We start from the raw sequence: 72,089 nt of genomic DNA on the forward strand, positions 1-72,089 counted from the left end.
GGAGAAAAATTGATAATTTTTTCACAAGCTTGAAATTTGTAGTCTATAATGACTCAATAATTTCCACTTAAAGTTGCAGAGTTAGCATAAGGGCACTAAAAATAAGACTCTGACAACTATATTTTTTAGCTCTTTATGCTAAAAGTTAAGCTATGCTAAGCTAAACAGGCTAAACGTGTGACTAGAAATATTAGCTTTTGTCTTATGCCGCCGTAACAAACAATATGCTTTGTAGTTTACACATGCTGAACAGATCCATGTGTTTTGTTTGGTTAAGCTTTGCTATTCAAGTTTTAGCCCATTGTTCTTTTTAATTTAGGACTGCATTGCATTTATGATATTGCAATTTTAGTGTCCCTCTCTTTGCACTGCTAAGAAAAAAAAAACCTCACTTGATGAATAATTTAATTATTTTATTATCTAGTTTAAAAGCAGGACTCAATTAAAATTTTAATTAACATTTAATATTCATTAATATTGACTTGTTTATGAAACTATTGGATAATTTATTGTAATACATGTTTTATTTGTGCTATAATCAATATCTTGACCATGTTTTAAAATTTAAAAAGAAGGGTTGTGCTTGTTTTGCAGCCACGACAGTCAGTGCTTGTGCTTTTGGGAATAATAATATAAAAAAAAACTTTGACAAAAGGAAAGTTTAAAAACAGGAAAAGTTCATTCAACACACAAGACTGACAACACCAGGTGGTTCAGTTACTATTAGTCATTCTTCATGAATTACCACAAATCCAAATATTTGTGAAAATCTCAACATTTAATATTTTTAAGAAATAAAATTGCTAGAAAAATGCAAAATGTATTTTCTGTGGCGAGTTGACAGACTTGTTTTTAATCACCTGATGGTGATTTTTACCCACAGATTTGTTTTTTGTTTTTTATCCTAAGGCACATGAGCGCCACCCTGAAAAAGGAATACGACTTTGCCTCATCCCTTTCCAGAGAAAAGCATTGCCCTGCAGCAAGAATATTAATTTCAAGACAAACTTGAAGACACAGTGAGGTTTTTATAGTGGTTTATTGTACATTAAAACATTTCCCACAATCCTCCAGCAGCAGAAGCCCACTGAAGTGTTTTTTTTTAAACACAACAGGTGTGAAGAGGCCATCATCAAAAGACACAGTCATTATTATATCCATATAAAGTGTCATAGTTATGAGCATTATATATATATATTTTTTTCCAATAGATTCAACAGTGACCCAACACAACTTCTATTAGTTGTAATATTTCCAATGAATGCAGCAAAACAATCAGGAGTCAAATTCTCTTTAATCCTGCATGTCAAGATTCACTTTAGACCAAAACATTAGAAAGCTCTCCATGGTGTCTGGAACTTCAGCCTAAAACCTTAAAATAAACCTAACAGCAGGCTGCTTTTCGTGGGTAACAAGCAGATCCAGGTGTTGCTCTGCAAAAATGACTCATAATTTAAGGATCGTCAGAGACTCCTGCAGATCTGTGCATGTTAAAACAGCTTGATTCACATCCTACGGCACATACCAGAATCATTTCCTATCGAAGTGAGGGCACTGCCCCAACTTTCACTTTATAAACTGACAAAGACGACACACGCACAAATGCAAAAATAAAAAATACACTAGCAAAGGAAGGCTGCTGCTTTTGTGTCATTATTTGTTGGTTGAGATCAACCTGATCTTGAAGAATTGTGCAATTATTACCATTTTTTTTCTCCATTGCACGGGCGTTCAGCTTCATCGGCGACAACCGAAGTTGGATTTGCGACCCCAGACAGCAGGACTTGTGTGTGACTAACAATGAATCAAGAGCACTTGAAGCACGTGGGACAGAAATAAACATGACCGAGCCTCAAAAGGAATGATCTGTGATTTTTATTATCATGCAACACCAGCACATAACTCACTCGCCCACTGCCTCTTCTCCAAACATTCAGCTCAATTTCATCTAACAAATGAGGTGAATTAATAGAAGAGGACACTGGTTCTCTGTGGCACTCTCCTCACACCTCCCTCGACAACAAGAATCAATATTTACTTAATTTAATATCCATTTAATATTAAGACAAGATGAGGGAAGAAACATGAGGACATCTCAGAAAAAGGACAGCAACTTAAATATGAACAACTCCACTGGAGACTTCTTCCTTTTTACTTTATATACAAACTTGAAGGTCCTTGCTTCACCAATAGCAGCATTTGCCTAAGCAATGTCCTGCCTTTTTAAAATTACCTACCGAGCACAACGCATTAGAAAAGTATTCACCCCCCCCGATGCAGCCATGTTTTATGAAGTTACAGCCAACATTTTGTTATGTTGTGAAAGCAAGAGAGAGCAGCGCATAATTAGGATTATGATGTAGAAATAGAATGATGAAGAGTTCCTACTGTTTTTACACAAAAAAGAAGTGCGGGAAGCATTTATTTTTACCCCCTTGAAACACTACAAATAAAACCAGTGCAACTATTTACCCTCAGAAATGAGACAAAAAGGCAATTCTGGAGGGTCTGTAGAGATTCATAGCTCAGGTGGAAGAATCTGTCACTTAAATTCTTCTCAAATGTGGTTTTTATGGAAGACTGGCAAGAAGAAAACCAGAACCGAGCAACTTTTTGACCAACATACGGAAAAAAAAAAAAAAAAAGAAAAATCAACCAACCGTCACTGAAACACACCCTCCAAAAAGACAGATGGTGGTGGCAGCTTCATGCTGTGTATTTCACCAACAGGGAAACTGGTCAAAGTTGACATGAAGCTGGATTGGGTTGAATTGAGGGCAATCAAACCAGGGCAGAGGTTCTACTTTTGTTTTGTAGCCTGAGCTAAAGAATAACGGTTTAGATTAAAATAGATACCTGTGTTAGAATGGCCTAGTCAAAGTTCAGACTTAAATCTAGTGAACAATCTATGTTAAAACTTCATCCAGTTCTCCATCCAGTCTGAGCTCGACCTGTTCAGCAAAGAAAAGCGGCCGACTACAAATGCCTGCCATACTTTTCAGAGACTATGTATCCTTCTTCACGTAACAAGCTCAAACTCGCTTTGTGTCGATCAGTCACATAAAATACTTTGAACTTTTGGTCGTAATGTGAGACAAAATTCAAGAAGTGTGAATACTTTTGCAAGTAGTGCTTTTCTACTCTTAAGTATTTAGAAATAAAACAAAAGGAACACACACACACACGCACACACACACACACACAGGTTTTCTTCGCAATGATGGACTACACAGAGAAACACAATAGTCCAAAACAAAAATGATATCTCATATTTAAGGCTCTTTTGAAGCCAAAATCCACAAATTAACTTATAAAAAATCAAAACAGCAACAACTCCAAGATACCAGAACACTTGACACGAGTGAGTCACCGTCTGAAAAACGGAGAGAAAACTAAAACAGGAGGGCTGTCAATCACATCCAGCACAGGAAGCCAGCAGTATAGCAGAAGACAAGTGGCTGTTCTTCACTGGTGCACTTGTTTGGAAACAAACAGGCGACATGGAGCCTGACATTAGCTTTGTAGTGAGAGCGAGTCGCCTGGGAGTGTGAGTTGGGCCTCAGACAGTTACTCTAAGAGGAATGTTCTTCGTCTCCGTCTGTCAAAGCCCAGGAGAACCGATGATTCTCCACTTAGTGTCCTCTTTGTTCCCAACAGGATGCTCTATGAGGTCCAAGTGCAAACGACGACTTAAAGTTCTTAAAAAATAAACATTTCGGAGAGCATGATTCTTGACAGAACTAAAATAAAAAACAAAAAAAAACATTAACACCCCCAATACACATTTTTAAACATTTCTGTCACCTATGATTTAATCATCTGTTTGGTCATCTGCAACCAGCGACGTTTCCCCTTAGAGCCGCACGGTGTTGATGCGCAGCGGCTGCACGTTCTTGCCGTTGGCGTGGCTCTGGCCGGGGCTGAAATAAGGGAAGACCTTGGAGGTGAATTTCTCCCGGTATGTGTAGAGCCAGGACATGTCGTCTGCGTTGTAGAAGATGAGCAGGCCTTTCGGGTAGTCCAGGAACACCCCCACCTTCTCCAGCTTGCTCTTGACGTTGAGGCGCGTCCAGGGCTCGGTGCAGGCGCTGTACTGGTTGCCGTCGTGCATCACGATGCAGTAGAAGCCGCGGCTGGGCTGGATCTGGATGCTGCCCTTGCGGCTCACCGTCTCGTTGGCCACGCCGATCATCCACTGCGTCTTCTCCGACACCATCACCTCCCAGTAGTGGACGCCCGATACGAAGCCCTCGGCGCCCAGGACGGAGACCTCCACGTCGAAGCGCCTCGGCGAGTCCTGCAGAGGCTGCGGGTGGAGATTCCCGTAGGCCACGATGGTGGAGTCGTCTGAGAGGATCAGTCTTTGGTGGGCTGTGATGGGGTCAAGGGTCAGGGCTCCTGGCACTGTTGGTAAGAGAGATTAGAGGTTACCTATCAGATTTTAGAGATAGAACAGAAGAAATGTGATCAACGGAGATGAAGATCAGCCTTTCCATTGATTTTCAAAGCATTGTTAGATATTTTAAAATAGACTTTTCTGAGTGTTTTTACACCTGATGGTTCAGTCAATTCGGTTTGACTGGCAACCAAAATTGTGACATTTGTTATGTTTTCACACTGCAGTGTGTCAAATGAACCAAACCCTTTCAAAAAGCTGTTCCCCCACTTGCCTGTGGTGGCGCTGCACCAAAACCCACTGAAGGAAATGACACAAAACGTCGGAAGAAGACATGAGCACAACGTCTTTCCTCACTAAATTTGAACAAAAGTGAAGTAGTATCAGATTTTAGTGGTTGCAGGTTTTCTCTTTTGTCTTTGGCAAAACACCACGAGCGTTAAGACTCCTACATTTTTGGTTGCGTTTACCCAGAATGCCCTGCACTATAGTCCGCTTCCTGCTTTTGGAGCAATCTCCGTTCTGTTTGCATCCACACTACCCCACAGTTCACTTCAACCAAACCAAGACCTTGGTTTTTAGACCAACCAGTGTTCGCTTTTCTTGGTCCTTATCGAAGTTTGATTGTGCATTCACGCCTCCCCAACCAAACCGGACCTTCTAAGCAAGCAAACTAGAGTACGAACAAAGTGGACCAACTTATTCTGCTCTTCTGAGCTGAAAACTGAGACAACATTTGAGTTTTAATTTAACTAAAGTTTAACATTTAACTGCTGGTGCAGCTAAACTCTTGTGATTAAAACACATGTGGAGGAAAGTGAGGCTTGAAGAATCACTGCAATGTTTCCTAACATATTCTGGTGACTTGGTGATTTGTTACCGTAATTAATTCCAGGCAGACAAACTTCAGAGCTCTTAAAATGCCTGGGTAGGGTGACGGTTTGTTAGGTCTCACACAGATTCAGCTCTTTTTCAATGGATAAATCTCCATGTGAAACTTCATTTAATAAAAACAATTTAAAGATGAAGACCATTTTCTTATGCCCAGGTTTGGTGTTCCAGATGTAACTCCGCCACTCTTTGGCTGCATTCTCAGCTGCTCTGTGGTCAGTTTACAACTCCTGTTGTTCTTGTTGTGTTGGCATTAACTTTATGACTTAAATAAAGGCTCCAGTGTTAGTTGAAGTCGTGCCAATTCAGAGCCGACTGGTAGAGCTGCTGAGAAACTTTACAAATCAGGTGTGGCAACAGCCCAAAATATTCCTGCAGATTAAAATGATCAGGAATGAGAAACACACCACAGAGTTTCACAACCGCTGCATCCATGTGACCAACACCACACATCTGTTTTATCTTTAGCCACTGGTCTTCAAAGAAAAGTGTCCTGCAGGACAGCTCAGTCTCAGACACATCAACCCACGCTGGGAGTGTAAACAACACACAGAGACGGTAATTATAGAGAAAGGAGGAGCAGTTTCAGTTCACAGCTCCGTAAAATGTCTACTTCTTTGTGCAGTTATGTGTTTTAGGAGGGTTTGGACCCAGTGAAGCATCTTGCAAGCAAGTCTTCCCAGATGTAGAGCAGCTCAGAGCTCCACCAGGGCTGTGATAATACATCCACATTAACATACGAGGTGACACAAGGTTAAATTAGCTTCTTCAATCAAAGCAAAAGCTTTCACAAATCACAAAATGTGTTCCAAAAACTCCATATGTATAGAACGGTTCAGTTCAGAGTAAAATCAATGTAGCAAACATTTTCACCACAAAGATTCACAAAGCTCACGTGAGAATCGAATACAAGAGGACAAATATTTAGTGAATGCACTCAAAATATTGTTTAAGATTTTACAATTTAAATCTTCGATTGAATGCAAAAAACAACCCAAAGCTGAAACATGACGACAGCACAGCTAGCGCACGCAGGAAGTTAGCAGCCAGGACAATGTAGGCATTGTTTACGATCATATTAAGGATATCAGAAAAAAAAAAATAATTTGTTTAACTTTTAGATTCAGATGCATGTCCCAAATGGACAATTAATGTTATAGCAAGTATAAAAAGTATAAGACAAAGTATCAAAAGTTAAAAAATAATTGACGATTAGCGGCAGCATTATTTTTTCTGTGTCTGAGCCAAATGAAGGAAAGAATATGTGCTTGTAGATTTTGTTTTTCTCTACTGCGTAAAGCTGCAGAATGAGCATCTTATAAAAAAAAATTTGATTTGATTTTTATTAAAAGTGTCACTCCATGCAGATTTATGTTAATACTTCTTCAGCTCCTTTTAATCCAAGATATCATTTAGTTGTTTCCTGAACTATTCATATTTATTGAGTGAATGAAAAAAAAAAAAAAAAAAAAGGAAAATAACCTGAATTATGATTATTTAAAACATCTCAATTCAATGCGGCCATATCACCATTACAGGAGTTTAACTTTTAGGCTCATCACTACAAATCTGGTTATTTTACTTTCTTACATTAATCATCTTCAGGGGTGGCGATACATTTCTTTTAAACTGCTCTGCAATTATGTTGGCAAGGGTAGATGGAGGTGAATTTTGTGGCGGACTGCCAGCGGACAGGACAGCTTGTTCACTGGTCAATGACAACTCAAGTGTTTGTTGCAATCGCCTCATTAAAGATTCATAGCCTGAGCGCCTGCCTGGGTCAAATGAAGAAACAGAGGAGATTCAAACTGTGCTGCTAAACATAAGTGGGGTTTAAAACCAGCTCCCGGTCTGCTCCTGCTTTCCGAACAGTCAATTTCGGGGCCGATGGGAGGAATGTCTTTGTTGACGCTCTGGCAAACGCTGCTGATGGATCGCAACCAATTGTTCCATTTAGCAGCCAGTCAAGTGAGGCCAAGAAACTGTCTGGCCTCCCTGCGGGCCGAGAACTGATTGAGAGAGCAAAACAACATTATAAAATCCTCAGTGTGTTTGGTGAGTTATGTGTTGCGAGCGAGAGACGACTGCAAGACGTCCTGCTCCACTCGGGGCCTTCAAACACTGAAATGCATCACAAGGAGCCGGAGGCTGTGCAAAACACATTTTGATTTTATCAAACCGCTCCGCTCTTTTTTGAGCGGAAGTATAGAAGTCTAGCGCATTTTGACTTCACAATTTTATTTCACTCTGCAAATTTATTTAAATCCTCTCCAGCTGCAGCTCTCCCAGTAGCTTTTCAATTAGAAACGGGTCTGGGCCCAGGGTGAGGCATTTAGAGCGCCGATCTGCCGCTGAAGCCCTTCAATTTTTCATTTGGACGTACGCTGCGGCTTGTTGAGCTGAAAGGCAAAAGGCAAAAATCTGTTTTCATCTGCAGCTTCAAAATGCAGCCCCAAGCAACAGGGTATCCGTTATCTTATTACCACAACATCTGTGCACTGTTGTTTTTCTGCTCCAAATAGTTTACAGAATTATAACCTGAAACATAAAACGCGGTTGCATCAGACAACAGCAAATGTTTCTAAGTCATTATTGTACACTGGATATATATTTTTGGAAATATCAGCTTTAATTAACAGTTAAGTTGTTAGCTGAAAGTCTCAGTGGCCCAGAAACACGAGCAAAAAAAATAAAAATGCATCACATTCTGGGAAAAGATGTTTCCACTTAGCATTTTTTTTTAATATTGCTATTTGTACGACCACAAGAATCTTGGCTGTCCTCCTGTACAGTTTTCTCTACACATCAGTCTCTGTAAAAATGTTCTGGTAAAAACCGCAGCTGCTGCTGCTTCACTAGCAGGAAAATTTTCCCTCATTGCTTGTAGAAGTAAAAACCACCAACAAGTTTTGACCTTAAACCTTAAACTGGTCGATTCTGAGTGCAGCCACCTCTGTAGTTACAAAGAAATATAATTTTTTCATATTTTGTGAACAAAATGCAGAACTATTGAGAAAATATTTTAATAAATCAAATTTTTTATAATACTTACAACAAAAACATAAAACTAAAAGGTAATTTTCCTCAGTAACAGATGGAAATTTTCCTCTTGGTTGCTCAAGGATGATTAGATGCAACAGGAAGCTCATAATTTATTAACAAGCAGCATCTTGTTTGTTTAATCTCAAAACTTATCTAGCAAAATGGGATCGCCAACACATACATGACCCTAATAAAGCTGCTTCAGCTCTAAAAACAAACAGCTAAACATTTAAATCAGAGCAATTTTCCACATATTTATTGAAGGATATAATATTGATGCTTTTGTCTAAATCATCCATCCAGCAAACATTGTCTAGACAACCTTTAATGGGGTCAGGAGGGTTGTGGTTGTCCAGCGCTCCCTTACCTGGTGAAATGTCTTGGACAGGTCGAGTCTGTCCAGATTGTGCAACACAAAGACATACAAGACCAACCATGTACTTGGACGTTGGGGAAGAATCCTCATAGAGACCAATTAACCTGACTCATGTATTTTTTGGACCCTGAAAAACAGGTCAACAGTACAGGAGAACATGCAAACTCGTCATTTGTAGTTCAGAAAGACTCAACTTTCAATGCTTGATGAATTTCTTTTTTTTATTTATGCCTTTTGAAATCATAAATTTCAAAAAGCATTAATGATGCTGATAAACAGCATCATTAATCATCGAGCTGAAAGGATGAAGCTGGCAGAACGGGGCACGGGGTCACGCTTAGCAAAAAAACCCATAAAACTTTATATGAACCTTCATGTGCAGGAGAGTAAGCTGCTCTGACACATTTCCGTTCACCTGGGAGAACATCCTAGTCTAAGAATCAGGCTGTAAATAATTAATAACACCGCTTACTCCGGCTTCTCCCTTACCAAAATGTGTGTCTTAACCTGCAGCCGTCCTGCTCTGCATTAATCCTCCTGCCAGAGCTGCTGTTGTCTTGCAGAGCGATAGAAACAGAAACGGTCTAATCTTTGAAAATTAAGCCAAAAAGCAGCAAAACCTCAAAAACTGCCTGGAATAACCTGGAGAATTGAAACCAGTTTAAACAGCGAAAGCAAACAACAGGAGTCAACAGTCCTGCTGTGCGAACACAATGATGCAATCTCTAACCTAAACAAACCCGTGTTAATTTTAAGGCTGACATTTTAACAGATGCATCGTTCCTACAATATTTCCTCTTAAAGCTCAACACTTTTCCAAACTCGGTTTCAGAGATCGTTTTCAGCTGTATTTCATGACACTTTATTTGGGTTTGTTGCTTTTTTCTTCCACAAATAATGAAACAAATTGTTGAAGCTGGTTCTAAAAGGCATTTTGTCTTCTGGATAAACTTATAATCAGCTCAAACTACATAAAAAAAACCCCATTCCTATGACATCAGAGCTGATTTGCCAGCTACTTCTCTAGGATATATTTTTAAAAGCCACAAACTCAAGATGGAAATTCGACTTAACTCTCTTTTTTCTTTGCTTTGTGTTTTCTATTTAACTACAATTTATCCTTTTCTTATCATTAATTGGTCTCTTCCAAGATGTCTGACAAAGACACGAAGATGCACTGTGATTGAAGTATGGCTTCACAATAAGTCAAAATACATCACAACATATACATGATCAATATCGATAGATACTACGTCTGATAGAATATTCAATAATTTCACTGAACTCAGATCCAGAACCGCACAGCATTCTGGGAGATGTAGCCAGAAAAAAAGACTTTAGATGCTAAACGTCTCACAGCTAGCTAAGAAAGGTTGGTGGCATTAACTAACCCACTTGCTTTTTGGTCACCGAGCAACGATGTCCTGAGTAACTTGTGGTTACCTAGCAACAACCTGTTGAATAACTTGCGCAGCAGCAGTTTAAGGTTTTGCCACCATGTCTCACAACTTCAAAATAATAATAATAATAAAAAAAACTGGAAAGGAGAAAATGAGGACAACATGTTGAGAGGAATTTGTGGATAAAACAGGAACGGTCACATATTTTCAGATATCACATTACGTTTTTCAGCCATAATCGCCCAGCTTTTGTTTGTAGCCATGAAGCACTAAGACAATCAACTTCTTCCTTTCTTTAAACTACATTTCATGTCTATTCACTTTCCTGTGTTTCTGTGCAAGTAAAAAGTTATTATTAATGCATCATTAATGCATAATATGGATCATAACTATAGTAAAAAAAATACAGAAGATAATATTCTTGACCATTTTAGCTTTATCAGTTAAAACTACTAACTTTAACCTGCTTGTCTACAAGAGGCTTTTTAAATTCCCCCAACTAGTTTAAATGAATTATCTTAAATCATGTAAGCCAGATACTACTAAATTTTAATGACAATCTATTTTATTTGAAGAAATTTGCCATTCAACGCCTGTTTTTTGCTCTCACAGTATTTTATGCTTTAAGATATCAAACTGTTCCAATAAATCCTCATCATCCACCTCCTGATTAGACATTACAGCTGGTTTAATTCGGCCCCAAAACTCCATCTGTTCAGGGATTTGCTGGAGCTGTTGCTCAAATCTCTACTTTCTCCATCCGGTCAGCAGCCTTTGCACAACACTGCCCACACATTTGACACATTTATATGTGCATTGGTTTTAAAAATGATGAATTTTTCAAACTGACTGCCTCCATATGCACTTCTTATCGGTCTTTTGGTTTTTGTACTGCAAATATTCTAACAAATCCAATACTTTAGAGCGACGTTTTCAGGCTGAGGACAATTTAATCCATTTAATAAACACTCACAAACCATCTAACTTGTCTATTTGGGGCATTTTGAGTTACTTACATTTTCTGAAAGTCTGGATTCTAAGCTTTCCAGTGATGTCAAACACAGAAATAAAATAAAAAAAGAAGTTGTTTTTACTACCAGATGTTCTGTGCATGAATAACATTTTGGGTTAATTTATAAGCAAAATAAAATAAAAATAGATTTTAGTTGCTGTGACAAACAACAATCCTCCTCTGCACCATTAAATATAAAATTATCCACCAGTTTCTATCAGTTTTATTTATTGTACTTAATTAATTTAATAATTTTTAATTAAACAAAAATAATAGCTGCTAAATAGCTAAATGCTTTATAAGTGAGCAAAGTTGCAAAAAACAAAGAACAGTTCAAAAGAATCGAATCAATACTGAACTTTACATCAAAGCTCTCAGCAGGTACCACTTGATTTCCTGCAATTATATTATCCTGCCGTTGTTTTCTGTCCAATAATATTTTAAGCTTTTATCAACACAATCCTTTGCTAAGCTAATTGTAGCGTTGCACTGTGAGCTCACATCACAGCAAATAAATGGTTGTTTACATGCAGTACCTCGCGGACCAATAGGGGGTGCCTGTGAACCACCGGTGGTCCAGGGACCACAGTTTGAGACACCCTGCTTTAGAGCACACGTATTCACACTTGAGGCTCTGAGCAGGTCACACCTACCTCTCGGATGTGATGGCCACGCCCTCCAGGAAGTCGTGGTGGCCTGTCTCGCTGAGGCGCTCCTGCAGGATCTGGATGCCCTCCTTGACGTCGCGCAGCTGCTGGCTGTAGCACTGGATCTTCTGCTCGATGTCGGCCAGCTTGCGGGCCGTGTCCATCTCCAGCTCCTCCAGCATGCTCTTCTGGCGCTCTCGGAGGAAGCGGTGAAGCCGCTCGAACGCGTCGCCGATGGTTGCACGAAGACTCTTGGCTGAAGACTGAAAAGAAGAAACAAACATGTCCTGGTTACAAAAGCTGATTTGTGGAGTTGAGGTCACAATGGCTGAACTTTAATTACACAAAAATCAATAAATCAAGGGTTTGCACAGCACTCTAAACTCTGTTAATATTACATAAACAGCAATTCATTGATTCAGCATGTAGATGTATTGATTTTGTGAAGCTCTCAGGAGTAATATGTGTACACAACTATCTAACCTGAAAATAAGGAGTATTTCAGACGCCTGTACAGAAGCAGAAGAAAAGTAACAAAAAATAAAAGGCAAACATGAACAGTAAATAAAGAGAAAATGAGTGGGAAGGCAGGTGGGCAGACAGAGGAGATAAATCCATTAAAAATCTCAGCAGGTTCCAGTAACAACGAAGAATCCAGAGGAGAAACGTTTTTAAAAAAATAAGATGTGCATTTAAGGAAATGAGTGTTTGCATTGAACAGAAGGCCTGATTAAAAACAAACAAAGCTGCATACATGCAGGTAGGCCTGTCGCCACAAGAAATAAACCAAATAATCCCATATCAAATTAAAAAGAGCTGCATGCTTGTTTGTTTCCATCACATTTCTTCCAACCAAAGAGACTGAAGGACGAAAAGCTTCATTTCGGACTCCTTCCCTTTTCTCTTCAGGTCTCAACACACACAGGGCGACGTTGTCCCTGTCCATTCGTTTCCTGTGGAGCCTGACCAATGAGGCGACAGTCGCCTGCGCTCCTCCAATCAAGCCACCAATGAAATTTGATCTTGTTGCGACAAGAAAGCTGAAGTGAACCATTTTACCTGTGAGACGGTATGTTGCATTTGTTGCAAAACGAAAGCAACTAAAAGTACATCTGAATCTAAAATGTAATCATCCAATAGTTTTTCCAACATTGAAAAAAAAAAAAAAAAACCTACAACCAATGAGGTGTCTCCGTCTTACTGACCGCTCACAATCACTGAGGTGTTTAATGGGAAAACTACAGAAAGGTACAAAATGGTGCTTAATCACACAAGAGATGAGAAAAAACAGAAAAAATGCTGCAAACATTTGATACCCAGAACACAGTGGTAAGTTTAAATGATAGGTTTACACCTTTTTACCCCACAAAGTCCCAACTGGCAGTATGATTAATATATTAATTATTACATTACTCTTAGGTATACGTTTATATACATTATAAACTTTATATCTTATGGTTATATTTGTATTATTAATATTTAAAACCTTGGATGATTAGTTGATTGATTGTCAATCAATTTCCCCTTGGGGATCAATAAAGTATATTCTATTCTATATTTCAAAGGGCAGGTTTGTTTACAGACACTTCATAATCCGTTTTATTTGTTTATTTTGGATTATTAAAATTACTTCCATTTCCAGTGTTAAATGTTCTTTAGAAATTAGTTTGTTGATTTTTGAGACTTGCATTTTTATACCACCATAAATTCAGTGTAAAATGGTCTCAAAATGACAACGTGATCCTTTATCGCAATTTATCATCAGGCAAAAATATCGTGACTTGCCTGCATACAACCACATCTCAACAGAACAGTCAAACTCTTATATTTTACAACTTCTACTCTAACTTTTAAAAAACAGCAGCTGTATCTCTGAACTTTTAATTCCTCACGCCCACAATTTCCTCCTTTCAAGCAGCAGACGTGATCCTGCTGGCTAGTGCAGACAGGTAATCTCTCACTTCCTGTGTGAGCTCGTTAGAACGACAACCCCTCGGCGAGCCAAAGATTTCCTACCTAGTTAAGAGTTTAACTGATAGTGTGGAGAAAGGGGGGGATGACTGCAGCGGAGCAGTTATCAGTCACGCCGACATGTTTGTTGTTGTGGCCCAGCAGGCCGTGATGACACTGAGTGGGTGGCTGCAGCCTTCAGAGACGTCAGGCTGAGTATTTTTCATCCAGCAAGCCCCTGGTGAGGTTATAGAAAACCTCAATTTACAGCACAAAACGGCAAAAGAGTTGGGAAGTAAAGTTAATGATTTGCAGCTAAAATCACCGACTTAAAGAAGAGCAGGAGGACAGCAGATGTAAAGTTTGAATTGCTTCTGGCGCGAGAACTCGTCCCTTCAGCTCTGAACTAAATGAAGAGCAAAAGCCAAAAGTCATTTCATTGTCAGCTACCTAAATGCATCAAAGATCAATGCTGTCAGTGTGGTCCACTTCCAGGAACAGCACTCCCTGCAAATGGATGTGAAGCTAATGAGATCAGCTCATTTCCAGTGAGCTAAACGACCTATATCAGGCAGTCGGAGAAAGTCGATAAAACAGAAAAGACCAGGTCAGGAAGGCGAGCGATGCAGAAACGTCATGCAGAGGCTTTAACAGAAATATTTGGGGAAATAAAAACTCTGAGGTCCTCTTGGAAATCAGACATGAGCCTCCAGTGAATCCAACTGAAGGGTTTGTTGTGACAGGAGAGAACGCCGAGTGTAAAGATGTGGTGAGCAAATATTAACTTATTAACACAATGACTCGAGATTAAACAGCTACTCAAACCAGGTCATGTTAGAAATCACCTGGCAACCCAAAGCACTCTGGAAGTGAGAGTCAGTAACCAAACACACCACACCTACTTAAGAAACCATCCATTTCCTACATGTGAGCAGGTTAAAAACTGGATTTTGGTGTTTCACCTGCAGGAGCAGGATTTCATCAGAGCTGGATTCTCTTATTTTGAAAGGGTGCGTTCTGGTAGTTGTTTGTTTGGATCCAGTAAATCTCAAGCCTTCGAATTAGAAAGATATTAACAGCTTTGACTCACTTGATCCAACAAAACCTATACTGGGCAAGAAATGTCTAAATAATTACATAAAACATTAACTTTAAACATAACAAGCATTTCTGAGCATCTTAATATGACATAAGATCTTCAAGTAAGAAAATAAACCGCCGCACCTAAAAGTCCAAAATCAAGAGCATTTTTAATGAAAACACAAAAATACAACAACCCCATATTGACGATAAATAGCTTGTACAGTTTCTCTGGACCTTCAGATATCAGTAATTTGGAGCTGCTGAGTTCACACACTGCAGAGGAAGTGGCAGTGACCTCAACCGTTGAAGTCTGTGTGCGAGAAATGACATTTGTGTTTAAAGGAAAATGCTTACAGTACCTTGGTCTCCGTGAGTTGTCTCCGCAGGAGATGGAGGGCCTCAGAGTGTCCCTTCTCACTGTCCTGCAGCGAAGCCAGCTGCTCCTTCATCTCCCTCTGTAGCACAAACAAATCATCGATAGATGAACAGAAATGCGTCAGAGCAGCAGGTTCCAAACACGTTTTGTGACAATTTTAAAGCACTCAACTTTTACTTTGAGCTGAAATATTATAGCTACTCTGAAATAACAGTGGGAATACATTTCCTCCCAAATCCTGTTGTGTTAAGATAAAATTATGTCACTTGTTACAGCTCCGTTTGATCGGATATGAGGCGGCAGAGATTTAATCCTCAACTCCCAAACAAATAAACCAGATGGGGAGTGAGATCTGAAAGAGAATATGAAATCTCTGGAGATTTCAGGCTGTGTCAGAGAAAACTGGGTCTCATCCCAAGTCAGCAGGCAAAGGCTTCAGCGAACTCCACCTCCAACTCTGCCTGAGGCAAGAAACAGGTGCCGAGATTAAAGAGTTTAACAGAGACTAAACCACAAAAAGTTTACAGATTGAGGCCTGAACGCACTGCTGCTGATAAACAACGGCTACAAACAGAGATTAATGAGCAGAACCAAAAAAAAAAAAAAATCACTTGCAAGAAAAATCATGAAATTTAATTATGAATGAGTCAAGCATTCATAATTACTTGATAATGAAATATTTTGCAGAATTATAAAGAAAACATGTTTTAAGTCCTAAATGGAAATGTGAAGAAACATTAATCAGAACAGGCTGCTTTTGAAACTGCAGGGCATTAAAAATCATTTTCACCACATTTATTTTTTATGAAGGTTTTCAGTGAAACAAAGCTGCTGTGTAGGAAGCAAAAACCTCAAGAAAGAAGATAAGACACGAGTAAAATCCACAAACCAGAAGTAGATGGAAAAATTCAACGTCTAATTTAAATTTTTACAAATCCATTAGAAACTAATTTGTGTTGCTCATTTAATTTGATTTAGGTGGAGAAAACTTAACGTGACAAAGTTGGATGTTGGTCGCATATAAGCAAAAAATAAATTAAAATAGAATTTGGGTTGCATTGCCGTGTGAAAAGCACAGATATGGAAGATATTTTTTCTTCTGTATCGTTTTGATGAGTTTGTAAATTGAATTTGTTTCGTTCTATTTGGTATAACTGGATGGTTGGAGGAAGAAGAAGAGGATTGCTTTAGATGCCATTCTTGCCACTAAAAGGTGAGGGTCATCGAGTGAAATGAGATTTGACCCAGGAGTCACTTCAGAACAGAAGCACAAAACCAAAACAAAATCCAGTTGAACATTCAGTGAAAACTGGAATAAATGCAAGAAAAGATCTTTATTGGAAGATGAATCAAAGTAAGATTTTTGATTAAATCCCTGCAAGGTTTAAAAAGGTGTAACTGTAGATTTGTGGAAAGGAATCCAGGTTTCTTTCAGAGCAGAAACGAGGAAACGGTGTGTTGGTGCAGGGAGGAAGGAGCGTGACTCTCCATGTTAATGACAGGAGTGCGGCAGGCTCAGTGCGCTCGCCGTCTCATCGCTGCACATTTGTCTGCAGCCGTTCGTCGGCTGCTGAGGTAGAGCGGGAGTGACAGACTGGCAGAGAAAACATGCTGCTCCACCCCTGGCTGACTGACTGATCTGGGAAGGGCAACTTTAACCGCAACTGAGGTCACACAGACAGACGCAGCAACAAGAACCCGTCAACAAATGGATTTTAAATTAGATATGGATTTACTGTTTCATCACAATATCTTGTGGTTAACGATAAAGGTGACAATGAGAACTATTTGCTAGCTTCTTTTTTTTTTTTTTAGGTAAATGTATGAATGTGACTGCATGACACAGAGGCAATGTCCCCTACAAACGCAAACACTGCTCCATTTATAATGCACTTCTTTAGAGTTATTTGCATCACTAAGATTATGTATTAACTATATTTAATTGTATTTGTAAGTGTATTGATGAAACAGAGGAGAAAAACAAAAGTTAAAAGTAAACAATAGAGAAGATAAAGGGCTGGACAATGAGCCAATAAAATATATATCGCAATAGGCATGTAATTAATATCAATAGCTAATACTTGAGATAGAATATCTAATATTAAAAATAAAGAATATTCACTGAACTGTGATCCAGAACTGCACAGCATTCTGGGAGATGTAGGAAAGGCTTTAGCTCCTTAACCGCTCACAGCGATTGAAGCTAGGTTGGTGGAATCAACTAACTCACTCCCCTTTGGTTACCTAGCAACTCACTCATTCTCTGGTTACCTAGCAACAGTCTATTGAGTAACTTATAGTAGCAGTTTAAGGCCACTTCTGCTGCCTCATAACTGCTAAATATAAACTGTGTGGAGTGAAAACTGTAGACAAAAGAAAGATCAAGCCACCAGTTTCAGATATTTAAAACAAAAATCTACCAGAAATCAATAACTATCAATAAACTGATATGAAATACTTACATTGTAAATATAAGTTTCAGCCATATCATCCAGCCTTACAATAATATAGACTGTTTTTTATCATTACTTTGAATTTCAGAAATTATGGTGAAAGATAAACATGACAAATGCTCAACTCTATTCTAGCCCTCCCCTCCCCAACATTAGATGTACAGTTTGAACATTTCTCTCCATTATACTAATGAAAGATAGCACTTAATGGTACTGGGTGTCTGGATTTAAAAAGGCAAAGGAAGATTTTACAAGGAGTAAAAATCAACCTTGGTGGTGCCATTATCCCCTCTAAGGCCCTAAACCTCGTGCATAACACGCAATTACATAATCCTGTAATCTTCCTGGAAGGAAAACGCATCCTTCATATGGAGATTTTACTGGAAGGACATTTCTAGCAAAGTAAAAAATGACACTTTTAGTCATAATACACAAGAAAACATCTTGAAAATACAGAGAGAAGGGATGTATGGCTAGGAGAGGATGAAGAAACGGAAACAATTAGTGTATATAATAACAAAAAAACTAAAAACACAGGTAAGGTAACAAGCATAAGCAAACACACATAGCAGAGTCGGTGTGTGTGTGTGTGTGTGTGTGTGTCTCCCTCCTGTCCATCCAATCTGACCAACATGAGTCTGACATGACATTTCCTCAGGACGTCAAGCTGCAGGAAATGGGGGTCACGTCTGAAGGATTATAAATCTAAAACTCATTTCATCCTTCTGTCATTTCCTTCCTCCTCTCAGCCTCCTGTCATGTCAGCTGCTCCCAGGTAGATATACATAGAAGACATGAATAAAATAGCAGCGTCCCCCCCCCACACGTTTCTTAATAAAACTGCACAAGGCAGTTCTGAGCTTTATTACATCCACCAGCCTCACAGCCAGCCTCCGCTAAGAGCTAAATAAAACTACATGTGCCACAGCCTGCATCATTAAAAGCAAACAGAAGTAATGAAACCTCACTACAGATCCACTTACTGGACCAGCAATACAGAACAAATCCATCCTCTTATGATTGGGGAACCGTTCATGTCTGTTCATTGGTAGGAAACCACAGAAATAACCAGCAGAAATCACAGCGATTTAATGGAGCATCATTAAATCAATTTGACAACATTCATTGCTGTGAGGTTGCAATTCTGTTGCAGATACAAAGGTAAATAGAAGCTCTGCAAATAACAGCAAGAAAACCTTTATTATTGCAGTATGAGTCATCTCTAGGACATATTTTATATTTTTACATAAAGAAAATACCATCAAATAAGCTTTTGTTTGAATTCATACTTGTAATTTTTAAGGTCACACCAATTATAGTTTTCTGAATGATCAAGGTTTTAGTATGGACAACCGATTTCAATTTTGGGCAGCGACTGATTTTTAGGGACTGATGAGATCGGCTTCACTTAAGTACCAGCCAATTGCCGATCTTCCAAAATTAAAGGACACAAGGTTTCGCCCAGGGATAGAATGAAATGCGACAAAAAGTCTTTAGTTTTCACAAAAAGTAATCAGTTTGCTTGTAAAAAGAGTGCCAAGAGAAATAAAGATACGATTACTTGATGTGTGGGTGCAAACCATTTAGTAGTAAGAATAACTAAATTAGTAAAATATTGAATAAACTCCCAACAGTTGTCTTGACTTGAAGCTACAATGAACAATCTTCATTAAACATCAGAACAGGAAAATATAATTTGGCAAAAGTAAAATATTAGCAGAAAAAAAACTGATGTATAAAAAAACAAAAAAGGGGAAACAAAGTACTAAATGTTGAACAGTTTAAAAAAACACAAAACCAAGCAGCCACTTTGCTTATCTCAGTGGCCGGTTGTCTTGACGATGACCCGATGAAAAGTGACAAGCTCGCGTGTGTTCCTGTCTGCACAGTTCACGGACCTTTCACATCGCTCAACGCCGCGCTAAGTGAAGCCTGAGGACAGACTGCAGTCAAAGAACTAGCAACAAACCTCGATCGGTAAATAGCAATGCTAACAAACTTTCACTTATATACAAGCTGTGCATTTTTACCTCAAGCTTGGCTGTCTTTTATTAGCAAGAAGGGTTGAAGATTAACCAATAACAGCTGAAAATTCAGCACTGATTATTATTTTCAAGTCATTTTAATCAGGGATATTGTTTAGCTAAACCGTTTATCTCAATGTGTAAAACTAAGGTGTGAATCCAAAGATATGACTTACAGGTACGTCATTCAAAAGCATCACCTACCTAGTAGGGGTGGGCATTTATATCGTTTCAGTTCTGGTGAAAAGTTTCTGATAATATTGATTTATCATCATGAAAAATTCAAGTTTTTGATGGTAAATAAAAAACAACTTAGAGTTTGATGTGAAATGTCATTTTTGATGTTTGTTCCATTACGGTGTCGATATGTCAGTAAATTTAAAAATATGATTAAATGCAGTTACTGTGCAGTTTAGTGACATCAATCACAGTTTTTAAAATAAGTAGCGTACCGAAGAAGACTATTTCAAATGGGAATGTTGTTTAAGAACAATATTTGTGCTTGTGGCGATATGAATGCTGTGCCATTAAGCCACCTTAAATCATAAAAGTAAATTTATTTTTCTAATCATCGTCACAATAGTACCACGATATAATTCTGCTTCACCTTGAGTAGCCAGTGTAGTTGTGGTTGCTCTGTTCTGCAGGTGTGTCAGAGCGTTAAAGAGTCTGAACAGTAGGGACCCAAAACCAGCAGCAGCCTGGTTTTAGGTCTTATTTTATGTATGATACTGGTTGGATGCAAGTGCAGCATGATTTATATTATTGGTAAAACAAACAGCCCAGACTGTGCAAACAAAGTTGAGGCAAGTTAAAGATTTCTACTCTCCACAGCTTTTTGACCCTTGAACTCACTACTAGAGTTTATACTGCAACCTTAGTATGCCCTTTTCTCCAGTTCGGGTCCTAAAAAAAGAGATGTACCGTATATCTTTAAATTGCACTGAAAATCAGCTGCTGATTCCAAGGAAAGAAATTTGTGAGTATTTTAGCTACAGTCAGCATGCAAGCAGTGGTTATTTGTATTTAGACAATAAACCAAGACTGAACCTCTTCATCAACACTTCTCTGCATCATCCAAAATAAAAAGTTAGAAAAATACAAAAATCAGGGCAACAGAAATAATGCCGCGTCAGACTCTAAGCTCTTGTGTTTCTGGTGAATATGAATAGGTTCAAGCTGTGCTTTACATTCTAGGGCGTCACTTCTTCTAGCATCAGCAGAGCCTGCAGTCTCTCCGGGGGGGGAACCATTGTGTCCACGCAGCCTGAGCTCAGCCATCACAGCCGGCCGGTGACAGCTGAGCTGACTAAGCAGGCCGCGCTCAGAGGTCTGGAGGAAAGTTACACTGTTCCCCTTTAACATCTGTCCCAACAAAACACTGGCAGACTGGTACCAGAGCACATCGAACACGGCTGCTAAACCTGAGACCAATGACGTCAAGATGGAAATATTTGGAAAAGATGCACTGAATATAAAAACACATGAAGCAGGAGTCAAGCTAAATCTCAACTGGATATTAAAAAAATTACTCCATACTAATTTTGAAACCATGGCAACATTTGTGAACAGCCAGGTCTAGTTGAATGCAAAGAATATTAATTAAAATTAGGGCTCCAACTAGCGATTATTTTAGTGCTCTATTATTCTCACAAAGATTAATCAGGTAATTGGAACTGATTTTTCATTTAACTATTAAAACCTTTTTTATACAATTTTAGAAATACATTAAATATGCAAAAAGATACAACTAATATTTCAGTTCATTTTTCAATAATCATTTTATTGCCCAAAATGCAACAACAGCTGCATCATTTGTAGCAAGTGATGCAACTGCAGCTAAAATATTCTTCCAACATCAACATGTGAGAACATCAGCTTTTCCTGACTGATTCAATATCAATACAATATAGTGTTGGCCGGATCGGTTGACTATTTGTTCCAATAAATAATCTGATAGAAAAGGTGCATACTAGGAGATTTTTTAAACAGAATTTGACCCAATTGAAACTAAGGATATGCTTGTTCAGTTCTGGGTAGAACATATTTACAAAGTTTATTTTTTACACTCAACAGTTAAAACTTGACATGAGTTGAAACTCAAGTTAAAATGTAAAGTTTTAACATTTTAACTCAACAGCCTCTGGTTAGGTAACCCCAAGATCACTGGGTCTTCTTCAAAGATACCAGTTCTTAAAAACATAGCCAGTGTTTTCAGTAAAATTGAGCTGACTGTCCAGGAATGACCCGAGGTATTTAAAATTAGCCACAGTATCAACAGGTTGGCCATCGAGTGAAACTGGAACCACTTTCAGTTCTTGTTTATGTCATTTAATTAGCTCTACTTCCTGAAGGAACTCAAAAGGTACGGTGTTTTGTGAGGGACTTTATCTTTTACGGTTTCAGTAAGGGGGCTGCACAGTGGCACAGTTGGTAGAGCTGTTGCCTTGCAGCAAGAAGGTCCTGGGTTCGATTCCCGGCCTGGGGTCTTTCTGCATGGAATCTGCATGTGCATGGTGGGTTCTCTCCGGGTTCTCCGGCTTCCTCCCACAGTCCAAAAACATGACTGTCAGGTTAATTGGTCTCTCTAAATTCTCCCTAGGTGTGAGTGTGTGTGTGCATGGTTGTTTGTCTTGTATGTCTTTGTGTTGCCCTGCGACAGATTGGCGACCTGTCCAGGGTGAACCCCGCCTCTCGCCCGGAACGTAGCTGGAGATAGACACCAGCAACCCTCCTGACCCCATTAGGGACAAGAGTGAACAGAAAATGGATGGATGGATGGATGGATGGATGGATCTTTCAGGGTCAGAAAGATTAGAGAGATGAAAATATTGCAGCTCAGTTTACAGATTATAAAGCCGACACGCTCACTTAGTGGTAAAACACTATTGAGAAGATTTGTAAAAAGCTGCAAGTTGAGTGCAAGGCCTAATGCTGGCAGCCTTCACACGTCCTCTGAATATGGGGCACGTCATGGAAATGATAAATGCTCAGAGGCTGCTGCTCCACTTCCTGAAGGGAGAAAGGACACGCTGTATGCAAAGGTTTTATCCGAACCTCGAGCAGCTAAAATAAAAGCTGCAAATCAGTTGAGCTATATTTATAGCAGATTTATAACATCTGAACTGCTGACCAAGGTCTGCAGAGTCGGCACAACAAGTTGAGTCGGGTATCAGACATCACAGTGCAGCAAAGTAGGGTGGTGTGTGCCGGGTTTAAGACACACAGATCCCAGAGCAGTGAGTGTTGTGTTGGATAATCAACACAGAGAATGAAGAACCATTAGAGGAACAGAGGGACTGTTGTTGGTGTGGAGTGGAAATGTGAGGCGTTTCCTGATAAGAGCGAGCCGGCTGCTCGTCCCTCACTCCCTGGGCTTCACCTTCAGCCTCGAGGCTTTTACAGCTCAGCCTCAGCTGCCTGCTGAGCCGTTTCTACAGTGGTATTCCAGAATAAGTTCCCAAGATATATTTTTAACAGCTGAAGCAGAGCAACTGACAGGTGGACATTTCAATTTGTTACAAGCTTACTATTAAAATTTCAGAAATATTCAGAGTGTAGCAACCAGTTCCAGCTCGTTTCTAACAAGCCGTCAGTCAGCCTGTCAGGGGAGAAGGGCTAATCTCAGAGAGGTTATACATCACCTCAACAGGCAACTCATTAAAAAGCCTCATCCTCTGTGGACTGGAACACACTGATACCTAAAACAAACTACGGTTAGCTGCAGCAAATTAAACCAACAGGATCCCGTAATTAGAGTTTTACTACTAGGTTAAACTTTATAATCCAAACCTACAAACTATATCATCATACAACAACATTGGTAAATTGTTTGTCATTTAAAATAAAATATTTCAGTAAGTTTTTATTCAGTCTCTTTAGGCAGGTTTATTTGTACAGAATCAATTATACACAGGTTTAATCATAATGTACAGGAAAACAAGAGAAAAGAGATGAAACGTTAAAAATAGAGGGCACCCAAAATATACTAAAACAATACATTATATTATAAAATAAACTATTTACATATTTAACCAAGTGAAGAACTGATAGAAACATCTAACCTTTATGGATAACATGTTGATTTTGACTCCTTGAATGTAGTGCAAACTGGGAGATATAATCTGATATAATCTGACACAGATGGAACCATGTAGATGCTGGATATACACAGAACAAGAATGGAGCCCTGTTAGCTTGGATTTACAATTACCAATTTAAAAATTATTTCCAGTCTGTGAAAAGAAGATCTGAACCAGACAATACTATCAACTTCTTTTAATCTGCCAATCAGGATATTATAATCAACTTTACCCAATGTGGCAATCTTATTCAGTAAAACCAAAATACAGCAGCTAGTCATGGATCAGTATTTAATTATTTTTCTGTGGAAAGTGATTCCAAACCATTTTTTGTTTGGTAAATGTAAAGTATTTGAAAGAAAATACATCTCAGAAAGATAAAATACATTGACGAAATGCTACTTAACATGCTATTGGCTGGTGTTTGCAAAGCAGCCAATCAAGAGACACCATTCACTTCCCCAACAGCTGATTGGCTGTTCACCAAAGGGAAACATGAGGAAGGCGGTGAATGTTAACTCTGGCAATAGTGCCAAGAAGATTTCCAATATCTTGGTGAATGTAAAGGAATATTTGGTGTTTGAACTATTAAAATAACATTTATCAATGTCTCAAGTTCTCAGATATCAGATATTATTTGGTGGTGAATACAGGGAACCACTGTGGATGGTTTCTGATTTTTTGTTGGTACGACAAGTAATTAAGTCCGTAGACTGCCACATAATAATAATAATAATAATAATAATAATAATAATAATAATAATAATAATAATAATAATAATAATAATAAAATTCTCCCATCGATTCACACAAAGACAAGCAGATCTGCCTTAAAATTACACTAAGAAATGAAACATTTGGCTATCAGCACAGTGGTGAACCCAGGTTTTCTGACTGGATGTCCACATGTCTACCTAAACTGGTTATAGCTGGAATCAGAGGAATAATTATAATTGAAAAAAGTAAGCAGGCTAAAACAAGCAACCAATTGCAAGATTAAGCTTCCCAATATTAATGCGATGCCATTAAAGCACAAATGGATTTCTCATTGTGTAGACCTCTTTCATTATGTTAATAAGCAGCATGTGCTCCCGATCAATGAGGCATAAAAGGAAGCTTAAAGCTTTATAGGAAGCAAAGCTTCCAATAAAAGGGGGACTGTTTTATTCTTCCTCTAACCTTAGCACACTACAGTCCAGGAAACAAGGTGAAAGTAAAGATTTAAGGAGTTTGATTAAATATTTTACAACCTGGGAGATTAATGTCTTATGGTTGACAAATGAACACTTGGTGCATCATTCCTGCCAAACCACTAAAACTATCTGTGAGCCATATACCTTTGTTGTGGATAAATCGAGAGAGAACCTTTAGCAGCTCAAATGTACAAAGCTATGAAGAAGTATTTAACCCCCTTACAGATTTTTGTTTTGCCTTTCATGTCATTGTTAAATGTTTTGCAGATAAACAAATGTTGATATCAGAATATCTAAACCAACAGGACTGTAACTCCCACAGTTTAATCCTGATTCAACTATGATCAATCACATCTGGTTTGGTTTTAAGTAATAACTTACTAAATCAAGCATAAGTTGCTTTTTTTGGTGTTCCACCATTGGCAGAAACACCTACCATCAAGCGTTTGTGATTAAAGAGGGAGCAAGAGTTTTACTTTTTCACAGATTCTTCTTAAATTAATCAAACTTTCTTTTACATTTACCCAGGCTATCTTTATATAAAAATGTTTTCTTGACAATCTGGAACATCCAACTGAGAGAAAGAGAAAAAACAAACAATATCAGTAAGGGCGCAAAAACTTTTAGTGGTCAAGAAAAAGAAATTGCCTTTGGCTCTCAATTTCTTGGCAGAATCAAACTTTAGAAAAAGCCGTCCCTGTTCTGGTCAATATTTAAATCATTCTGCAGCGATTTTTCTCATGAAGTGAAAGTCAAAGAACCGTAACTGAGACAGAGGAGACTTCTTCACTTTTCTTCCATTTTCTCAGACTGGTTGAGAGGTGGAGCTTTCTTATCTGGAAACCGAACCCACTGCAGGTAAGACTCCCAGCATAAATTACTGTGGCGATAGATTCTCAACAGACACTGAAAATCCTTAACTGGACTCAACATTATCAAATATCACCAAGAATGTTTAGCAATATTATGCATGAAAAACAAGAATTGAATAAGTGTTAAATACTATATCACAATAGGCCTGTCTCGACAACAACAGGAATGACTGATCATTTTAGACCATTTTCCACTGATATAATGACAAAAGCATGATAATGCAAGTACACTCTCTTGAAGATCAATAAACTCATTTCTAAAGAACATTTAACACATTCTAAGACATTTCAATTATCCTCTAATTATTCTAAATAAACAAACAAATCATATAAAATAGATTATGAAGCCTCTGTAAACAAACTTGCCCTTCAAATATATATTAATTAGGCTCAGATGAAAGAAAAGGCAGTACTGCCAGTTACAACATATTGAAAAATAAAAGTGTTATAGGGCAAAATCTCTTTAGCGATTGCAAAAGATCACCTTTGCATGACCTTTTTGTAGTGTGTTGATAAAACACCTCCGTTATTGTAGATTGTCAGTAAGACAGATGCAGCTCATTGGTTGGAGTTTCTTATTTTTTTTTCCAAGCTGAGAAAACTGCATGAGATGATCAAGTTTTAGGTGCAGATGAATGTCTGTTGTATTGCCGTGTTTAGTTACAACTGTTTGGTTTACCATGGTAATTCGGTTTGAGATTATGAATAAGATTAAGAAAAATTACATTGAATAATCAGTTACTACTGAGGAAAAAGTTAAGAGCTTCTGATTTGGAAGAAAACTAGACTGAGACTATTTAGTGTATCAGAGTCTGCAAATAAGCAGCAAGTTAAACACTTTGAAGTTGGGTAAATTCATGACTAAAATTTAGATTAAAAAAAATATGGATTTGCTTCAATCACCTTAAGACATGTAAATATAACTTGGGTAGTAAACCAGAACTGCAAAGCACTCTGGGAGATGTAGGTAAAGTAAAGACTTTAGCTGCTCGACCTCTCATGGCCAGCCAAGCAAGGTTAGTGGCATCAAGTAACACACTCTTTGGTTACCTAGCAACAACCTGCTGAGTAACTTATGGTTACCTAGCAACAATCTGCTGAGTAACTGGCACAGCAGCAGTTTCAGGTTACGCCACCTTGCCTAGTAACTGCTTAAAAATAAACAGTGTGGCGTGAAAACTCTGGATAAAAGATCACACAGCCTGTTTAGTAGCATTTCAGATATTTAAAACAAAAAAGTAACAATTATCAAATTATAAACTGAAACACTTGTATCACGATATGTTTTTCAGCCATATCGTCCAAGAAATGTTAAAAATCAGGTCAGTCTTTAGAAAACTTGGGTAGATATTTAAGTTCTTTATTTAAGTTCTCAAACAAAATTGATTATAAATGTGCATGAGCTGTTTAGACAGGAGAAACTGGATAATTTCAAACTCCGAGTTTGTTTAACAGTTAAGAGATGAAATGCCTAGATAACCTGGCGGCTCTAAAGAATTCCCAATCAATCAATAACAACCATAAACACAGAAATCTGTGTGGCTCAGTGTTTTTCCACTCTTAGCTTTTCCTGGATACGGGCCAATCACAACTCAAACAACAAATCCTTTTTTCCTACCACAATGTGACGCCAGTATTTAGTAACCCTTGATATGTTCATGGTTAACTCCTTTTAATTGCAACCAACCTCACTGAGATCAACCTCCAGAAAAAGCTCCAGGATAAGCAAAGACTTCATGTCGTCAATGTACAGTCACGTAACGTGAGCCCAAGGAAAAAATATGCCCGTGTTTAAAAAAATTATGTTATTCAGGCCAACCAAAGCCCAAACAGCACCGATAACTGGTTTATTTGCCTTCATTTCATCTCAGCAGCTGGAGCCCGTTGTTGTATCTGGTGTGCGGCTCGCTGCAGGCTGCAGCTCGTCGCCAGCTCCATCTGGCCAAATAAAGCGCGTGCCTGTTTCTTTTCCACTCAGTCCTCTGACTTCACATAAATATTTACAACCTGTGCCTCTTTTGTCGCGTCCCTCTGTGACATTACAGACCAAGCCAGTTCGGCTGGATCCATTTTAATTCTGGTTTCCTGTCAGCTCGGCAAGTTTGTAGATCCCTGATGATTTCTAATAATGCGTATATATTACTCTTTTTTTAGATGTTGGCCTAACAAACAGAAATCAGCAGATTCAATCTGCACAGCCTTTCAACTAAATATGTTGAATCTCTACCTTTAAGAGCCAGTTTTACTCAAACTATGGAAAGACCATCAAATGCAACAAAACATAAAAATGCATATATTGTATTAGGGTTACCTAAATGGAACAGAAAGTTTTAATCACAATAATAATGATAAATATGATAGTAAAGAAAATTTACTTCACACTTTGTGGCTGATACAAAGAGTTTGAGCCCCAGACTGATGAACGATGCTCTAAAAATAAAACTAACCCCATTATTAACCCCAGGTTACTTTGCAGTCCCTGTTACATAAAGTTCTGCCAATGATTGCATTTAATAACATTTTCCCATCTACTGATATTTGTTAATCCTCTCATGGATCAAACAATGAAAAATAACCAACAAATATAATCTAGTCACACTTTTGGTTTTTGGTAACCTTATTATATTTTCCTTATGTATTCTTTTTTCTTGTACGTCAAAACTGAATATGCATTTCTAAGAGTTTTTAGAGGCTCAAGTATTTGAGGTTGTGGTTTATAAAGCCTGTGAATTCATAGTGGCCAACTTTAGGTCACTTTTTGTATGAAAAAAATGTATTGTATAATAAATGCAGCTGATCACAGCTGGAATAGAAAAATAGTTTTTCGATGAACAAGCGGTAAGAAGAAATCTGCATTACAACCTGGAGCTGAAAACTGTATGGCATCAGAGTTGTGGGAGTGTTACCAAGAGTTTTTAGTTCAGCAGAGATGAACAAAAACTGTCTTTTGTTTTCACAATCTTAGTAATCTTATGTTAACAAAGAACTGTTTAATTTTACATAATTTTACCTAATCCCACTAAACAGAACTCAAACCAAGATTTCCAAGTGGGAAGGGTCTAACCTTAAACTTGGCGCTGTGGGAATAATACCACATTTCATCAGCTGCATTAAAGATTCCCATGTGTGAGCACAGAAACGGAGCAATAGACCTTCTACACATCACTGAATGAATACTAGAAATGAATTATAGTATACCCAGAAATAAAATATTAACAAAGACCAAGTTAAAATGTGCTCTGAAAGTAAAGCTGTACATTTTCCCACTGGGATTTGAATGATCCGTATGTAGTACTTCACAGTACCAAGTACATACTTTGAACTAGACTGTCAAACCATGACCAGTAATTTTTAGGCTTTTGCAAGAGCTTCAGGTTTGTTGGTAAACAAACTCTGGTTGCATTGTGACAGGTGAAAATCTCCAGGATTCAAGACTTTCTCCCAGTGATCCAGTAGCTCAGAGACATGCATATGACTGATTGGGAGCTTAAAACGGGGTCTACAACCAGCAGCTAGTCTAATTAAATCAACAGCAAATCACGAACACTGGGAATTACAAGAGATTACAGCCCGTCCAGCCTAGCCCAGACCTCCTGAGAACAATGGCCTGTAATCTGTCTTAATTCCCCAGCTAATCAACCCGGGGCTCACAGTCTCCTGGCTGCAGAGGGAGGGAGCACCAGCTCACATCCACCCAAACATCAAAACAAACAAACAAAAACAAAGATGTCACTCTTCAACATCATCTGCCTCAGATGAGGACCATGAGTCTACATTAAGTTAATCCACAGGACATCTTTCACATCCCGACATGCCAGAAGATTTCTCAAGCCAGAAAATTTATTGCCAACAAATAATGTGATCCAGGAACCCAGTTTCCATTTACATCCGATACAGCACTATAGTAGCTTGAGCTACAATGATTCATCAGGACAGCAGTTTTATCAAAACCAAAGAGTCCTTAGCAAATCGCTACAACCATGAAATATTTTCACTATTTTGAACCATTTTGAGTCAAAAGAAAGACACAAGACTTCAAATGACAAGATTTAATTTCACCTTGCATTTCTTGTCTTTTGTACTCCTTTTTTAACACAAGAGCAAAGTTAATTTAGCCTCATCCTAGTAAGTTGACTTGCAGTATCATGTGCAAACTACAGTTTTTTAGAGGACTGCAGAGATGCATTACTTGGTTCGCTGCTATATTTGCAATGGGTTTACACAATTTACACATTTTAGTGATGTAACAATCGTCCATAAGCCTTGTAATTCCTTAAAGTTTTATAGGAATCAAAACTTGTACCTCTGTCCAAAAACTGCAGCTCCCAAAACAAAATTTTTTTTTTCTTTGAGTGAGACTACCGAACCGGGTCTTGCCATAGTTGTCGAACTTTCCATTAATCTTTAGAGAACCAAAACTAATATATTGAAGGATTAAAAAGACCAATTATTCTTACCCATTTTGCAGAATATCATCCATCCATACACAGGCATTGATCATATGATATCAGATGTGTTAAACATAATTTTCGCAATCAAAGTTCAGGGGTGAGATTGCACAATATACTGCAAATATCAAACTCATTGTAACAGCAGTGTGTGCAATATACATACAGAAACCGACTATTTGGAGCACAGTAATTGTTGGTTAATATGTTCCAGGTGTTATAAATGTGCATTTTTCATGCTAACGTAATATTTAGCCAGTTGGAAAAAGTCTCATAGCAGAAAATGCTCACATGGGTCAAAAAATGGCCTTGTCCAAAATCCTAAAGGTCAGTGAGTGATGGAAGCACAGATGAGAAAAAGAGGAAATAAAAAAATACACGTATTTCCCACCTGATGGCATCATCGCAATATTTTCCAATATTGTGCAACCCAATAAAGGGATTTATATTTTTTCAGTAGCTTTTACTGCCATCTTTTCCGCCCTGCATTTAAGTGTTCATTAGACATGAAACAAGTCGAATTGCGATATCTATTCCCCTTTACAGATTGAACACAAATAAATGTAACGCACAACAGATTCACAGACATCTGACTCACTTACGTGACGTGCAAACCGAGTAATCATACAAACAAGACCAAGTGCTCAATGCAATGGATGTGGCATCAGCTCCGTCTTTCCTCCAATCGGTGCAGCTGTTTATCTGTTAATCTATCAACAGTGTGGGCTGAAGTAAACAAGCTGCCTGGTTCTCTCCCGCCTCAAGCATCATCAGTGTTATCAGTAATAAGTGCGGTACGAGCCACAGCTTCCTCCTGGAAGGGAATATTCTGCCAGGAGTCTTCTAATGAAACGTGACTGATCTGCCTTTCCCAATGGCTTCACGTTGTGGATGAAAGAAGCCTCTCTGACATGACACACTGACACTCTGCCAAGCTGGAAAAAACTCATTTGTTTTGGGATTGGTTGGGTGGGAGCTGAAGTCTAGCTGCTTTATAAATAACATTTTTCCACAGACTTTTAAAAAGAGGCTACTTTTCACAGGAAGTTATAGAGAGCAAAGCATCAGCTGGAAGAAAGAGGATAAGACTAAGGATTGCCACGGGGAATGGCAGCCATGGGTGCCCTTGAAATTGCCTGACTCATTACTGCAGCAGCAGCAGCAGCAGCAGCAGCAGCACTGCCATGCGTGGTGATGGCAGGCGCAGGGAGAGCTCACGGTCAGGCGGAGAGTGAATGACAGTCTGTTTTTGTTTTTTATTCCACCAGGTGAAGACTTCAGAGGCTGCAAAGCTCAACCTCCATTTTCAAATCACGAACGCGTAGAGAGACAGATGAAAAGCACTGCTTTAGTGTTATTAACTTTAACCTCCTATTTGTTATCTGATAAGAAAAAAAAAACCATTGGCTGACATGTCAGCTGCAGTCTGGGCTTTACCCAAACTAAAAATTTGCATGACTGCAGAGTCAATCCATTCCCCAAGCAGCAGTATAGAAGTCGAATCCACAAATATGCATGGATAACAGCAGGCTGCAGTCCATTTCCTCCGTTATCTGCTCCTTTACTGCTGCTAGGCAGAGCGGAAACGTATCCTGAGGGTGAGCCGACGGCAGGGAAGAGACCGTCCAGCCCTGCAACGCGGAGGACGCACACAGCTCACTGGCAGTGCCCATCATCCCAATTAAAGCTCAGAGGATGCTGTGGCTTCCATTATGTCCTCTGCAGGATCTCAGAGTCGACTTTAGACCACAGCTGTTTGGTTATAAAAAGAAAAAAAGAGCCTTGTTTTTCCCAAACCCAGTTACCATTATAGCAGTTTCCATGATACAACTCAAGAATTTTAAAATAACTACCATCAGAGTGTCATGCTGAGATACAGTGATCCACAAATGAGAAAAATTTCTTCCTCTTTGATCCAAACATGAAACCACATTGTGTTAAATGCAGAAATGTCTGACTGGGTGAATAAACCCTCGGATCTATTCGCCGTAAGGCTAAAACCCTTTTTGCACGCCATACTAAACCTTCATCCTCACATATCTAATCAATAAAAAAACGACTTTGTTCCACGATACGATTATTTAAAAAGCAATTCTGTTCTGCATGTGGTGTTAGGTTAGAAATCTAGTAGAGGACGTGTGAAATGGCATAAAATTACAAGCAGTAAAACGATGTGTAATATTCCAATAATCTTTTTATATTGAAGAAAATGTAATAAACAGATATTAACCCTCACATAAAGTAAAGTCTCATTAAAAGGAGTAATAAAAATGTGGGAAAGTGGCAGGGCAAACCACAGAAGGGTATTGACAAGGACTTTCTCTCTCAAAAAACATGTTTGTGTCCAGCCTCATGGGTATTTTCAGTAAAAACCTTCATATACGACATGGCAATTATTTAAGGCTAGAAACAATTTTTCTCAAGACATTACTGGTTATCTCTGTTTATTTAGTGGTAAAGTTCCTTTTTACAGTGATGTATCTGTCCTATTAAACACACATAACAGACAAAATCATACAGTTTAACTTCTCAAACGACATTTAAAATACCCCATATATGCACATGGGGAAAAAACACAAGTTACAAGTTTTCTTTTTTTAATTTAAGGTTATTATTTTAGGAAGACTTACTGATATCAAAAAGATGCAAAAACCAAAACCAAAACTTCAGATGAGGAAAAAAAAGAGAAGTTTGGCAGAGGTGGCAGAACACGCCGTGGAAAAACGTACAGAAGCAGAGCTGACTGGTTACAATGGAGCTCTAAAAATATGACCGTTATGATGGTCCAGCTACAACACAACGTTGTGATACCAAATCTGTACTCTGTAGTTTATTTTTAACAATCATTAAACAATATTCTATGTGGCAAATCAATTATGCAACATTAAAAAAAAAACCTGCTTTAGTGATTCTTTCATCTATGTTTTTGTAATTTATTGCCAAAATTATGTTGAGTAATTACAAAATAAAGGTTGAACATCTAGTAGAGTACATTAAATTAAACATTAAAATACAAACAATAATAGTAATATGTTCCATCAGTTCATTATTTCAGTGTTTTAATAGCAGCAAAATTGGATCCAATTCTAGTTGAAGGTGCATATTTTGTTTTGTTTCTACATAGAAATAATATTCCGTGCCATCCCAGATGATTTTCAGATTAAACTTGATCCCAATCAGAATACATTAGCTCCAAGGGAAATCTCTATGCAACGATCCAAAAAAGAGACAAATCCTCCTCGACCCGCCTGTAACATCCTTCATGTGAAAGCAGGTAATTATGTGCCGACTGGCCAGGTGTGCACACATCACCACGTCACAATCAGTGGTGGCGTGAGTTTGTGGTTTAAAGCGTCGGCCTCAGAGGCACTTACAGGGTGGAAAAGGACGCAAATCGGCAGGAGGTAAAGCTCTCAACATGACGAGGCTTACGGCCTGAGGTCAACATAGTGACATGGCAGGCTTAGGGGATTACATCCTCCACACACACACACACACACACACACACACACACACCAAAAGCACGTGCTGCTGGTCAGCCAAAAACCCGTCAACACAGAGAGACGGCGGAGACGGCCTGACGTAACAGATGGGTGACATAACTGAAGGACTAGAAAGCCTCATAATGTCGGCATTTTAAGAGTTTCATAATAAAACGGATCTTATGCAGAACTATTTGGCATGAAAGCAATCAATTTAGCAAAAATAAGAATAGTGACATTCATTCAGATTGTTAATCTTGCCAGCATATTGAAAGCTTTGTTTATTCCGGATGTGGAAATTAAATTGTAGCTGTTAAAAGAATGTGAGCACATTAGTGAGGTTTTGTCTAAAGGGCGCTGTTTGTGCAAAGAGGTGAACAAGTGCATGTCAGCACCATTCTGCTCTTTAACTCCAACATGGATCAGAGTTAGAAGTAAAAACAAAGAAATCTATAATGAGAGTGCTTTGAGAAAGACGTCTCTTTCTAGTGTTTCATCATACTTTGTTTTTCCACTTTTGACAATAAGACAATATTTCCCTCTGTTAGCTGTTGAGTAAAGAATAACTTATACCTTTACACATTTAACATGATGATATATATTGCACAGGATCCCAGTCCAACAAGGACTGTTAACATCTTATGATGCAGACCAGTTTAATGTTTATTCAAAAACAACAAAAAACAATTTCTAAAGCTCAATGGGCAATTTTTATAAAAAATTGTTTTACATAATTGTTAAAACTATCAGTAAGTCCTAACAGTAGAATTTGAGACAGTGGGGGAAAAAAAAGAAGTTCATGTGCTTCACCTGGATGGTCCTACGATCATCTGCAGAAATGCATCACTCAGTCAGAAACAACCAATCAGAGCCAGGAGGAATGTCTTGACACTGTTAATCATGCCTGTGTACACGCTGCTCACACATAGAAGTGTTACTTCACAGTTTTAGGGAATCAGGACAGAAAAAGTGAATCCAAGTCTCATACACTTAAAAGTTGTTAAAACTGGCTGGATAATACCTCACTTTATGAAAAAATAAATAGTTATCGTTTCATAAAGCGACATCAGAGTAAAGGACTTAAAAAAGCTAAACAACTTGATAAAGAAGACTGGTTCTGTTTTGGAACAACCACAAAATCTCTGGATTTTATTGTGCAATGAAGGATTCTTCACAAAAATTAAGACTATTATGGACAACCCTGAGCTTCCTCTTCATAAAACTAGTATACAACAGAGCGTATTGAGAGCCACAGTAACACAGACTGCTACAGGAGATCCTTCCTGCTTACAGCCATCAACAACTATGACAACAATTAAGAATTGAGTTCTATTATCTATCTTTTTTTTCTGGGATTAACAGAGTATTTCGATTTTTTGTAAAAAGAAAAAAAAAGGCAGTAAATGATTTTTTGACACTTGGACTGAATAAAAATTAGATTTGCCTAATTTTATTTTACATCACACACCCATCATTAATTAAACGCCAAAACAATAAAAACTGGCTTTTATATGTTCCCATAATAATGTAACCATTAACCAGTTAGAAAAGAAAATAATTATCATGTGATTAATTAATTAATAAGCGAGGAATCAATTAACCACATGATAAATGAAAATGAAGGGCAATTTTCAGTTTACTTCTGGTTTTGGTTGTGAGTGGGTTTTATTTCCGTTTTATTTATTTCTTTTAGTTGTGTTTTAGTTGGGATGTTTATTGATCTTTCAGAGGGTGAACTTGCACTGTAATGCCATTATTAATAAATTACTTGAAAACAGTCTCAAAAAACAACATTATTGCATATCGCAATCATTTCCTGGACAGTTTATTTAATGTTATCGTGAAAGCTGTGGTAATGTATTCAGTTAGTGAACTGAAGTGCAGCAGAAGTTTGATGGTTCCTCCCCTCAGCAAAATAACCATCTATTGTATCTACCAGCCAGTTCCTTATGCAAAACAAGAAAGCACAATAGATTTGTCGAATTGATTCCTCCATGAGCAGCCGCGTAGTTTTCCCAATGCAACTGCTGGCTGCTGTCACTAACAGCAGGGAGCAGCAAAACCTGATTGACTATGAATCACCTCTGCAGAAAAATGAAACATATAAACTGGTGGCAGAAAAAACACAAAACGGGTAATGAAGTGAGACGATGAACAGCAGTAAATGATATCCTGCTGGAAAGATGAACTATACAATTGTTTTGTTGCAATATCAGAATACCTGGGTGTGCTCTTTTCTTTTTGGTTTATTCCGACTACCCTTAAAATGATTTAAGTTACCAATATATATTTTTTTTACTGAAAACATTTCAAAGACAAGTTTTGTCTTCCAAACAAATGGAAATTCAGAAAGCATAGAGAGGAGAAGGAGACACAGCCGAACTAGACTTGAATACAAAACAGCTCAACAAATAGGGGCAAAGTTCTGGCTCTCTACCTATCAAATCCTATTTTGCTCATCAGTGAACTTTCCCACACTACAGAAGCTCTTAAGGTTTATTTCATAACAGCCCACCAAGCTGGTTTGGCATGTGCCCCTCTGGCCACATTAATGCCGCAAAGAGACCTGATTGCTGCTGCTCTTTAGCACATCCTCATCATATTGTTTTGGCATTTAGCTAAGCACTGTTAAGCCTCATGTTAAGTGAAGTTTGAGCCTGCAGGCAGAGCTCAAACACACTCGTTTCTATTTGACACAAAGCTCTCGTCTGTTTACTGGAAACGGAAAAGAAAGAAAATTATGTAGGCACAGCCGCTATACACACACATCGTATTACGGATCAAATGCGGAAGAAACACACCCACTATGAGCTGCTTCCATCTCATGCTCGTTTGTAGATTAAGAATTAGACGTTACATAACAAACCGTCCAAAAGAAGTCGAGAAGATGCCAAGCTTATCAAGGGTCAGGGCTGTTTCCGACGGAGCCCGAGCGCTCATGCTCTTTCAGCATTGTGGAGCTGGGTAAGCATCCAGAGCTCTTGCCAGAATACAAAATGCCAAAAAGCCGCCTTGAAAAGAAGTCCAAGCCGGGGGAGAAGCTGCTGTCCAAGAGGAGAGCAGCATCTTGTGTTGGGCCTAATTACTTCTGTTCAAGGATTTCACAGTTTTGACCTTTCTCAAGTCTACCGTATAGAGGCTTATATAAAACTGAAGATGAATGCAATGATATTCACAGAACCTGGTTATATTTATGCATTAAGGAAGAGCTGGAGCGCCATTTTACCCAGCAGAGGTCCTGCTCCTTACTTACTGTACCAATTTGTTTACTTGTTAGTGTGTATAAATCCTTAAGTTAGCGCTCAAAAAAAACGGATTATACTACAAGTAGAGCTGGATGGTATAAATTAAAAACTTATGATACAAGTATTTCATATCGGTTGATAGATAATTATTGATCAGTTCTTTGTTTTAAATATCTGAAATACTGCCAAATTGGTAGCACGACCTCCTGTTTTATCCAGTTTTCATTTTGCGCTGTTGTTTTTTTATTTTTATGCAGTTATGAGGCACCGTGAAAAAACCTGAAGCTGCTGCTGCGCCAGTTACTCAACAGGTTGTTGCTAGGTAACCACAGAGTGAGAGAGTTGATACCATCAACTATATTTAGCTAAACAGCTAAAGCCTTTCCTCCCTGCATACATCCCCCAGAACATAGACATATTATCAAGTGATATTGATCATGTCTACATCTCAATATGTATTGTTACTGATTTATTATTCAGTCCTAAATTACAAGCAAATGTTTTTTTCTCACCAGCCAACATGAATTGGGGCTGGTGATTATATTAAATTAATACAAGTTTTACAAATTATTCTATACCCAAAGGATACAGAATAATTGCTGGCTGCTTTATCAACAATTTATAGAAACATGTCTGAAAGTCCCAGCAAATTAAATTAAGACTTAGGATTACAGATGTAAAGTTACTGATTCACTGTCAAACTACATTTAACTTTGTATCTAAAGCTTAGTTAAATATGACTTAACATAAGAGAGGTTGTTTGTATTGAAGGAAAATGTGGGTTATAATTTAAGTAATGTATTTTTTATTTAATTTCTGAAAATGAAAAGACTTGGGTTGGAAAATCCAGTAATTTTAATTTTTTCGGGTAATTGATTCAAAAAGAATTTGAGCTGCTTTAAGTCTTACGTGGATATTTATGTACTGTTTAAAGACAGTAACTTTTAGGTTTCCTATGCTGTAAGTTGTATTTAAGGATCCTTCCTCTACCACTTTAGTCATCTGTTCCATTAATGGGTATAAAGGTAGTCAAAAAATAACTTTGAAAAAGCTTAAAAGGACCTCAATAACTCATCACTTTCCAAAAACAATGATCTTAAAAAAAAAACATAAAAAATTATCACCTCTTTTTTTGCCAAAAGATGATTTATGTCATTTAAAAAAAAAAATCCCTTTTGGCAAATAAATGACTTGGGCCATTATTTCAGCAAGGTGACAAACTGATTAAAAAAAACCCCTTTCACGAGATTGTTTCTGTGTAAAACACATAAAGTGAAATTACAAGAGACAAATAAATTGGCTTATGATGGAAGTGGGATGATTTTCAGCTTCATTGGTTATTTCCAAAACCTTTCGGATCAGTGAATGCACCACGCTCTAATTCACTGGTTCCCAGGAACCACGCAGAGACAACCAGGCCTCCAACCTCCATCAACCTCCTCTGCTCCTCGTGGGTGATCCCAGGCCAGCTGGGAAACGTAATCCCCCCCCTAGTCAGCGCTGCTCTGCACTCAACCGAGCCTGGCAGACCTCTAAATGATATGACGACTATTATTCAGCAATTCAGTTCCCCCATCGGACAGAGTTCATAATTCAGTCATAGTCTGATCTCTGATTCGGAGCGCCAGAGCAGAACAAACCTCTCCGTGTCGGAGGAAGTATTTTTAGATGAGTCTGCATCATGAATAGTCAAAGGCTGCAGCAATCTCAGAGATGCAGTCTGAGCACCGATGAAGTAACAATTGCTGACCATATGAGTTGGATCCGCTTGGCCCAATTACATTTAATGAGTCTTCTACAATCTACAAAGAGTCAAAATATGCATAAAAACTGAGAAATTTGAATATACAACCAGAATAATGATAATTTAAACCAGATACTGGCATGTTTTGCCAGTATTTGTTATAGCCATCCAGACAGATATGGATATTTATAAAGTTCACTGAAACTGCTTGATCTCTTATCCCTGATTTGGCTTTTAGTCATAATCCCCAAGTTTCAGAGGGGGCTGAAATGATATCCAGTAGAGATGCACCAGTATGTAAATCTGCCATATTACCAATAACTGATACTATGAGTCTCTCAAATGACTTCCAGAAACAAATGGCAACAAGACGGAAGCAGGTATCGGATGTTAAATATTGGTTGCACAGTTTTATTTATTAGACTGATAACAGTGGCCAATACTGATATTGGTGCATCTTTGACATCCATGTCCTGCTGGAAGATTTAAGTGTCCAAACTCAAAAAGATTTCTCCCAGTTTTAAGAAAATCTAATAATTTAGAGGCATTTCTCTTGGTTAATTATTCCCTTCACCTTGTGCTCAGTGCACCAAGCTTTGCAATTCATATTAAGGACAGGCGATGCAGACTTTAAATCTTTTTGCTACATTATTTGTGATATTTATTAGAATAATAAAACTGACACAAAAAGATATCTGCAACATTTTTGCAGACTTTGACTGCATGTCACAACAATCATAGCCTCACAAACGAAGAATGCTCTTAAAAAACTGGGGAGTTCAGGACAATAGTTACATAAAGAAAATTTGAGTTTTATTGCAAAGTTGCACAGTGTGTCTGCATTTTATTATATTTCTGAACGTATTGAAACTCTACCAGACACAATAGTCAATTCTTATAAGAAATTTTCATGATTCTTTCACGATAAATGCTCATCCCTATCTGATATTGTGTTCTGAGGTTTCTCAACGACTCCAGATGTACTGCAGGGTGTGAAGGTTGAATAAATCCAGATTTTTCTCTGTTTCAACAGTTTCCTTTAATCAGAAGCCTACAGTTTGGTTACATGTGTTGAACATGGGACACAATTTGGTGTCCCAATAGAACTATGGCAAGAAACAAATCAAAATGGGTTTTGGACCGGATAAATCTGGACATATCAGGCTCCTGGAATAGTCTTACTAAAGCCCTGAACTAAATCCTATTTAAAATTCCTGGAGTATGCTGAAAAGCCGGGTCCGTCCCCAGAAACGGATGAATTTAATCAAGTCCAACTCTTCCGATTCTGACTAGAGGAGTGGACTGAATTATACCAGAACCTTGAATTCACTGATAAATAATGTCTGTATTATAAGTACAACTTGCTACAGGTAGTTCAACCAAACATTAGAAAGGCTGATGTTCACATTTGAATCTGTTCTCATTTTTGACTCAATGTGAACAGCAGAAAGTCTTCTGTAAAAATCACTGAAGCAGTTTGTTGCTTCATTTCATCCAGGAAAAAATAAATAAAAACACAAAAGACAAACCCTACAATTGATACGAGAGTCACACCCATGAAGAGTGTATGTAAACTTCTGCTCCACAGGTAAGAGAAGCATGAAAATTTGGAAGCAATGAAGTGTGGGGGGGGGAGCTGGAATGTGTTTCTATGCATACTAAAGCACCATAGGAACCGGATTAGGAGCTTTGTTTCACAGTTATTGGATTTTGGCTCAGCAGGACAGGAATTATTCAAATACAGAGGGGAAAGAAAAAAAAAACAAAAAACAAAAAACAAAAACAGAACCATTCTTGCATCTGTGGAAAAAACCTTGACCCAGCATGCAAACATACAACACATCTGAGGTTTTTAGAGGAGCTTCATATCGTCACAGCTGCTGCCAGCTACTGTCAATGATCCTGGATGTGAAGAGAATGAATCATTGAGGAGCCAATGCTTTTCACTCCTTTTACTTCACAAACACTTTAAATCCGCCAGCACATTCAAATTTAATGTGGTGTTGAGTCAAGATCTCTGAACTGAAACAAACCAAATTTCTTTAAATTTTTAAACCCTCCTGGAGCAGGAAATGAAGGGGGAAAAGGAAAAGCGCTGATGTGCAACAATGACCACCATATTGTATATTCTTGGCACATTTCCTCATTAGATTTATGTATTATTTAGATGTACTATGATAAAGAATTTCCAGCAGAATCTATTTAGATTTGTACAGTTAATAAAAATGTTGGTTTCTTAATACATTGATTCACTTTAAAATCCTTTTTAAAAGATTTTATTTGGATCTGTATGCAGCGACGAGCAATACTGAATGAAAAACAACATAATTTATCGTCGATTATTAGAAATTAATCAAGAATTAAAAGTAATACATTAGAAAAATTTACAGTTTGGTAAAATCTTAGTCACTCAGAAGCAGATTGTCTGACTAATTAAACAGCTAAGAATGAAGCAGCTTTACTTTAACAGTGTATTAAGATTTACTGAGTGTTTATTAATTTTTCTAATGTATTAAAATAATAATCACTATTTATAGCCCTTATATTGTAGCAATCCATATTTTTCATCTGCAGTAGGAATAGTAATTGCCTCTAGGTCTTGAATAAAATCAATTAATTGAGAATTTGTTACATTTCTGTGGATTGTTTCTCTAAAAGTTTGAATGTAGTGAGAATTTCATACCAGGCTATTAATACTTGCTATTAGAGCAAAGGATTACAACTCAATATTTGTTTAAATTAAAACCTTTTTTTTCTCTCCACAGTAGAGAGATAGCTCAGCCCTATCTGCTCACTTATCAATAAAGTGTGGGGATAAAATCTTGATTATTTTTTTAAATCCCTTAAAAATTAACTTAGATAAGATAGTTTACACTTTGTAACTTCCCAGATGCTAAACGCCAAAGTCCAGGATTCATTTAAGTGATCAGATATAATCATTAAATATGATTAATATGCATGCTAAGGTCAACTAATTTTATTTAAAATCTACGCAAAACAAAAGACAGATTTTCAACAAAGATTTTTTTTCCCCCAACAGAATTTAAAATCTGTTTGCAAAGAAAACACCAACTCCTGTTGTATAACTTGAAGCCAACAGGAAGTGAAAACTTTAAACTGGGAGATGACTGAAATTGAAACCAGAAAATATTCAAACAGTAAAAGCCATTCTGCATCCTCTATACTCGTAATTCAAGAGCATTACCAGAAATGCTTTCCCCTTATCATAGCCGTTTTCTAGACTCCAGCCTTGGTACCCTGATTTATCGCCACAGTGGAAACAGTTGAGAAGTTTGGCCCCAGAAAACCACCCTGCTTCCTGGAAAAGGTTCCCACAGCTTGCAGAATGAGCTGCACTTATGGTGCATTTTTACTGTAGAAACAATGAGTTCCAAACACTAACTATGGTCAGTGGAGTCATCCAGGGTTTTGCAAATAAAAGCAAAATTAGATAAACTAACTTGTAAAATACTCTTAGTAGTTAAATATAAAAATGTAATTCACAAGTATTTTAGTTCTTGATTACTGTACTGATTAATCAGATAAAAAAATGTCACATTCTGCTGATTTTTTATTTAAGACCTTTTTATATAATACAAGAACAACATTAAAATATGCAATTCCTTTGCTAAATGAATGAGAAAATAAACATTTGATTGCCTAAAAGTCAGGAACATAGCATTCCTTTTAGTTAAAGCTTAACTTGTAGCAAAGGATGCATCTGCAGTTAAAAAAATATACTTTTATCATCAACATGTGAAAAGCTCAGCCCTATCTGCTCACTTATCAATAAAGTGTGGGGATAAAATCTTGATTATTTTTTTAATTTGATCTAAACTATGGCACTTGAGGAGTTCTGGATTAAACATATTTATAGACAATGTTCTTTTTACATCTCAAATGCAGAATTTCTGCATTTATTTGGTCCACATTTGGCTTAATTACTCCTCTGACTACTTGTTCTTTCAGCTAAATGTCTTTTTTAGAGCCCTTATACTCCAATCGATTACTAAATTAGTTGGTAGTTATTTCAATAACCTGACTAATTATTTCAGCCCTACTTGAAAACAAAACAAAGTTATCACTATAAATAAGCAGCTGAAGTGTGTTTGCGCCCACTGACCTGAATCTCCTCGAACGCCTCGTCAATGGTGGTCACCTGGTGCTGCTCGTGAAGCGCCGGCTCGTCACAGAAGAAGCACACCAGGCTTTTATCCGTCAGGCAGAAGAGCTTGACCTTCTCGTGGTCCTTGCAGGGGTAGGAGCTCCTCTGCGCGTTCAGGATCGCGTCGAGCGGGAAGGCCGAGTAGCGCTCCACAATGTTGGACAGCTTGAGGCTCGGCGACAGCAGTGGATCGGCGAAGGTCCGGCGGCACTCGGGGCAGTCCCGCGTCCCGTGCGGCTCCTGCCTGCTCCAGTGCTCGGTGATGCACTTCCTGCAGAAGTAATGCTCGCAGCCGAAGCTGACGGGGTCCTGGTAGATGCTGAGGCAGATGGAACAGAGGAGCTCGTCCTTCAGACAACAAGCCATTTGCAAAGGCTGAGCGGCATCTAAAAGGACGAAGTTCTGAAGCGAAGCACACTGCGTTTAATCTGAGAGCGGATGGTCCACGGCCACGCGAGTGCAGACTGAGAAGATCTACCGGAGTTCTCAAAATGGATGTTTGTGACACTATCAGAGAGAGGAAAAGAGAAAATGATGCATCAAATCTTTAATCTGAGGCCAGATTGGTCCTGTTTTCAAAAACAGTAAGTAATATTTAGGAGTAACACATTAACCAAATGGACTTTGGTAAGAACTCATTAAACATTAAGTAAGAGTTGAACCAACAGCAATTAGTCTAACATTAACTATAAAATAAAAATAAAAAATAAAAATCTTCCAGCTTCTAAGGGTCAATACCTCGTTTTCATTGTTGATGCTTTGACAAGTATTCCTAACCTTTGAACTTTTTCATATCCCAACCACAGACAATGTGTAGTGTTGACATGATTTATGGAAGTAAAAATATTCATGGTTTTAACAATATTTTAAAACTGCAGCATGCATTTCTATTCTTCTGAGTCAATGAATTTATATATTCAATTACAAACAGCTGTCAGCCCATGTTAAATATTTTCTTCATTTTTCTTTGCAAAATATCTCAAGCTCAGCCATATTTATTGGCAGAGCATCTGTGAACATCAATTTTCAGGCCTTGGCACAGACTTTAACTAGACCAGTCTAACACACGGATATACTTTGAAGTCAAAGCATTGATGTCACTGTAGTTGTGAATGTATGTTTTAAGTCACTGTCCTGCTGGCAAGTGAGCATCCACCTTATTTTAAAGTCTCTTACAGCCTTCAACAGAATTTTGTCCAGGATTGTTTAGTATTTTATCAAGCTTCCTTCAAACAAACTCAGACCAGAGAACGACTTATGTTGCTGCTTGTTCAGTAATGTTTTATTTTCCTTTTTTAGAGTTGCTTTTGAACCAAAATGCATGGCACACTGACCAACATATTTGTCGTTTGTTGACAATGGCTCTTGACACAAATATAATATCGGTTATTGGTTTTCACAGCTATTCACTAGATGATCTAGATTTATGTTTTGCTGTACAAATGAACCTGATTGATTGGAAAACAGATGTTTTTTCACACAGGTTGACTCCAATCACCAGTTAGCTGATTAGTGGAGGCAGCTGGTTGACTTTATTTAGGGCTGCCATAATAAAAGGAGCTGAATACAAATACACCAATAGTTTAAAGAAGCTATTGGTCTTTTCTGACTGACAACTGTTACTGTAAATATTGCAGCATTATTTATAGCTCAACAATGCACATAATCCAGGTGGATATCATCTACTCGGCGCTTATAACATAAAACCGCAGTTGGTTTCACTTTGACAGCTTCCCCCTTTACCTGCGTGAACACCTGGAAATGTCGAAGCTTCCAAGGAAATGCCTTTTCATTTTGCTAAATCACTTTCCAGATTCGGGTATTTCCCCACGTCTCTTTTATCCCTAACCTCAACAAACAACCTCCCAGGCGACCAACAGGCAAACACCTGCAGCCCTGTCCTCTGTTGCTGTCGACCTCCTTCCCCGGTGTTGAGGAGCTTTCATTTTATTTTCCAAATCAGGAGAGTTTTAAACAGCCTGGAGCAGCTTCCTTCATTCTGACAATCATTTAAAAACTACACCGAGTTTGACACGTGCTGTAAAGTCGTGGCACATGCTTTATTTAACTAGCTTGACTCGACACCTAGCTGGATTTGTAAACACAACAGACAAGGCACAACAACAAAAAAAGCCACAACAGGAGGATGAATGACACAATAAAAGGCGGAGCATTAATTAATTTAACCTGCTTATTAACAGTAAATAATATCACTTAAACATAAACGGTGGGAACTTATCTCAATGTGACATTTTCCACAACAAAAATGAATAAAAGCGGAGGAAACGAACCTTAACCTACCGACCTCTCTGCGGCGACATCAGCGGCTTCAATGCGAGTGTCTTTTCAGGAAGAACACCGACACACATCGGCAACAGACGAAACCAACTGGCCCACACAAAGAGGGGTGTTCAGAGGGGATTAAACATTATGATGTTTCCATTATTAACGTCATTCAACCTACAGTAAAACAACCCGAGATACTCAGATGACCACCGTCATTTTAAAGGAATCAAAATAATTTAGACTCTTTGATAGAGCAGTTAAAATTTAACCGTTGACCCCCGATTTCTAAAATGAAGTGACCCACACTTCCTTTCTCCTGTTCACCTGCTGTTAGCAGTTTACCTTTACGAGAAGAAACACCAGAACACATAAAGAAAAACCGAAACAATTCATTAAATGGTCTGAATTACATTTTAGTCGACATAAATAAAGAGACTGTCACAACTCCGTAAAAGCGTTTTCATGAATCGAATGAGGGATATTTGGTCAGTGGCTGCAGTGCTCGTCTTCCACCAGCAGGTGTCAGCAGTGTCTGTAGAAATCACAGTCAATTCAGTTAAGAGGCTTTAAATATGGCTGGCAGACATGAGTCGATATGAAGTATTTTTATAGGAAACTGTCATAAATACATTAAACATTTTCGAAAAAATAATATTTCTATAAATAAATACCCAAATTAATAATTAAGTTAAAAAAAGACATGTTTTTTGTAAATATTATAAATATTTTCTATTTAACTATGAACTGCTTTCATGAACTAATTTTCATCAAAATTGCATCACTTGATTGCTTAATACGCACAGCACTTTAAGTGCAAACTAAACATATGTACTATTGTTTTAGCTATTTTAATATCTAAACAAATAATTACAGCTGCATTAATTTATTTAATCGATTTTAATTTGTAGTTATTAATTTTTAAATAGTTTTTATTATGCCTTTAATTATGGGGCACTTTTAGACACATAGTTGAAGATAATTTATGTTTTAAGGAAAGAAGAATACCATATTAAGTTCAAATACTTTTAAAAATGTAACAAAGTATACTATTGAAAATTATACTGTTTGAAATACAGTTGTTCTAAAATTGCTGAATTTAGGTCTGATGATATTCAAACATTCTTTACATATATTATGCTATATATGTGTGAACATGTATTCAAAGTATTGCACTTGGCAAAATTATTCACACCATTTGCAATTTTTCCCATTGTTTCATGTTACAACTACAAACTTCAATATATTGTACTGGGATTAAATATGATAAAACCAACACAAATGTGCATAACTCTCAAGAGGCAGAAATATACATACATACATATATATATATATATATATATATATATATATATATATATATATATATATATATATATATATATATATATATATATATATATATATATATACATACATATATATATATATATATATATATATATTTACATGCTTTTGGGTATGTTTCAGCTAGCATTTGCACATGTAGAGACTGGAAAGTATTGCTACTTCTTTGCATAACTGAAGTTGAAGCTTGGTGAGATTGAATGGAGCACTGATTTTCAAATTATTCTAAATCTGAACATTAACTTGGCAATCTTAATGCTGAGTTTTACAAGGGATAAAGAGAGAATCAGCATAAATGTTATTTCTTCTGCTCTGTTTTCTGTTTGGCATCTTCTAGCCTAAAATGCAGAAAAATATGAAGAGCTGGAAAGATTTAAACCATGTTTCATCACAAACTCTTCATTCTTTTATGCCGGGTCTTAAATAAATAAATAAACTCCAATTGTGCTAGGCAAGAAATATGTAAGAACTCTGAAACTCACTTGAATACCCTTTTATTTTATGTCCACTGTACAAATCAGAAATATATGTAAAAAAAAAAACGTTAAATAAATCTATATTTAGAACATTTATGTACAACAACAAACAATATATACACATACCCATAAAGTAACAGCTGAAGACAAAACAAAGCATTGGGTTTTTGCTGCACATTCCTTCAGTCAAAGCTTTTTACAGTAATGTTAAAAAAATGTTCAGAAGGGAGAGGAGTTTTCATGTGCAATAGCTGGGACTCTCCTCGACTGACATAAACGACAGTTTGCCTGCCTCTTGCTGAGGAGAGCTGACGGACTCCTCTTCCTGTCCTAAGGGAAGTTGATGCTCCACTTGGTTACAGTCTGTCGGCTGAAAAGATGGCGTCCCACAGGAACCATTTCCTATGTGCAAAGTGATGTTGACGTTGACGTGGGGACTGTTCGTTACGGGGCTGACAATCTGTGGGCTGGTGGGCTGAGAGGAGCTCTGTGTGCTGATGCTGCGTTGAGGAGCGACGGGGTCCGGGAAGGACTGTAAGGTCATGGGCTCCGACAGGAGAGACGCTGCATTGTCAAGACCTAAAGTTGGTTGTAGAAGCCTGAGAGACTCGTAGCTGCTCAAACCATCTGCCCTGGTTGAAGTTTCGGTATCGCTGCTGCTCACACTTTGGTCACTGGTGACTTCCCCTTTCTCCAGCAGAAACATTTGCTCTGGTGAGGTAAGTTCGGATGAAATCATCTGAGAAAGGTTGGTGTGACCGTTCTAGTGACGAAACAAATCGAGAGTCAGTGTTTTTATATCGTCACAAGCATGATGCATGCAGCTAACTTGAGGCTAATTTGATTTTTAAGTTAGATTAAAAACATACATGAAGTCTAGCTTTTATATCTGCTACAGTTTGAGCAAAAAAAACCAAAAACCAATTCTTCTTCTTTCACATTTTTTCCCTTATGATAAATAGGTTTAAATAGTCTGACTTTTACAGTAATATGACCTCACACTTGAATAATTCATCCAATCCAATCATTTACTCAGTGGTGAAAAAAAACACAATCACATGTTGAATTCTTATGAAATGAAAATTTTAAGTTCACCAGATTATCTAGAAAACATTTAATTAAGAAACAATGAGTCTTAATTCCCTTGGTTATAAATATTATGTGACACATAGTCTCATTTATGTAAGCCACTGACCACAAGGCTGAAGGAGGAACTAAGTCTGTTTAGTCACCACACACACACATAGAGAGCAGGACCTTAACACAGATAATAAATCTCTCTAAAGCTCACTGTTGGAGAACTGCAGGAAAGTTCAAAACAATCCTTAATTGATTTCTATTCAACTTCTTCAGTGTGAGTTAGTTTCAAAAAAACATTTCAAGAAGGTCAAAGGAAAAATATGAAGGAAAATACATATAAATTTATATAGAACGTTTTCCCAGAGGAGCTGAAGCTACTATAGCAGTCTGCTGCATTTAAATAAAATCTCAGTGTTTTAAAGTAGCTTAAATAACATAAAAATAACAGAAATATTACTAAAAAGAACCAAACGTTTCGTAAATATTTGATGGAAAAATAAAATTATTGAATCACAACAGATTGCAGGGGATCTGCAACCTTCAGCATTCAAAAACCCATTTTTACCTTCAGTCCAGCTAAATAAAACAAGTTTTACATCATGTAACACCTGTGGCTGTCAAAAGACTCATGTTATCAAAAGGTCGTGTAACTTACACAACCTTTTGATAAAGTGAGTCTTTTGACCTTCGACAATGGTCCAAAGATGAAAAAAAAAAATTATAATAATACTTTTAAATATAGATATAAAAATAAATGCAGCTTTCAGTAGTTTTTTTTTTGTATAACTTAATTGAATTTTCGCAAGAGCATGACACTAAAAGTATCAACAGCCTTCTTATGTCTAATTATCTTGTCAAAAACAATGTTTTTCTTTTGCCATTTATTTATTTATTTATTTTACAGGTTTTGTTTTTCTGTATTTTAAAACCTACAAAAATAAAAATTAAATTGTGGGTCTTTAAAATAAATTTCCTAAAGTAGATTTATACCAAAAAAAAAAAAAAATTACATTTGTGGCTCTAAATGAGTTTTATTTAGCTGGACTGAGGACAGAAATGACTCGTTGAATGGTAAAGGTTGCAAATCCCTGTAATATAGGAAATGTATTATTTTTAAAGAACCACCATTTTAATTTTATTCAGAGGTTTTAAAATACAAATGTAACTTTTACACGGGATGTTGATACTGGAATAGAAAAGCACATGTTTTCAACTTAATGACAAGATAATTAGATATAAGAATTGATACTTTTAGAGTCACTCTGTTGTGAAAATTCAGTTACATTATTCAAATAAAAAGCTGTAAAATTGCAAAAAGCTCCGCTTGTTTTTATACCCATATTTAAAAGTATTAGTTGTTTTTTTCATCATCTTCAGACAAAGTTATTAAGAGCCATTGTGGAAGGTCCAAAGAGCTGCAGGTTGCAGACCCCTGGTATATTGAAAGAAAGGCATGCTGGGAATGTACAGAGACAAAACTCACCTGTTCTGCTGCCTCACAGTTTCCATTTGCATCTACTTTAGGTGAAAAGTGTCCAGAATCTGGGAAAACAGGAAAGAAAAGACATTCAGTGTGATTATGACCAGAACAGATTCAGTTAAAGAATTAAATAACAGTGACTATTTCTGTTCAGTAATTTGGGTTAAAAGTCTACCGTCCATCATTAAGACTGGTATGGGTGATGTTACCTCTAGTTTTCTTTCGTTTGTAAAGTATCAGCAGGAGGAAGACGATGATAAGAAACAAAATGAATCCAGAGGCACCAGCAATGACCGCAACTAAGCAGAAAGTGGGACACAGATACAAGTCAAGATCAGACATGAGAAACAGGCACACCGAAACACTGATCAGGCATTACAGTGAGCTTATGAAACTTGTACCCATTTCGCTGATGGGTTGTTCTGGTTTAGGGCTTTTGGGTTCCATGGTTAGGTGAGACCTGACTGGCTGCGTCATCTGCTGTGGGCCTGTTGACGTTGTGGCGTTTACTGTAACTGTAGTCATTATCGTTTGTACTGTTGTATGAAGCGGACAGGGATTGGTGGGGCATTTCTCACACTTCACATCAGAGTTCAGCGTGCCTGATATGAACACAAAACATTTCACAAGATCAGTGCATCTCATAGAAAAGTCCTTCAGCATAATTATTTATTAGATCTCTAGATGTTTAAACAATATTTTTTAAGAGTTTAATTTACCTGGCACAGAAACTCTAAATCCAGGTTTGCAAACTCTATACTGCCTACAGTCTGTGCAGAATGGATTATCAAACCCGATATCACAGAACATCCCAGATCTGCAAACACACTTGGCGTTTCTGGTTGAGGTGCAGTTCTGGTGATTCACAAGACCTTTTTCTGGTTCAGCATGAGAGAAAGTAAACATAAACCATCAGTAGGAAGTAAAACTGTGGATTGGATGAATGAATCAGGTATTGTTGCAACATAAATTCACAACACAGCTACTGACTTTCTTTGCACTTGGTGCAGGACAAGCAGTTTGGGGTGTAGTTCCAGGTCTCGATGTACTGGTCTGATCCACATGGTTCACACTCTGAGTCGAAGTTTCTAGAGCACTCTTGCCTCAGTCGTTGCCCTGTGAAAACATTCATTTAGTTACTGAACAGACAATTAAACAACATATATAGGAAAGAAATTCTGCTTGATTGAACAAAGTCAGCAGGTCGAGTCTGAATTTGGATTTTAGATTTATAATGGCAACTAGAAGAAGTCGTGTCAGAAACTTGATGTGCAAAAGATGTACTCCGTTATGGACGGCAGCAGGGCTTAAACAAACAAAACAAATGAGATTACCAAACACACTAAAGTGGGATTAAAAATTTATTAATTTTAACACTTTGAAATTATGTGGTAAACCACCATCTAAAAAGTAAAAACATAATTAAAAAACATTGAATGAATCTGACTGACTTTGTAAAACAATAATCAAAGAGAAGTTAGAGATGGGCACAAAAAGCAAAGAGAACTTTAGTTACTAGAGCTGTTGGATCAACTTTAGAAATAACTATTAACAGATTTAAACAGAAAATCATAGCTTAGCATTGCTAAGACGCAAAAACATTTGGATGTTTGATGGAGCAATTTCAGAGCAATAGGGTATTATTTTAAACAAAAGACAACCGTGACCTCGTTTGTAGCCTGGATTTAGAGTCAGCCTCAGTGACACCTCAATTTCACTGCCATCGACTGCTGGAGTTCCCCAGGGTTCAGTACCGGGGATTATTCTTTCTTCACTCGACGTTCTGCTCCTTCAACCTATCTTAAAACAAAACTGTTCTACTTTTTTTGTGATCGTGTGAGTGCCTGTAGAAAAGAACGATGGGAACTACTTAAATCAGCAAACTAAAAGTTATGATCCTGAATAAAAGATAAATCTGTCATTTTAAACTGAACAGGCAGCTGAGCTCTTGTATAAAGCCAAGTTTGTTTCAATTCAGACTTTCCTCCTTTTTTAAATTCTTCTATGATTTTGATTCATTATATCTCTTTAAGCTTGTCTTAAATGCTGCTCATTATCTCTTCCTAGAGCCTGTAAACAAGGTCATTGTTTCATTTTCATTTTTAAATCATCAATGGATTTGGTCTATAAATCATTACTGCTGAATCTCTGTCCCTTAATCAAGCCTGCAGTATTTTACATGTTGCTCTTGGTTCTTTGTTGACCTTCTGGATGAGTTGTTGGTGCAATCTTGGAGTAATTTTGGTCGGCCGGCCACTTCCGAGTAGCTTCAACGATTTTTCATGTTTTCTCTATTTGTGACTAACAGTTTTCAATGTGCTTTGCTTGAGACCCAAAGCCTTAGGAGTGGCTTTGTAACCCTTTCTAGACTCTTTCAATAAATATGCTGCTCATCTGCTCTTGAATTTTGATTTTTTTCTTAAGAAAAGATCCCGGCCATTGATGCCATCAATACATTTTATATTAAGGATCAATTGCCTTTATTTTACAACCTTTATTTTATTAGATGGATTAAAAAATACTTCAGTTGGACTTTACTCCACGGAAATCCAGTGGGATGAGCCAGATAAGAGTCTTTGTAGCGGCCTGACTCGCCAGTAATCATGGCAGAATCTTAGCAATGCTGCATGAAAATAAATGCTGCAACATTAAAGATTCTTGTCACAACGTTGTACCCACACATGAAACAGTCTACATTTTAAATCACCACAATAATTAGACGTGTAAAATGTGAGTCATTCGTTATGTGAATTGCCAAACAAAATGATAAGACACCAGCTAAAATGTGTTTGTCGAACTCACTGAACAATGAATCAGGATGTGAGGTTCACTCTGTGGTGCAAAGATAAGATTAAGAGAAACAGCGGATCGAGTTAGAGCTTGAACAGGAGCAGTGGTTGCAAAAGCCTCCAAGTCAAACTGCATTCCTCTTCCTCACAACACAAAACATTGTTAACGCCGCCGTTTTGTCGTTAGCAAAGATAAACTTCACACAAACTCTAGGCTGTTCCTTCAGGCGAATACTCTAAAGAACAAATAAATTCAAAAATAAAGAGGGAAAAAAAAAATACTTTCAGTGTGTGGAATCCCCATCGAAAGTGTGGAAGGAAGTGAAGTGTGCGGCTGTGATCTCACAGGCTCAATTCTGAACAATCTTTGCTAAATATCAAATTTACATGCCTACAAACCCTTTCCCAGAGAGATCAAAGGCAGTGCTGTTCACAAGCCATTCATTTCTGAGTAGCAAAAGAATTTGTAAAAAAGAAAGAAATCAAAATTCCCCTGGAAATTAACATCGGTTTTCTGCATTTCCTCATGATAAAGATGCATTTAGATGAAACGGCTCCCCATTTCCAATAACGATGATAATTTTACAGCTGACGTTTGTCTTCATGCTCCCAGCTGTGAAACTGAATGCTTTCAAAACCAACAGAAATGGAAACTGTGAGATCATCACTGTGCATGTTAGTTTCTTTTGAATAGAGAAAAAAATACCTACAATAAACAGCGAACACTCCGTTCTGTGACTCATCATTAATTGCAATTAACCAATTCAAAAAATTACCAGGAGAACCAGCACACTCCAAAAAAAAAAAAACTTCATAGGAGAAGAAATTTCACTCCAACATCCAAAGATGCATTACAAAGATTACTCCTTTTCTCAACAGGACTTTAATTGAGATTTACAGATAATAAACTAAGTGATGAAGCCGTTTCCATCTGAGCGGTAGTTTTTCATAACAATACGAAACCTTTCAGTTTGTTGGCAACGATCAGCAGCCATGCATGCTGTGTAGCCGCTGTGCTACTTTAAAACCACAGTGCACGAGTTTTAATACCACTTAACACTAAAAATAGGATTTTAACATTAGAAAGCGAATGCACCTCGTGGAAATGATTTGCTTAAAATTGTAAAGTTAACTGGAAGAATAAATATTCCTGTCTGAAAAATAATTTTGTTTAATTTTATCTGACTGATTTTTGAAAATGTCACTTCTGCAGATAATGAGGTACTTTTATATTATACCATATACTTTATACAAAATTTGACCAGATACGCTCTAAACTTCGATTTAGCACTTTTGCTTAGTAGGTCTTGTTCTGAAATTCGGTGGGTGCATTTCTTTCTTTTTGTTTTATTTTATTTTCTCTCACACCTTCACGCCCAAACCTTCACCACTGGGTTTCAAGAGGTGCATCATCACGCAACCTGTTATACCGTAACCTTCTTTAACAGTTATGTAAGGTGTCTGAACTTCACAAATTGCATCTGTATTTTATTTTGTGTGAAAAGTAAAGAACTTACCAGGGGGGCATTTCTTACAGCACAAGTTAATACCATCATGCAAGTATTCTGTTTTCAGATTGCGACAATTTCCATTGGAGTCAGGCTGATATGGGAGCGAGCGAACCTGTGGGAAGAAAACATAAAAATGTGTAACTTATTACTTAAGGGTGAAACAAATAAACTTTTTTTTTTACATCTTAGTACATTTGTTCACTTTGAAGCAGACTTACAGTGCTTAGAAGAATTCAAATCACATTTTTTCTGCTAAAAACTTCAGCGTTCATGTTTGATAGCCCAACACATAGTAATACATATTTGTGAAGTGGATGAAAAATTTTACACATTTTTAAAAAAAAATAATTTGCAATAAAAATCTCACAAAATCAAACGTGAGGTGCATTTGTATTCAGCTCTCCTGTGTAAGTCCTTTGAAAAACGCTCCTTGGCTCACTGAGATTGTTAGTAAATAAGAATGTCTGCCACAGACTTTCGATTGGATTTAGTTTTGTACTTTGACTAGGCCTTTCTTACATAAGAATATGCTTTGATTTAAACCATATGATTGCCTGTTGATGGTTAGCATTTAGCATGACGTCTTTTGCAGCTTCTGTTGTTTTACCAGGACTGCCATGTGTTTCGCTCCATTATTCTTCCCATCAGCTCTGAGCAGCTTTTATGTTCTTGCAGAACAAAAGAGCGTCCCCACAGCATGATACTACCACCACTAAGCCCTTACATGGTAGTTCTGGCTGTAGAAATGATGTTAAATGAACCTTGGGTCTTTTGAAGCTTCTAATATATTTACTTTTGGGAATTTTCCTGCATCCAGCTCCATCTATAAAAATTTATCAGCTTCTCCATCCCTTTATACTAAAAAGGAAAAAAAAAAATAATAATAAAATAAATAAATATTTCCCTGACTGGATTTTTTGGGTGATGTGTCGCGTTCATTTCCCTGTGCAGAACATTCTGCATACAGGCCAAAAACCTCTGTTTTTATCTCATCTGTCCAGAGTATATTCTTCCAACTTCTTCTGTCTCTCTGTACATTAAATACTGTAATGTATTTTTTCCATTATTACTTTCTTTTTGTGCTCTGCCACTTTTAAAAAGGCCAGATCACACATCTAATACTTTTCCTGCCAACCGATTCTCGCACATGACCTGTGGATCTCTGCAACTCCTTCAAAATAACAAACAGTCTATAGCTCTTGAATAAGAGTTATATTTATACTGACACTTTCCTGTTTGCTAATTATATGCCTTATGAATGCAATAGACTGCACTGTTTTTTATTTATAGGGTTCGAAAGAAAGGGGGCTGAGCGCCTACACATTCAAGATATTTATCTTGAATGCTTTACTGTGTGTGGTATTCAAGATACCACAAAAATCTCTATGCTTTACTTTGTGTAGTGCATCACAGAAAACCCCCAAAATATATTTTAAGAAGCTGTGTATTCTTTATCAGGACACAGTAAACCCTGGCCAACTGCTTGGTCAAAACAGCCTGAATTTAGTCATTTGCTAATTAGGGGAATGGATCAAGTGGCCCCCGACTAGCTCTGATATTTTAAATATAGAAGCGTGATGCACCAGAGCACCCACACCTGCGCCCACCTTTTTCTGTCCTAGTGAAGCCTGAGCTGCAAACTCAGAAGAAAAAAGGAGCCATTGTCTCAATGTCTGAGGTGCATTCCTTTCTGTGGGGAGGCTCTGCGTTTCTGCGGGAACTGCACGGATGCATAAGCTAAAACGTTATTTGGCAAGGTGAGAGGGAGCGTGGCACTGTAACTCTTCACACACCTGACATAGAGCTGTCTCACCACAGCACCAATGACAAGCAAAAGACAGAATTATGCTGACAGCAGCAGCAGCAGTTTCTGGTATTACAGGAAACAAGAGGCGTCAGTCTACAAGCCCCGGGTTTTCTTTGGTAAGTACAGGGAATTGTACCGTTTGACCAAGGACTGACGAGAAACATCATCTGCATAAATAAACACTGATAGGTTATCAGAGAACATAAAGTTATTTCCTCATGGCTCCATGCCCACAAAAGCTAAAACAAAGTAACAGCTTCCTTTTAAATGTCTGAGACAACATCATTCCAAGTAACCGAAACTAAACACTTAGTAGAGTAAGTATTTACTTACTATTGCTTATTTATTCCCACAATAATTTGTCACACTTATAAGAAAAAATAAAATCTTTATGACAACTAATGAGGTTAGATCATAGAAACACGTGTAACATAGACATCTGGGCTTTTATTTTGACGCTGGAATTACTTTCAATGACATTGACCCAACTTTTTTTGCTCAATAACTTGTGGCGGCACAGCCTGCATTTGTCCCCTCGTTACAAAGCTTGATGGAGCTTACCTTGATAGTTCGGAGAGTCAGCAGAAGCAGCAGCACCAGTATGTCCTTCATCGCTTCTCCAGAGTGAATTACAGAGCGGAGCGGAGCTTGCAGCAGGCAGCGTGTGTGTGCTGAGGGCGGGTCATCTGAGCTCAAACCATAAAGGCATTTCCTTGCACTAAGATGAATCTGGAGGGAGGAAACGAGCAGACAGACTAACCCACATTCACTGAACTGATGCGAATAACTATAATGAGGTTAGTGAGAGTACAGTGACAACTGTATGTGTGTGTGTGTGTGTGTTTCTAAGTTTGGTCTGGTGAAAACGTGTTGCACCTCGAAGTAAATTGTCCTCTCAGCAATCTGCAGCTGGTTACAGGAAAACAGCAGCATCCAAGTCTTTTCCTGGAAATTAAAGCTTCTGAATTTGATTCTGATCAGAAAAACGTTTTTAAAAAATGTTTGGCCAGAACAGAGTGCATTGACAAATACCTCAATAGCTAAGTGTTCATTAATTGTGTCAAGACATCAAAAATAGCCCAAAGTTCAGCTTCAAGGACTAAAATCAGTTAACAAAGTAATTTAACTTGTTTCCGCAAGCAGAGACAAGTTAATACTCGCTTTTTGTATTGGCAAGAGGAAAACATACACTGTACTGTGTGTCACTAGATTTCTCAGCCTGAAGAAATTATGAATTATTTGGATTTCCATGTCAAAGTGGCTGATAATTTTGCATACATTTTAAGCATGGAACCAGTAGCGCCCCCTCTTGAAAAATGTCAGCCACTCCCCCATGAATCATGTTCAGGTCATCAGGTCACATAGTTATAGACATAAATGTCAAACCCAGCAAATAAATAAATGCATAAAATTAATTAAATAAAGAAAAATATATGAATACATTTAAATCACTCCTGAAAATGATTTCCATTAAGAATTTTTTTTAAATAATACAATGGTTCTCAAACAACACTGTTGGGCCTTTGTTACTATAAAATTGGAAATCTCAGGATATTTTGTTGGATAATAGACATAATCGACATGAACCAGATCGTAATTGTGAATAAGGACAGAAATTATGGATTTTATTTTATTGTTTTTCAAATAGAAATTTGGAAAGTGTGGCTTGGATTTAACCCTGTTTCCTCTTAGGTTATAAAATGGAAAGGTTATATCACAGCTGTTCAAGGTAACTCCAGAGGAGCTGCAGAGACTCACAGCAGAGGTGTGAAAATCTGCTGACACGATATGTCTTAGTCATGAACTTTACAAATGTTGCCTTTATGGAATGATGTGAGGAGAAAAGTCACAATGAGTCCACTGGACATGTAAGGGACACAACATGTGCAGGACGTTGCTCCGAGGAAATGAAATCAGATTTGAATTTTTTGGCCTGCATGCAAAATGCTATTTGTGTCAGAAAACACATCACCCCAAATGCATCATCCCCACAGAGAAACGTGGGAATACGGATGGAGTTAAATACAGATCAATAGTGGACGAAAAGCAGAGATGCTATGCCGAGGTTCACTTTCCAGCATGACAAATATTTGATACACACAATGGGGAGATAAAACTATAAACCATATTCATGTGTTATAGGATGACATTTATCCTTTTGGCCTCTTAAATCTCTAAAAACCAATTTGATTTCCTTAATTTTGGGAGATCAGTGATACTGACATGTTAAGCCGATCTTATCTACCTTAGCCAAACTCTGAAAATCCACCCCTGTCCTCTTCTGCGCTGCCTTTAGAAAGGTTTGACTGACAGACTGGTTCACCAGGTCATGACTGGACGTAAACAGTTAACAATAGTCGCCCCCTGTGGCCAAATCAGTTACTTTCTTCCTATAATTAGCAACATTTCAGCCAAAAGAAGCTGGTATAGGCCAAAATCAGAACCGGCAGGTCAGGCTTTTTAATTATCAGCAATCAGCAGTCAGCCAGAAAACTGGAATCAGTTCTTTATAAATAATCGGTAAGAATTATTTCTTTATAATTATTTATAAAGAAAAAACACTCCACCAAAGAGATGAGAAAATTTCGTATGTGTGCGTGTGTATATGTGAACACTTGACATTTTCTGCTACACATGATGAGCCGATATAGCCACATAATTGCTTTGACATGAACCCCAATCTGTCTTTTTACTGTCTTTATGTTCCGATATGCTATTTAAAAATAGTTTAATCTGTCCAAACAAATTAATCTCCTGCCACCATGTTTAAATCCTATCAAGACGTCGTCGTTTTGACGCAATGTGATTGGCTGACATAGGTTTTAGGTTTGCGCTACACTGCCCCCTGTGGGGCGGAGTGGACAGATTTGTATAGGTTTATATAGATTAAAACTTCTGAAACCGGTCTTATGTGTACAATATTATTATTTTTAACGATGTAGCGGAGATATTTGGTTTTATAAAAACAATTCACTGTTTTTATACGATAAGAGTTTGGTTGCATGTAAAAGCTGCAACAGTGAAAAAGGAATCAAGTCATTTTCAGGGTGTTCACTGAATGTGAACACAGACCTCAAGTCCCAACAAATTACAATGAACTTTGTGGTTGTGAGATGACAAAAAGTGAAAAGGTTTATGGTTCAACTACACATCACCACTACTTTCCAGTTTGAAATGTGTGCAGGTTTGAGCACATGTTGTGCCCAGTAGCTTCTTGTCCCTGTGACTAGTGGCTTGTTCCTGTGATGCTGACATTTCAAAATAAACTTCCCCCTCCCACATGTTCAGATGTTCTCTGGCTGTGAAGTAAAACAGAAGCAGCCCTTATTTGCCAATGTGAGAGTTATTTTGTTTACTTTGAGTCACTTTTACCAACACCGAGGTTCAAAATATGACCCAAAGAAGTCTAATATGGTCTTTACATATCAGTGCACTGATTTAGTTACATTGCATGAGTAATTCTTAACACTAAGGTGTGATAGTTTTTAAATGACACTCTCAAACCTCATGTTACTCAGGGATGAAAATGCAGCTTTTGTTTTCCAACCATCTTATTAGGCTACAGTGGTAAAAACCTTAAATACCTAAATGTGATTCTGTGTTTCTGTTACTCCATATACATAATGAGGGAAGATGATTGCAGAGCATATTTATTATTCAGAAACTATGTTCAGATCCTGCTCATGTGGAAGGCAGCTGACGATTTCCTAAAGGAGTAAAATGCCTTTTCATCATCAGCAGCAGCACCACAGAGGAGCTCTCAGTTAGCACTGATGAGATTCTAGTTCATTTCTCTGGTGTCTTTCTGAAAATTTTCCCCTTTTGTTTCTCAGAAGTTCAGCCCCCAGTGATGGGACGATTACAGTTCCGCTGCAAGGATTTATAGAGCGAAACACCGTCACTTAAAATCAGCAACAGAGCGCTCAAAGAACACGCCGTGAATCAATCCATCATGGCAAACAACAACCTTGGCCTTTTAGACACAAAACTACAGCGTGCGAGGTGGGATCTCAAAAACATATAAGTGTTAGTAAGTATAGGTGGTTGTGGTTTCCTGTGGAGGGCAGCTCCGGTATTACACACATAGACCCTGCTGAGCTTCAGGGCTCCTCGTCCCACAGTGAGGAAGTTAAAAGCAGAAGTTTGCAAAGACAGCAGCCAAATGACAAGCTGGAGAGGGCAACAAACACAAAGAGGCTGGAAGTGAGTCAATGTGATTTCCTTAGTTTTGCAAAACACAGCTCAAACATATGCTAAATGTTCCTTATGCTGTTCTAAAACTGGTGTTAAATGCTGCGCGTCTCCACAATGTTGCAACTCTTGCTTCACTTCCACATAAGCGGAGCTCACATGTCCTCCAGCTTTAATTCACATGAACAAAGAAAAGGGGACTGTGAGGCAACATGATTTAAGTCTCGAAGTTCAGAGCTAACACACAGTCCAGTGCATTTACAACACCTGATGCACTTTATGTTTAGTTCCCTGTTCGAAAACAACAACAAAATAAAATAAAATAGAAGGAGGACGTCTGGCAGAGACAGACAATGTTGCACTAGAAATGTAAATGCAGCCAGTTTTGCCTCTCAGATTTTGATCCCTTTAATATCCAGAAATGATTCTTCAGCCTACAGGGAAAAAAGAGGCTCTTGGGTTTCTTTTTGGAGAGAAATGTTGAAAGTTGAAATAAGCCAAGCGATACACATCAGGGGTCTGCTCAAAGTTTTGGTTTCTTCTAGATGAAGATAGTTTCTGGAAAAAAGGGAAAAAAATAGTGTGAGACACATTTGCACCCCAATAACTATGAATATGAATTAAAAGCCTAAGAATAAATTTTATTCCTGTGGAATAAAAATAATTATTCACAGTATGTTTACTTTTATTAGAAGTTTATTTAATGTAAATCTTACAATTTTTAATCAGTTTATTATATTTTACTCAGACTTTCAGAGTTATTGTTTCTCTTCTGGCCTTCACAAGTTTGCTCCAGTGTGTCAGAAGTCTAGCAACAGGCGATAAGTAAATAACTATCATACCTCCGGAGTGACAGACCAGACCTGAGTGATTATTATTAGGCACAGAATATTCTGCCTGAAACTGGTTTTTAACTAAAGGTTGCATTTTTCTCCCTATGTGTATTAATCTGATAAGCTTTTTTAGAATATCAGCGATGACACCCTGTCTGTGTGCGAAGGGCATTAAACAGTATATATAGAGAAGTGATTCCTTTGTCTAGTCAGGTCTCTCTTCTGAGTTCTCCATCTGTACAGATGTAATAAAGCTGTGATTTGTTCTCTCTTTTTAACAAGGTTTGGACTTTGTTAATTTCTCGCACTCGACATTCCTTTCACATTGCACAACCTAGAACTGGAAGGAAATGCCATTTATGTTTTTCTTTGAGCCAAATCAGAAGTGTCTACATAGATTTTGTCTGGTGAAACATTTATATTAGAGGTGCACCGGTTGCAGTTTTCTGGTCGATCGCTGATTATCAATCTTTAAAAAGCCTGACCTGCTGATTTCAATTTTTGCTGACACCAATTTTATTTTTTTGCCTGAAATGTTGCTAAATATAGCAAGAGAGATGCTGAGTTGGTAACAGTGGGGTGACTAATGTTAACTGGTGGGCCGGTCTATCAGTCAAACGTCTCTCACAGGGGGAAGCAAAAGAGGACAGTGGTTGACTTTTAGACATTTGTTGCTGTAGATAATATCAGGGGATAAGATCGGCTTCACGTTTAAGTATCGGCCGATCACCGTTCTACCAAAATTTAGGAAATCGTCTGGCTGCACCACTAATTTCTACATTATAGGTTTTGGATCAGTTTTCCTGTTTTCTATCTTTGTTGAAAATCACCTGCTATTTCAGAGTTCAAGATGTCCTGCAGCGTAGCAATGAGCTCAGAGAACTAGAGCCACAGCATTACAGGTCCTCCACCATGCCCCACACACTGTTAAAGTCAAACCAGCCTCAGTGCCAGTTGCTGAAAAGCTAATATTAACCTTATCTGATAAAAGTGCACTGCAGGTAATCAAGCTCCACATGTTTACATTTGTGATGGTAGGGGAGAAGTAACTGTTTTCATACTTTATTAAGTAAAGCGTCTGATGGTTGTTAAATGACTCGGTGATCAAAGAAGCTACTATTTGCCGAGTTCTCTAGAAGAATGATTTTCACTTCCCTTAACATGCTGCTCACTGTGTGAGATGCCAAGATAAATATGACTCCTCATGTAGCCTGGTGGGCAGTGGCCAAAAGAAATGGGCCTCTGTGTCACGGCGTATTTATATCCCAGTGGAACAGGAAGCCACAGATTATTTATTAGTTCAAAAGTTCCAAGAAGTTCAAGAAAAACAGAATAAATTAAACAGATCCTTCTGATACATTCACTTTGAAAAGGTTTTTGACAAACACATGTAATTCTGCTACTGGTGATTTACGTTAATTATTCCTCAACATTAGATTTATTTCTCCACTGAATAGTTGTACTCTAATGACAGATTATAGTGCGCAATCAAGCTACTGAAATAAGAGATGAGTTTATTTTTCCCAATCTTTCCCAAGGTTGCAGACGAATGTTGTTCAGACTCTACAGTTACTGGTGGTCTGATGAAGTTAATCACTATCAAACTGGTGATCTGGCGTTTTCCTGTTGCCTGGATACAACAGCAGGCGTTCTCAGTCTTACCTCCAGTTGCTGGCTCAGGGGGCCATCAGTGTTCTTCGTCTTAGTGCTGCTCCTGAGGTCAAGGCTTCTGGCCGGAGGCAGGATGTTCTGACCTGCATTTGACCATCCTGAGAGGCAGTGCTGCACAAGGACAAGGAGATTAATGATTAATGGCAGCAGGACCAGGGACGCAGATTCAAATGGCCTCTTTACTTTGCTTAAAGTGACCTTTTTTTGCATCCTCAGCAGAAGCTGGATGAGTTATGTAAAGGCTAATGAGAGATCTTTTATGTTGAGAACAGGAAACAGTTGGTCATTCTTTAATAAAGGAATAAGATAGTGCTATTCAGCTAATCACTGCAGGAACACAGAAGCATTTTATAAAGTTTAAAAAATTGTATTTTATGTGACAGTAGACAGTAAACAATAACTAGCAAAGAGGAAAACCTAGACACTTTCTGAGACAAGCCTCTGTATATCGGTTGCCTTCTCTACTACTGTGCAACACGCCACCCACCAAAAATAAATTTTTTCAACGTGACAAGTCTGCTACATATTGTGCTACATATTTTCAACGATTAAATCTGAAGTTGGTATTTATATTACAATTAATTCACACAATCATTTTTGATATCTACTGTAAATATACCCTGCAGAAGTCAACAGGACAAACAAGAAACCTCTGATTGTGAACTCCCTGTAGTTGATGGACTTATTGCCCAGCCCTAATAAAGAATGGAAAAAGGTCAAAGTTTGAATGATGAAAGCAACATTCTTGAGACTGATGCAGAGTAGAAACTGAAGAAAACTAGAAATGAAGGATCCATTGAGAATTAAACAAAAAGCCTCAGACAGAAGCAGCATTACTGGTTTCCAACTCACTGATGGTAATCCCAAACTGTCTGAAGGATCGAAGCTGCTTCGGCGATGAGCTTTGTACTTGTAAGATGGCAGGATGTTGGCGCGGGGAAGGGTGACCCTTTAAAAACAAAAACAAAATACAAGGAAGTAAAGATTTATCTCCCGGCGACAGAAATACATACACTGAAAAGCACAAACACGCTCTGACACAGCATAAAAAATACAATCAAAATAACAGCATGAAATGGCTTCAATTATAGTAGAAACTCGAGATTTTTAGGTGGAAAAAAAACAATCTGATACAGAGATGTAAAAAAATGTTTTCCAGTTTTCATGTAATAATACAATACTTTTCCAAAACTTATACAGTAAGTGTTCTAAATTTCTTTTAAACATGTAAATACAAAAAAAATTAAAATAAGTTTACTGCAGAGTGTTAAAAGACCAAGAGGGAGAAAGACAGACAGACAGGGAATGGGAATAAAGTCTGAAAATATTTTTTTTAAATCCTCCATGGCCTGTTTACATTTTACGTTCATGTCCAGATCTAGAAAATACTTTCATCTAGATTCCAGGTTGAAATGCTGCCCGTTATATGATGTTGAGCAGCGCAGTAAGAAATGATACATGATTATGAAACTAAGAGAAATTTTCCCCAACATAAAAAGTCCTGAAATAAATCTGTTCTACTGCTGCTGAATCTTCTTAATATAAACAACTTTTAATAAAAGCTATCGGAAATACATTGGCCAAGTGGGAAACCAGCTGAGAATAAAAAAATGGGACTGACTCAGAAGGATTCATAATTTTCAGTTCTATTTCCAACAATACAAAATTGTACTATAATCAATCTGTACCATCAGTACTTTGTAAGCAAAATTCAATATAAGGCAAGACTATTTAAGCTAAAATAAAATTTTAATTGTACAGTTTTATATTTCAGACTTCAACTTTACCAAAGCCGTAAATGTTACAACAACTTGTATACAGTTCAGGGAAATGCAAACATGGTTTTGAAGCAGAACAGTCTAAAAAAACGCAGTGAAAAATGAAAAAATAACACCGAGTCTGGTTTTCTTTCCAGGCAGCTGAATATTTCAAACATCTGAAAATGTTTTCCAGCAAGTACCAAATGTTTGGCAGTCTGTGGGCGGTTTCAGAATCAACCCTTGTATGCATAGCTGTCACAAAAGAGCTGCAATTTTATTTTCGGTGGGTGCTACTGGTACAGATGTTTCTTGAACATTTCATTGGACTCTGGTTTGTCGCCCCCATAAGCTGCCACCTGCTGATCAACCAGTGTAAGATCTCCAATTAATTTCTTAGCGCAAAAAAAAAAAAAAAATCAGACAGAAACATTGAAGATCTGAACAATATTTCACATGTCCTTCTACAGTCTAACATACACGTAGGTACAACCAGTAATATTGATTAAAAACTAAAAAAAAAGATTTTTCTGATTTTGAAGAACTTATTTTATGTTGAAAGGACAATTTGATTAATCATTTTACCAATCCAGGTACTAAAATTGCATTTGAAAACACTTCACCGGACGTCATTTTTATTATACTGTGACTTACAATTTTTTATAAAGACAATATTTATTGTACAAATTAACTCAGTTGTTTGTGTTGGAATTTGTTTCTTTATATTTTGTAAGACTGACATGCAGCAGATGACAGGAACACTTGATGTAATTAATTTGTTAGTCACACAAACAGCTCTGTAAAAAATGAAGAGGCCACTCCACTGAGCCCCACTGAAAACCTCCTGGTTCTTCCACCAAATATTGATTCCTGAACTCTTCCTGAGTCAAAACATTAATATTATTGTTTCTAAACCAATATGAACTTGTTTTCTTTGCATTTTTTGAGGTCTGGAAGCTCTGCATCTTTTTTATTATTTTGACTGTTTCTCATTGTCTGCAAATAAATTGTAAATTGTTGCTTGGAATATCAGACACATTTTGTTAGTAGTTCACAGAATAAAAGAACAAGGCGTAAGCGCATGTTATTATCATTCCTGCATGAAAGGGTCAAGGGTCACATCCTCAGTACCTGATCAGAGCCGGTTCAGCTGCAGTGTGAGGGTGGGAAGATTTGTGTCTTTTGCACACTGGGCAGCATTCCTGAGAGTGAAAAGGGACAGGAAACAGCCTGCTGTTGATCCGGTAGGAGAATGTACCTAAAGAAGAGGAAAAAACAAAGAGGGGGAAGTGTTGGACAAATTGAGATAATCAAAACAATGAGGCCAATCACATAAACAATCCATCTTACACTGATGAGTATCTTTGTCTGCTTCTTTGCTGTCACCTATCAGGAGTGGTTGGAAAAGATGGCTTCCCTCTAAAGACCTGAAATAAGCCAAGAAAGTGTCAAATGAAGAAGCTGCTGTTCAACAAAGATCCTTTGAAAAGTCTAATCTGAGCAAGGCGGTGAGGAGACTCACTTTGCTGCTTCAGAGTGAACACACTCGTTTTTATTGACCAATCGAAACATGCAGAGATCATTGAAGAACTCATCGGAGAGTTCTAACAAGGAGTTCTCGGTATCCAGAACTCCTTAAGAGAAAAAGAAGACAGCCGTCAGTCGTCTACTCAGGATTGAAAGGCAAACGTGTCTGATCACCCTTAATATTTTTCTCTCATCTGATTTCCAAAGAGCCACGGTTTCATTTTCAGTCTGGCATTTTTACCAAACCAGGACAGCGTATTGTATGTGTTTTACAATTTAGGGATATTAAACAAGTAGGAAAAAAACTACAGAAATATAAAGCATAAAACTATCTACAGAGGGTGGAAAGGATCTAGAAGGAAACTCTTTAACAAACAGGAGAAAAAAAATCCTACAAAGACCTAAAATAGGACCTGAGAAATGCATCATCTTTCAGTTCTAATTTAAGCAAAGACTTCAGGTTGGGAATCATATGGTTGTTTCGTCACATTCAATTCAAAAGAAATCCAAAGGAAATAAAATAAATAGTGTTTTTGAAAAGGTCGGAAGATCTAAATAAATGAATTCTTGACAAAATAGTGGGTTTGTCATAGACAAAGCACTATTAATATGTTTCAGTTTAGGAGGTTTAGGATGTATAAATAAATCAGAGAGAGCATCAGATAGAAACTTCAGACTTATGGTGCGCTGTATTTGTACTCAGAAGCCGGAATTTCAAAGATTCATCTGGGAAAAATTAAAATGTAAAAGTTTGAATTTTATCCGAGAAAAACAGAGAATAATGATTTAATATGGCTGCTGTGTTTCTAAAACATAAGGAATGTCGCAAGAGTTTCTCTTCACTGGTCACAGTCTGAATCTCTTTAAACCAGAGGAACACTTGGTACTGTACAACCTCTATTTGTGAACATGTTGCTGCATGTTCAGTGAAACTAGATTGAACTTAGAGGTGAGGTCGTTCCCAGATCCAAGTTTAACTAAAGAGATAAATCAAAAATACACAAAATAGTGGGTTTGTCATAGACAAAACACTAGTTAGTATGTGTTTAAAAGACATTCAGAGATACTGCAGACCTGTCACCCAAGATTCTGGCTCTTTGGAAGCAAATAGCAAATAAACAAGTGAAGAATAAAGACTTCGACATCCTGCTGTGCTCATGTCAACTGAATAAATGAGGCACACACCTGCTATCCAATCATATCCGAGCAAAGGCTGCACATGACGTCTGTCTGACGCAGGTTTGCTTTCAGATTCTTCTGACTGAAACCTGACTCGACTGTGTATCCCCTTGAGTAAAAAGAAAGCACATAGCTGATTACTTAGCATCATCATCTTTCAGTTCAATTATTCAACATTTTATTTGCCTTTTCAGTAAAGTACAGAACATTAGTAGGTGGGTATTTATTCAGCAGCTAATCAAAACAAAAGAATTTGTATTTTTTCAATACAATGAACAAGCAAGATGAGATATTTATGAATACTTTTAGGATCTTTTTTTTCAACGAATATCAAAAGGTTTTTACTGCAGCAGCAAATGTAAGTATCAGTCAATTTACAGAAACTATTTTCAATAACAACAATGAGACTGGAAATTCCAAGAAATGACTGTGAGATCTGAATCTAAAAAAAATTCCAAGTTGGGAATTCCAGTGAGATTTATCAACAATGACTTCCACATTTTAAATGACAAGTAACTTACCAAAAATAAAAAATAAAAGTAAAAATAAATATACAAAACAAAACAATACAAGGTAATAATAACTGGTGGGTGGTGGTCAAATTTCAAACTCTTTATTTATATGTAGCAACATAAATAATCTCCTAGCAGTTTATTCAACAGTCTAAAGCATTAAAATACCATTCAGAACAGTCAGATCAGTAAATTTTAAAGTAACAGTAAATCTATTTCAGGAAACTGAAAGACTGCAACAAAAATAAGTTTAATTTTTGGCATTAAAATATACACTTTTACAATTATTAATGTTTTTTCTTAACATAAAAGAGAAAACATAGTTGCTGTTTTAACTAAGAAACAAACATGCAACTGTCCACCTTAAAGAAACTAATAATAAATTATTTGGAGAGAAGTGAAATGATGACAAGTTTCTTTATTCGTAATAGTTTGTGCTCATATTTCATTTCATTCATGATGCTTTTAAGTATCTCTGAGTTTTACTGTATAGCACAGAGAAAAATAAAAATAATGTGTGACTAAGCATTAGTGCTCAGATGTTTTAGCTCATAAAACATCACTGCAGAAAAACAAGTGATGTGTTGCTCACACAGCTTTTAGTTTACAGGAACATTGATGCACCAAAGTAAATGGATTTCTTTACTGAGAAAAAAATCCAGCAAGTACAACTTTTAAACAGGACATTTAAAACGTACTTGTACACCTTTATGTAGCGATATCCAGACATGATTAGATCGCTCAGCACATATAAGAATGAGACGTATGTTGGACGTGGCAACGATTTATTTATCGTGAGGCAGCAACTGGGATTTAGGAAGAACTGCTGTTTATGTGCTTACCTTGACTTTATTGGGCCTAACTTGGGAAAACTGCCTTCTCAGTGACCAGGGTTCTGGTAGTGTGGAATAGTCCTGAGGGTTTAGGTGGCTGTCTGACAGCATTGTAGGTTCAGCAGGTACGCTGTGCTTGGGGGTCCCAAAAGAACTGGAGGACTTCCAGAAGGAGTCTTTGTGCGTCTTTTCAGTATCTGAAAAAAAGACATGAAGTAAAACTTCAGGAATATTTAATCGGTATCAACATACCAGCTGATTACACAAATGTCACAGGACAACACTTTGAACAACAAGACAACAGATCAATAACTCTAAGCATTTTGTTAAATTACTATATCCAAAATATTTTAATATCTGAATCCTAATTCAAAGAGTTGACTGGAACAACACTCAACAGTACAATGAGCTCTGCTTCACAATCCTCTAATCGCTGCAGTTATCCCCCCTGCTTTTGGACCTTTTCTCCAACTACTGTTTTCCTTCCACTAAACTTTCCATGCAGCTTTCAGATTTGGAACAAATATGCTGTAGGCTACCTTCCTTGTGAAAGAAAATCAGAAAATCTGCTGGACAACTTTCAGTCCAGCTGTCTTCCTCTTTATTGTGAACTGAAATATCCTTCTTTAACTTTGTCTTGTGTAATTTTCTGACAACCCGAATTTGGCATTTTCATTTACTTTCCATAATAATCAAAGAGAGCAGAAAGTTTAAAAAATATATATATTTAACTGTTTGTAATGAATCCATGTAATGTGTGAGTTTCACTAAATTACATTTACTTAGTGATTTTGCCTTTCGCGTTATAATCTTTAAACCTGAAGAACAGCTACATAAGCATGCAGATCTTTAGAAAATCGGTCTCCACACGTCTGTTTGTTTCAGTCATTCTGTGTTCAGCTAACACAAATTATTTAGAAAAAGGAAAACAAATTATGGCTGTAATTTTGAATTCCAACTTTGGCTAAAAGTCAGCATCTATAGGGCCATATTAACGGGATATTCACCAGTAAATCTGACTGAAGGTTTGGCCAGGGCTGCCCTTGCAGGACCTCGACGTCCCTCCGTCAGAGTTACCACAACTTCGGATTGCCTCCTCTCATTCTGCTCCTCTTCCTCGGCCTCTCTCTCCCTCTTGCGGCTCGAACTGCAGCCGCTCACTCGCTCTAGTTTCTCTCTTTGCTCCCTTAGCTGCTCTAACAAATATTTGTTACGCTTTCGCAGAACGTCTGTTAGATCTGTTGACATTTTCTAGAAAAAAAAAATCTGCAAATCACAATTACCTTTTGCTATTTGTAAAACACACAATCAACTACGGGTGTACAACGTTGTTGCGTTTTGAACGCGCAGACTCCACCACGTCCATAGCAACGCTTTGACAACAGCAATTTGATTGGCTGAGACAAAATCTTTGTAACCGCCAAAAAGCTTTTTTTTTTTTTTTTAAAGTGACAGGCGCACATTTCGGTGAAACTGCACTAGAAGTTGGTGAACAACAGAGGGCGCCGCAAAGTCACTGTAATATATTCAAACTATGGTCAATGACTGGAGTTAGGTTTGCAAAAATACTTATTCTTCAGAAATTTATTTTGCTTATTTGAATACCTTTCTAGTGTCATTAGATAGAAATACTTAAACACTGTTCTGATTTTACACTTTAAGGTTATTAATTTATGTAAGAACCTAAATCATGATTACAAATGCCTGTTTAAAAGAACAGTTTTCTATTTCATACAAATCACTCTAAGAACAGTGCACATTGTTTAATGTATTATTAAAAGCTGTAAACATTCACCAAAAACTAGATTTATATATACAACTGAAACCAGATATTTACACACATTAATTTTTAAATTTAAAGTCAGTGAGTGAGAAAATTTAAGTACTTAAAAAAACATCAAACAAGTCCTCCTCTCAATAATGAAAAATGCAAGTGTTGTCTTGCCAACTTAAATTAGTTCAATTGGTGAATCAGTTTGTGTTTCATAGAACAAATCAAACCATAGGCAACAAAGAACTAAACAAGCTAACAAAAATGCTATAATTCAAATAGTAACTGAGAAAAGATAATCATAGGTAAACCTTCAAAGGAGGAACCCTCAAAATATTCCCAAGGAAACCATAATATAGGGATGAGAGGGCTCAATGATAAAACCAGCTGGACCAGCAGTCTATTTAATAATAACATCAACAAATCTTCTGGCATGCAAGAACATTTAGAGTTCACTGTAAGCAGATTTACAACATAGAAAGACAAAATTCAGCTATGACTCTGCTTCCCATCAGGTTGCAAACACATTTTCACAATAACATTCTTAGAAAACCACTAATAATCCACTTCATGGTTTGATACTCTTTTTTTCCCCCCCCCAACAGGGAAGTCACAAGTCAGGAGAAAGAGTTCATTCACACACTCATCTATAGTTTCCATTGATGCAAACAGAGACATTTTCAGTTTCATTGTGTATCCACCACTTTGGTTTTTCATTTTCTGTGTGTCATAGTTTTACATAAATCTGAAACATTTTATCATGTGCACACATGAATACATAAATATATGTAAGTCTGTCTGTCTGTCTGTCTGTGAGTCAGACCTACAGTTAATACAAGATGTTTTAGTTCAAAACTAAAACATCTTGGACAAGAGTGATGTCCTTGAATTTAGGGAACTAAAATGTGAGGTTGTGGGACATAAAGTAAAAACTAATGAAGAGATAAATTCTAATATTTTTGTATAAATACAGCTCCAATTAACCCCACACATGATTTAAAGGCAGTTTATAGTACAAGGAGATCAAATTTCAGTTCAAATTACGTAGAATCTCTATGATAGAGAGTTCAATAATTTCATTTGATACATTTCACACCAAATACATGAACAGATTCAGACCCAAATACATAAAATCCAGTTTAATCCAAACTATGATCCAGGCGATCATGTGAAACCAATTGATATGTTATCTGTCAATTACCAAACTAATTGTGTCAAGTTGTTAAGCATGTGGGGACAGAGGAGAGCATCAACTGCCTTTTAACGTAAAGCAAATCTCAACATGATACAGGGATTCAGAGGACAGAAAAGTAGCAGCAGCAGTAAAAGAAATAAAATGAAGAAAAGCAGTAAAAGCTCCAGGAATTTAGGAACAAGGTACTGCTAAACCCAGTAAACTACGCTTTGGTAGAAAAAAGTCAAGGGAAGCAAAATTTCTATCAATGGTTTCATCTGGGAAAGAGACATAATTAAACAAAGGTATTGAGCAAAGAGTTATTTCACATTGGAAAGAAAAAACAAAGAGAGTACAGAAAGTTAATGGCTGCAGTAGCACAGAAAAGAAAATAACTGATCGCAGAAATATTGACCCACTTGTGTTTTTATAGAAAGGAAAATAAAGAAGGTCCCCACATTCAACCACATTAATACCTCTGTCAATACTTCTGTCTAGAAAAGACAGTTAAACACAAAAACACTGAGCCAGGACTACTTTCTTTAGAAAGTAACCTCTGTAAATAATTCATTCTCCTAAAAAGTCACAATTTAAAAGAAATGTACGGTACTAAACCAGGAGTACTTTATAGAGGAAAGAAATACAAAGAGAGTATATAAAGACAGTGTAATGTTTTATTCTGGGAAAGAAACACAGCAAAGCACCAAACAAGTTAAACTTCCTATGAAAGAAATATAAAGAGAGAGTACACAGAGTCAATAGCTCCAATATTTCTGTCAACTGTCCAGGGAGAGAAACAGCTAAACAAGCAGAGCTTTTTAAAACTTTTTAATCTCGCTGTAGAAGACATTAAATCAACATCATTTCATTTTTTACTTCTGTTTTCAGCACTGGGCTACACTTTCATCTAGGAAAAGATGAAAAGAACAGAAAAAGATGGAAAACAACATCAATGGATACAAATAACTTACAGTGAATGGAGAGTGA

The 72,089-nt window shown here is 37.4% G+C and overlaps 3 protein-coding genes and 1 long non-coding RNA gene across 4 annotated transcripts in view; 1 reads left to right on the forward strand and 3 right to left on the reverse strand.

The window, feature by feature from the left end:
* Positions 1–1,859: 1,859 nt before the first annotated feature.
* On the reverse strand, positions 1,860–45,242 carry trim62.1 (tripartite motif containing 62, tandem duplicate 1). Its single transcript, XM_044121911.1, has 7 exons — positions 45,173–45,242; positions 42,840–43,388; positions 15,157–15,252; positions 11,771–12,027; positions 11,654–11,717; positions 8,697–8,724; positions 1,860–4,404 (listed from the first exon to the last, which is right to left on the reverse strand). Exons 2-7 carry the CDS (start codon positions 43,245–43,247, stop codon positions 3,854–3,856), a joined length of 1,404 nt encoding a protein of 467 aa, XP_043977846.1. The 5' UTR covers positions 43,248–43,388; positions 45,173–45,242; the 3' UTR covers positions 1,860–3,853.
* Positions 45,243–46,989: 1,747 nt separating this feature from the next.
* On the reverse strand, positions 46,990–56,734 carry tnfrsf1b (tumor necrosis factor receptor superfamily, member 1B). Its single transcript, XM_044121873.1, has 9 exons — positions 56,531–56,734; positions 56,216–56,383; positions 53,854–53,959; positions 50,538–50,663; positions 50,267–50,425; positions 49,949–50,149; positions 49,757–49,846; positions 49,551–49,609; positions 46,990–47,750 (listed from the first exon to the last, which is right to left on the reverse strand). Exons 1-9 carry the CDS (start codon positions 56,585–56,587, stop codon positions 47,226–47,228), a joined length of 1,491 nt encoding a protein of 496 aa, XP_043977808.1. The 5' UTR covers positions 56,588–56,734; the 3' UTR covers positions 46,990–47,225.
* Positions 56,735–59,288: 2,554 nt separating this feature from the next.
* LOC122833899 (migration and invasion inhibitory protein) lies at positions 59,289–69,544 on the reverse strand. The gene is made up of 9 exons (XM_044121874.1): positions 69,165–69,544; positions 68,167–68,354; positions 66,819–66,921; positions 65,629–65,740; positions 65,457–65,533; positions 65,238–65,364; positions 63,202–63,298; positions 62,341–62,460; positions 59,289–60,403 (listed from the first exon to the last, which is right to left on the reverse strand). Exons 1-9 carry the CDS (start codon positions 69,403–69,405, stop codon positions 60,275–60,277), a joined length of 1,194 nt encoding a protein of 397 aa, XP_043977809.1. The 5' UTR covers positions 69,406–69,544; the 3' UTR covers positions 59,289–60,274.
* Positions 69,545–69,623: 79 nt separating this feature from the next.
* The window catches only part of LOC122834103, a 2,865-nt gene continuing 399 nt past the window's right edge, over positions 69,624–72,089 (forward strand). Inside the window, exons 1-2 of the long non-coding RNA XR_006371129.1 lie at positions 69,624–69,712; positions 71,991–72,089. The exon at positions 71,991–72,089 is cut by the window's right edge and continues 14 nt beyond it. This is a non-coding gene — a long non-coding RNA (uncharacterized LOC122834103). The remainder of the gene's footprint in view (positions 69,713–71,990) is intronic.

This window comes from Gambusia affinis, linkage group LG07 (assembly GCF_019740435.1).
Source record: "Gambusia affinis linkage group LG07, SWU_Gaff_1.0, whole genome shotgun sequence".
NCBI classification, from domain to species: Eukaryota; Metazoa; Chordata; class Actinopteri; order Cyprinodontiformes; family Poeciliidae; genus Gambusia; species Gambusia affinis.

Bases quoted from the DNA above. Each gene is read 5' to 3' on its own strand.
- trim62.1 (XM_044121911.1), bottom strand. From the start codon at position 43,247: ATGGCTTGTTGTCTGAAGGACGAGCTCCTCTGTTCCATCTGCCTCAGC. The intron at 15,253-42,839 runs GTCAGTGGGCGC...TTTGTGCTACAG, and splicing joins AGGCGTTCGAGGAGATTCAG to AGGGAGATGAAGGAGCAGCT. The intron at 11,718-11,770 runs GTAGGTGTGACC...GCTCTAAAGCAG, and splicing joins GTGGCCATCACATCCGAGAG to GGTGTCTCAAACTGTGGTCC.
- tnfrsf1b (XM_044121873.1), bottom strand. From the start codon at position 56,587: ATGCTGCTGTTTTCCTGTAACCAGCTGCAGATTGCTGAGAGGACAATT. The intron at 50,426-50,537 runs GTCAGTAGCTGT...ATGCTGAACCAG, and splicing joins CTGCACCAAGTGCAAAGAAA to AAAAAGGTCTTGTGAATCAC. The intron at 50,150-50,266 runs GTAAATTAAACT...TGTTCATATCAG, and splicing joins ATTTAGAGTTTCTGTGCCAG to GCACGCTGAACTCTGATGTG.
- LOC122833899 (XM_044121874.1), bottom strand. From the start codon at position 69,405: ATGTCAACAGATCTAACAGACGTTCTGCGAAAGCGTAACAAATATTTG. The intron at 63,299-65,237 runs GTACTGAGGATG...TTGTTTTTAAAG, and splicing joins GCTGAACCGGCTCTGATCAG to GGTCACCCTTCCCCGCGCCA. The intron at 60,404-62,340 runs GTAAGACTGAGA...CCTTTTTTCCAG, and splicing joins CCCTGAGCCAGCAACTGGAG to AAACTATCTTCATCTAGAAG.